General features: G+C 35.8%; 5 protein-coding genes across 5 annotated transcripts; 1 reads left to right on the top strand and 4 right to left on the bottom strand.

Moving 5' to 3' along the window:
* The first annotated feature begins 4,115 nt into the window (after positions 1–4,115).
* On the top strand, positions 4,116–15,673 carry LOC138347480 (uncharacterized). The gene is made up of 4 exons (XM_069295774.1): positions 4,116–4,265; positions 13,596–13,694; positions 14,836–14,946; positions 15,215–15,673. The coding sequence occupies exons 1-4, from the start codon at positions 4,116–4,118 to the stop codon at positions 15,671–15,673; spliced, it is 819 nt and encodes a 272-aa protein (XP_069151875.1).
* A 1,361-nt stretch (positions 15,674–17,034) lies between these two features.
* On the bottom strand, positions 17,035–18,062 carry LOC138347479 (uncharacterized). The gene is made up of 2 exons (XM_069295773.1): positions 17,342–18,062; positions 17,035–17,258 (listed from the first exon to the last, which is right to left on the bottom strand). Exons 1-2 carry the CDS (start codon positions 18,060–18,062, stop codon positions 17,035–17,037), a joined length of 945 nt encoding a protein of 314 aa, XP_069151874.1.
* A 27,492-nt stretch (positions 18,063–45,554) lies between these two features.
* On the bottom strand, positions 45,555–54,555 carry LOC138347478 (uncharacterized). Its single transcript, XM_069295771.1, has 8 exons — positions 54,238–54,555; positions 53,787–53,906; positions 53,423–53,701; positions 52,390–52,494; positions 52,175–52,347; positions 51,605–51,734; positions 50,319–50,558; positions 45,555–46,106 (listed from the first exon to the last, which is right to left on the bottom strand). Exons 1-8 carry the CDS (start codon positions 54,553–54,555, stop codon positions 45,555–45,557), a joined length of 1,917 nt encoding a protein of 638 aa, XP_069151872.1.
* On the bottom strand, positions 54,552–55,806 carry LOC138347477 (uncharacterized). The gene is made up of 2 exons (XM_069295770.1): positions 55,690–55,806; positions 54,552–55,103 (listed from the first exon to the last, which is right to left on the bottom strand). The coding sequence occupies exons 1-2, from the start codon at positions 55,804–55,806 to the stop codon at positions 54,552–54,554; spliced, it is 669 nt and encodes a 222-aa protein (XP_069151871.1).
* An 8,626-nt stretch (positions 55,807–64,432) lies between these two features.
* Positions 64,433–71,717, bottom strand: LOC138347476 (uncharacterized). Its single transcript, XM_069295769.1, has 6 exons — positions 71,349–71,717; positions 70,237–70,638; positions 65,868–65,946; positions 65,534–65,668; positions 64,795–65,090; positions 64,433–64,648 (listed from the first exon to the last, which is right to left on the bottom strand). Exons 1-6 carry the CDS (start codon positions 71,715–71,717, stop codon positions 64,433–64,435), a joined length of 1,497 nt encoding a protein of 498 aa, XP_069151870.1.
* Positions 71,718–72,089: the final 372 nt, after the last annotated feature.

The following is a 72,089-nucleotide window of genomic DNA, read 5'->3' as shown; positions in this document are numbered from 1 at the left end:
GTTAAAAAGACTTCTAAGCGAAAGAATTATTAATTCATGCAAGACACTATTCTAGAATTGTTATTTTAGCTAGGGTTTATCTCATTATTTGCCTATGGTTCCCACAACCCTAGTTATGGAGTTTAGTTCCTCATAGACATAAACACAATATTCAAACAGGTTAAACAAGAATTCATGTACCTACTTCAATGAGAAAGAATAAAGTCCGAAAAATTGCTTGATTAATCACCAAAAATCTCTTGTAAGAATCTCCAAGAATCAAACACTCCAAACACAAAGTCTAATAATATGATGTTTAATCTCACAGAGTCTAACCTCAAAAACGAGGTTTTTCGAACTATTTATAAAAAATAAAAACCTAATTAAACAAGGATTCTAATTACTGGAAATCTGCCAAAACACAGCTGGGTCGACGGACCACGCGACAGACCGTCGTGGTCATGAGGGACCGTCGTGGACTCCGGCATCCCATACTTTGTGCAATTCTTCTGCTTCTTTCTTCATTCCCCTCGACGGCAAGTGTGACGGACCGTCATAGGCACAACAGTCCGTCGAGGGTCTCGTTTTAAAATACTTCAACTCTTGGAATCTGGGTACTGGGATCATTTCTCTGATCTTCACGACGAACCTGCAGGATGGACCATCATAGCCATGACGGACCGTCACAAGCTTTGTAATCCCACACTTGGTCAGACTTCCCCATCTTCCTTCAGTAGCTTCTCTACGCTGCCACCTACGGACCTTCACAAGCACGACGGACCGTCATAAGCTCCGCAGGTGGTCTCTTCTGCAATTTTCGCTCAAAATCTCCGCATTCAGCTTTGGACAGATTTCCTGCAAAACAAAGAGAAACTTATATCAAAATTAGCATAAACAAGTCTTCCGGACACACTGAACTTAAGGAAAAAGTATCAATTATACCGTGAAACCACGGTATATCAGCCTCCTAAGAGGAATAGGTTTTATGCCCTTAAGGGCAGGGAGGAGCAGGAGAAGTCCCCTGATGTGGTCATTGATATGCTGCAAGTATTCTCAACTTCTGTTTATGCGTTACTTGATCCATCCTCTACACTTTCCTTTGTAATTACTTTTGTTGCTCTCACTTTTGAGATATTGCCTGAAGTTCTGCATGATCCTATAGTGGTTAGTACGCATTTAGGAGAGAATTTAAGAACTGATAGATTATACAAGGATTTCCCAATAGTTGTATGTGGTAAGACTATTTTTACAGACTTAGTTGAGTTACCCATGTATGATTTTGACGTTATTCTTTGTATGGAATGACTTCATAGTTGTTATGCTTGTATGGATTGCGATAGTAGGGTTTTAAGATTACATTTCCCTAATGAAGAAGAGCTAGTCTTGGAGGGGTACAACTCTATACGTCATAATCTCTTTATTTCAAACCTTAAGGCCCGTCAAAAGATGTCCAAGGGGTATTGTGCCATCTTTTGAGTGTTAATGATTTAGATCATGACATTCCTTCCATAGACTCAGTGCCTGTAGTGAATGAGTTCCAATATGTACTTTCTAATAATTTGTCTGGAGTTCCTCCTCCTCGAGAGATTGACTTTTCTATCAACTTAGAACCGATACTAAACCAATTTCAATTCCTCCTTAAAGAATTGCTCTAGCTTAACTCAAAGAGTTGAAGCTGCAATTAAAAGATCTCACTGATAAGGGTTTCATTCAGTCGAGCATATCCCCTTGGGACGCTCCAATGTTGTTTGTCAAGAATAAAGATGGAACCCTTAGAATGTGTATCTATTATCGGCAGCTAAACAAAGTCACTATCAAAAATAAGTATCCACTTGCCAGAATAGATGACTTGTTCGGCCAACTCCAAGGGTCTAGATTCTTCTCAAAGACTCATCTTCGTTCAAGGTACCATCAACTCAGAGTTAGGGGTGGATATATCCCAAAGACATCCTTTCGTACCCGTTATGGTCATTATGAGTTCTTAGTTATGTCATTTGGTCTCACGATTGCACATGCTGCATTTATGGATCTTATAAACAGGGTCTTTTGTGAATACCTTGACTCCTTCTTCATAGTATTCATTGATGAAATTCTCATATACTCAAAGACCAAGGATGAGCATGAACAACATTGAGACTACCAGGTACTTAGACAACATAAGTTGTATGCCAAATTCAACAAGTGTGAATTCAAGCTTAGATCAATGACCTTTCTAGGTCATGTTGTGTCCGACAAAGGTGGAGGAGAATCCCAGGAAGACTGAAGCTGTTAAGAACTGGCCAAAACCTCTTACTCCCACAGATATTCGTAGCTTCTTGGGATTGGTTGGTTATTATCGTAGTTTTGTGGAGGGATTTTCTTCCATTACTACCTCACTGACAGCTTTGACTAATAAGAAGTCCAAGTTTCAATGGACGGAGGCTTGTGAGAATAGTTTTCAGCAGCTCAAGGATTGACTCACTTCAACCCCAGTTCTTACTTTGCCTATGTGTGGTGAGAATTACATTGTGTACTGTGATGCATCTAGGGTTGGTTTAAGTTGTATTCTTATGCAGGGTAGCAAGCTGATAGCTTATGCATCTAGACAGGTCAAGGTCCATGAAAAGAATTATCCCACTCATGACTTAGAGTTGGCAGTTGTGGTGTTCGCATTGAAGCTGTAGAGGAACTACTTGTATGGGGTACATGTGGATGTGTTCATAGATCACAAGAGTCTCCAGTATGTGTTCACACAGAGATAGTTGAATCTATGTCTGCGGAGATGGTTGGACCTGCTGAAGGACTATGACATGAATTTCCACTACCATCCAAGTACGGCTAATTTTGTAGTTGATGCTTTGAGTAGGATGAGCATGGAAAGTACAGCCCACATTGAGGATGAGAAGAAGAAGTTGTTGAAGATATACACAGACTGGACAGACTGGGTATGTAGTTAGTTGACTCAACTAGTTGGAGTGTTTCAGTTCATCCTGAATCATCCTTAGTAGTTGAAGTCAAGGAGGGTCAACATCTTGATCCTGTGTTGATGGAGCTGAAAGAATCAGTGTTGTTTAAGATGAATGAGTCTTTTGCTTTGGTAGGTGACGACATACTTAGGTACCAGGACAGGCTATGTGTACAAGATGTGGAAGATTTGTGGACCAGAATAATTGCAGAGGCCCATGGTTCCAAATATTCCATAAATCCAGGATTGGGCAAGATGTATTATGATCTTAAGCAGATCTATTGATGGGATGGCATGAAGAAGAACATTGCAGAAAATGTGGCCAAGTGTCCTAATTGTCAACAGGTTAAGGAAGAACATCTTAAGCGTGATGGTTTTACTCAACTTAATGAGGTTCTGACTTTGAAATGGTAGGCCATTGATATGGACTTCGTGATTGCTCTTCCAAAGACTAGGAGACAGCATGAATCCATATGTGTTATTGTGGATATGGTGACTAAGTCTGTCCACTTTATCCCTGTGAAGTCTACTTACAGAGCCGAGGATTATGCGAGACAGGACATTGATGAGATTGTGATATGGCATGGGACTCCTTTCTCTATCATTTCAGATAGAGGAGCTTAATTCACAGCACATTTCTGGAGATCCTTCCAGAAGAGCTTAGGTACAGAGGTGAAGCATAGTACTACCTATCATCCTCATATTGATGGGAAGGCAAAGCGCATAATTAAGATATTACAGTATCTGGGATGACCATCTACTTTTGATAGAGTTTTCGTATAATAATAGTTATCGCTCCATCATTGGGATGTCACCCTTTGCGGCACATTATGGTAAGAGATGTAGGTATCTAGTTTGGTGGTTTGAGGTTTGAGAGTCATCCATCTTGGGTCAAAATATCATTCCTGAGGCCTTAGAGATGGTTAGGGTTATTAGGGACAGGTTGGCTACTGCCTACAGTCGGCAAAAGTCTTATGCAGACAACATAAAATGGCCCTTAGAGTTTGATGTCAGTGACCAAGTCTATATGAATACATCACCTATGAAGGGGGTAATGAAGTCTGGCAGGAAGAGTAAGTGGAGTCTGAGGTATGTTGGGCCATCCGAAATCCTACAGCGTGTGGGTGAGGTGGCCTATAGGTTGGCATTGCCTGCGTAGCTAGCTTCTGTTCATCCAGTCTATCATGTCTCAATGTTAAAGAAGTTCCTAGGTAATCCAGAATCGATTCTACCTGTTAAAGGTTTGGGGGTCGATGACGACTTGTCTTATGAGGAATTACAGGTTGAGATTTTGACAGACAAACAAAGGGGGCTAAGGAACAAGGAGATTGCTACAATAAAGGTATTGTGGAGGAATCATCTTGTTCAGGGTTCTACGTGGGAGGTCAAGGAGAATATGAGATCCTTCTATCCACATTTTTTCATCCATTGAGGTTGGAATTACTACTCTTAAGTCTATGTTTCCTTATCTCTCCATTCTTTGTTGTTATTCATTGTTAGTTGTGACAAGCCGAATTCTTGAATCCGGATCACAACCAGCATCGTTGAACTCTCAGAGGTCTCGGACAAGCCTCGTCTTGTATTCATAACATTCATCTAGTTAAATTTGCAGAAAATTTAAAACTTTTTATATGTATGAATTATACATAGACTTCACATAATTATTAACTAGATACATCATATACTAAGCTCAACATAACAGAACAACCATCTAACATAAAGAATTAATTTGAAACTGAAGATGAATATATCATAAATAGTTAGACAAATACGGCCTTATTACAAAGCATTGAAATGAATTTGCAAAAGAAGCGCTAGGGACAACATCCACTAGGTATGTCTAAAACTAAGGCTAGACTAAATCTGTAGCATCCTCAAAATCATGAGGACCTACCAAATGGTTTGGAGAAACGCTGAAGTCCAAAGTGCTGCAATTGTCGTCAACCTGTCTTTTTATAATAGGGGGTTAGTACACCACTTGTACTAAGTATAGGTTTATGCACACATACACAAAAATCTGTGCATGATCAATGAAAGCTCTTCCTAAGCAACATGTCATTTCTGGAAAGTCTATCATTAGACTTTCCAAATTCGTTAGTTGTGAATCGTGGTATGAATATGATGTATTTTAATGCATTCAAAGCACGAAACTCATTTTTTATATGATTACACAACATTAGTATCATCAAGATAATTTTTGAATAACTCGGGCAAAGATTTGAGATTTTTGATCCTCTTAGGCTGAGAACTACTCTTTGTACAGTTAGATTATTTTTCAGTATTTTTCTTCTTCTTGTTGTGTAGTTCAATAATTCTTTTGGTTATATTTTTTAATGACAAGTACAATGATTCATTGTAGTCCCATACCCACAATGAATTGATGTATGTAATCCAAGGAATAAGGAATTATTTCCCTACCTTATAGAATCATTTCTTTAGACTATATGTTCATTACCTTTCATAACCATTTCTCTATTGATGATGCAATTTATTTCATTACTTTCATATTTTAAATATTATACATTTCATATACATGATTTTGGAATCGTTGATGTAGCCTTAAGACATCTCAAATGAGGGACCAACATATGTGACCTCAACCCAAGGGACTTTTTTACCAAACATAGAGTCTGCTTCATTTGTTCATTCATACTTCACATTATTCATTTCCTTTATACTTAGGGTGATGTAAACACCAGATATACCTAGTATAAACTTTCATACTCTCATCGGGATCATGAAGTGCATTGACCAAGAATGACCTAATGTCATTACTTGAATCTGATTTCACCTCCGAATTGTCTTGCACAAACACCTTCGGTATCGTTCATTTCATTATATTTCATCCTTTTAGGATAACTCAATATTTCTTTGGGAACTTTATACTTAAACAACATAGATCATGTGAGCATCATGAAATCTAGTGTCTGCCACACACCGAAAAGAGGTGGAATCACCGACAGAAGTGACTCGAATATGCTAGCATATATAGGGAGTCGAACCCTACAATATACCTATATTGGTAGTATAGGTTCAAAGACTAAGATATATAAGGATACACATACCCGGCATGCCGGACAGTCTCATCTCATGAGAGTTATGTGAACATTCACCCTTTTTGAAAGAAGGCATCACCGCTCATAGCTAGCCTATCGGTGCTTAGTATAAAGTTCCATTTCATTCAACTCATACGTAATGGAAGTTGAGTTCTTGTATGAGGACATCATATCTCAATAGATGATTTCTCATCTCATCATTTGTATTAAGTATTTAGTAGTCTCAATACTTTCATTAGAGTGTACATAGAGACTGGTCACTTCATTGGCTTTACACTTTCATAGGTGAGTATGTTTGGTAACATTTACTTAGGCTGATTTGAGATTGCTCTTATCTTTCACATTATCCTCTTATCATATTGTCACCACATTCATTAGGATTAGCACATTTGATTTTCATAATTACTCATCCCTTTTACGTGAATGTTCATTTCATCATATGCGAATGCACTTGGCCATTTAGTGTGTTTCACACTCTTACTTAACCCTTCTAGGGTTTCATCATTTCATCACATACATATTAGTTACTCATCCCTTTTTGTGGGACTGTTCATTTCATCATCTTTTAGTGTTTACTCAACCATTATGGAGGCTTGCTTCTAAATTGAGATCTACTAACTCTATTGAGGATTGGTCATCCTTACTTTACATTGATGAAATGTGAATTTTTCTTTCATATCATCCTTAATTTACATTTATGAATGTGAATTGTCCTTAAATATCATCCTTAAGTGTTAATGAGACTAGTTTCACATATTCTAATACCTTCATTCGTGAGTATTCTTTTAACACATTGACTTTGTTGTAAGTAAGAGTTGTCTCACTTCCTTTAACACCCATTTATGGTCTATTACTTAATTTAGACCCCTTTAATAATGTTATAACTTATTTTACTAACTTTAGTGTAGTAGCTTCATATAACCGTTTATGGACGATGAGCACTTCATTCAATGAGTTTCATGTGTTCATAGTTCATTCTTATGGGGCATGTTGGGAGTTGTCTCAATGAATGTCATGCCCTTGGTTATGAATTCATTGATTTTACATTAAAAATATTATTATATATTTGATACTCTTACTACACAAGAATTGGCATATGATTAGTATTGACTCAAGATTTGGGATGTTAGACTAGCAATTTCACTCTTTTTGGGATAAGCCAATTTTTACGTTTGTTCATATTTAAATTTCCATATTTATGAACCCTTAGACAATCTTTTTATCATTTTACAGAAGTTCCTAGCCATTAGTGTATATTCATTTTGACCAAATAGAGTTAGCCAACTTTATTCGAACCAGATAGCCAATTTATTCAAAATATGATTTCATAGATGTCTTTCAGCCAATTCTTGGTTTACGGATTTTAGTGAAACGTTTTACAAACATATTCAACAAAATTATATTAAAATTTGATGGATTTAACATCTTGATAACATTACAACAATATCAAGTCAATATTCAGCCAAAGACACATATTCACTTAACACATCACAGACTTACTTAGCATATTATCGATCCTATCATGATAAGATTAACTTTACGCAATTACAAGTTCATAAGTTCATTACATACTCATCATTTAAGAACAATATATGTTAAGAGAAGCCAGCACCACATACCAACAACATGATCTCTAACCTATTCAAAATTGAAATCGAAAAGAATACTAGGGAAGGGAAGTTCAACGAGAACGATGGGAAAAACCCTAGTTTTCAAGATCTTGAGAATCATTCGAAGAAAAATTATCCCGGAGAAAGAATTCAAGGATATAAACCCATACCTTATGTAGAACTTAATCTAATAAGACCATCTTCAAAAAAAACTTGTAGAAACCTTGAAATCGCTTAGAAGAATCAATGGAATTTTCTATTTTTATTTCCCTCTCTTGCTTACTATTTTGCGTCCTTTTTTATATGAGTTTGAACGTTATTTTTAAGTTTAATAACTTATCTTTAATTATTCTTAGGTTTATTAAGTTAATTTGATAAACTAATTAACGAATTACCGAAACGCCCCTCCTAAGTTGACTAAACATAGGACAACATAACACTTAGTGAAATCTGTAAATTGGTATTGGCTATTGTTTGGGTAAACATTTTTACTTTATACTAATCAATTAAATCCTTAATTTAATTAATTTAGGTATCTATGTTAAGTACTTAAGTACCCTCAAGTCATTGGAACAAAAATTAACCCTTTTGGACCATCCTAGGTTAAGTACTAGGATTTGTCTTGAGTTGTACTAGGTTAGTGTAACAATTTCGTTTTGATCATTTAAACTAATTAATTAAATTTCTAATTTACCAATCAGGTGAGCTAAGTTAATTAATAATGTACCCTTAAGTTGTTAGGACTATAACTAATCCTTTGAACCATCCTAGATTAGGTATTAGGTTGTCCTTTTCTTGTTTTAATAGTAATCTGGAAATTGCTTTGTGATTTTGGTTTTGCCCCTTTAAATTAATTAATTAATTTTATAAATTAACTAATTAAGTAGACTAGGGTAATTAATAAAGTATATATAGGTTTTTAGGACCATAACTAACTCTTTGGACAATCCTAGGTTAGGTACTAAATTGTCCCTTTTTTGTCTTAACCGGAAGCAGAAATTTTCCTTTTTAGTTTTGGTTTTATCTCTTTTAAATTAATTAATTAATTTTATAAATTAATTAATTAAGTAAACTATGGTAAATATTAAAGTACCTCGAAGTTTTTAGGACCATAACTAACCCTTTGGACCATCCCATGTTAGGTACTAGGTTATCTCTTTAGCTAGTACTAGGTTAGTGTCAACCCGGTTTTGCTCCTAGGTTGTCGGGTGCACTAATTAGTTTTTTTCATTCGATCCTAGTTAGTTATCTAAATAGGACAGTAGTTTAGAGTCTATAATTATTTAGGAAGTTAGGACCCACATGGACGGGTCCCTTGTGCAAGTGTTCCCCTTAACTACCCTAACCGAGTTTCACTTAGGGTAGTCCCCTCCTTGGCCACTTCTTCACATGTCTTGCAGATGTGCTTGAACATGGGTTTGTTGTACTTCCCTAACCAACTATTATTTATGGTTCATTTGGGAATGTTTACTTATTATCCCAAGGACCCTCACTATGTCCTTGGGTACTACTTAATTTACATGATCATTTTAAATGATCATGTGCTATGGTACTAGGCTTGACATTTGGATGCCTAGTACTTTGTGTGAAGCTATTCTAAACGGATTTTTCTTTTAGCTTAGGATATTCATTGCAGGTACATTTATTGAACATCAATCTTGGATTGGGGTGTGACAACCCAAAAAATATATTTCTTATTTGTATATGGAAAATTGGCTAATATCCCTTAGCCATTTTTTCTATACTATGCCCAATATTTCTCAATATTGGGCATTGGAGTGCCTATGTACCCTTAATAGGTTATACCAAGGGCATACTAGGATCTTCATTAGACATATGATTTTCCGGAATGTTGCATTAGTTAATAGTATTTATGTTATTATCTGAATGGCATCACGCTAAATAGTTAGTAGTGTCATTTACAGATGAATGTTCCTAAGGGGGGGGTAATGTAACAAACCCTAAAATATGGATATGCTAAATAATGCTTAATGTCTCTAGAATGCCTACGATTAGACCGGGTTAACACGGATTGATGCGCGCAGAACCAGAACTCTGAACCCTTGTGACAGCCAAGCCAACTAACTTGGGGAGTTAGTTGAGCCATGTAGGGCTCCCAAATATGAAAATTTACCCGAATAAGTTTTTATTGGATTTAAAAGGGGGAATAAATAAGTTTAGAGGGTCTAGGGGAAGAATGGTCTTTTTCCATGCTAAGGGTAGTATTGTAATTACCCTGAATATGAAATAAATTATTTAATTAATAAGGTGGAGGGGTATTTTGGGGAGAGAGGGCCAAAAATTTGCCTTTGAAGTGAAGTCTTGCTCCACCTGGTTTTGAACCTAGGTGGAAGCAATGATTTAAATTGTTTTTATTATAATTGGTAATTAATTGAATTAATTAATATTTATTGGTTGATTTCACATAAAACAGAAATTAGATTTTACCAGTTAAATAAACCTTATTTGACTAAGTCCTAAACTAAACTCCTAATTCTAAGAAAACTCTCCTTAGTCACATCTATCTCTCAACACACGATCATTCTCTCTTCTCTCATTCATTAACTCTTTACCTAAACGACTACAAGAATAGAAAAATTACTACAGTTCGTCACACTTGAAGAAGTTACATGAAAAATATACACAAAGAAGTTAATCAAAAATGTTAGGAGAAAATGGAAGGTTTTTCAACAAATTTTGTGTTGAGATTTCAGTTTGGATGTGTATCTGAGGAGTTCATTGGGCAGTAAGTCGATTTTTGAACGTCAAAAAGGTATGGTCTCTTATATCTTGGCCGCTTTCCCAATAGACCCCTTAAGGTTAAGACGAATCTATTCCAAAAAATAGGTTTGTTCCTCGTTGCATGTCCTTGTCACTAGATCCCTTCGAATCATTGGTTGGGTATGTTTGCAGGTAGAAATTAGGGATGTAATGTCTTTTCGTGATGATTATTTTTATATATGTATGTTCAGGATTATGTGAAAATTTAGCATGTTGTCATAAATTAAGTGTTAAATGATGTGAGGGCAATGTGTAGCTGAGATATACACTCTTGGATTCAAGTTTGAAAAATGACATGTTTATGGTTGTATTTCATATGCACAAACTTGTTTAAATAGTGTTGTTCACAAGTGATGTAAGAATGTTGATTCCAGTGCAAACTAATGGCCAAATGAATCCATGAAAATGCACCTAAAGAACTCACTAAAAATTACATAAAATGTCTAAACATTTCATGTGAAAGAGGTGAGAACCTAGGCTGTAAAAAATTTCAGCATCTTGTTAATGAGTTCCGGCCATGCTAAGGGGATTATGATGCTATGTAAAATGAATTAATATATGTGAGGCCACTGAGAATCAAACCTGTGACCTCACCATGTTAAAGATCATTGAAATAATGTGAGAAAAAGGGGGAATGTGGCATGTGAGATTCGAACTGATGTGCCTTGATCTGAAAATGAAAAAAAATATGAAATGAGAGGAGTGGGATTCGAACCGACCACATATCGATCAGAGTTAAGAAGAAATAAAAATAAAAAATAAAAGGTTGAGGCTGTGGGAATCGAACCCATGACCTCTAGGCAGAACCTAGGGAAATGAAGGAGAAAAATTAAAGTGGGGCTATGGAGGTTCGAACCCACACCCCCTTGTCCAAGAGGAGAGAAATTAAAGCGAATGAAATAATAAGAAAATGAGGTTGTGGGGGTTCAATCCCACATCCTCTCAGTCCCAATGAACGAAAAAAAGGGAGAAATCAAGGGGAAAATGAAATGATGGCTTTCGGGCTCGACCTAGGGTCCCCAAGCAGTGTGGATCAAACTAAAATAAACGAAAATGTAAGTGTTGTCTAAGGAATTCGAAATTGGGTTCCCTTGACCAAATTCAATAATGATACATAAGCCATTCGTGAATTATATGTTCAAAATTAGTGCAGCCTACTTAGATCGAAATCGAGATCTTGGCATACATGCAAGATGCATAAGTCTTGTACCACATAATTTTAGGAAGATATGAATCAATTAAGCGAACTATGAATGAAGCCTCAGGGATTGTATGTATAGACCTATAAGTATGCATACGATTAAAAGTAAGTGAACCTAAGGTGTATGTAATGAAATGATGAAACCCTAAAAGGGTTAAGTAAGAGTGTGAAACACACGATTTGGCCAAGTACTTTGGCAAAGGATTACATGAACAATGAAATGATGAAACCCTAGTTAAGTAATAGTGTGAAACACACTAAATAGACAAATGCATTGGCATATGATGAAATGAACACTCACGTAATACGGGGTGAATAATTATGAAGAGAAAATGTTCTAAACTTAATGAATGTGGTGACAACATGATAAGAGGCTAATGTAAAAGATGAGAGAAATCTCAAATGAGCCTAAGTGAATGTTCCTAAAACGTACTCACCTATGAGAGTGTAAAGTTAATAAGAGACAAGTCTCTATAAACACTCTAATGAAAGTATTGAGAATAATATAGTTAATACCAATCATGAGATGAGAAATCATCTATTGAGATATAATGTCCTCACACTAGAAGTCAGCTTCCATGACGTATGAGTTGAATCTAATGGAACTTTATACTGAGCACCGATAGACTAGCTTTGAGCGGTGATGCCTTCTTTCGGGAAGGGCGGAGGTTCACGTAACTCTCATGAGATGAGACTGTCCGGCATGCCGCATATGGCTCTCTTTATATCTCCTAGTCTTTGAACCTATACTTCCAAAATAGGGATCTGGAGGGGTTCAATTCCCATGTACGCTAGCATGTTTTGGGTCACTTTAGCCGGTGATTCCACCTCTTTTAGGTGTGGGGGAGACACTAGATTTCATAATTCTTACATGATCCATGTCGGTTAATGTTAAAGTTCCCCATGAATGAATGAGGTCAGCCTCAAAATGATGTACATAATTAAATGAATGATACCAAATGTGTTAGGATAGGATAATCATGAGGTGAGCTAGACCTAAGCAATGACACTAGGTCAATCTTGTTCATTCCGCAGCGAACCCGATGAAACTCTTAAACTACATCATAGGTATAACTGGTGTTAACACTAGCTTATGAACGAAATGAAGTGAAGTACGTATGATTGAATGAATTAGACTCTGTGTTTTCTAAAAAAGACTCCCTAGTTGAGTTCTCATATGTTGATCCCTCATTTTGGGAAAGTCTTAATGTCAAGACCATCATTCAAGGTCTCATGTCTTATGAATGAATGTAATGAAAGATTTTATATGCTATATGCAATATGTTATGTGCGATGTGCAAGATGTTATGTGTTGTGCGCAATATAATAAGTATAATGATGCATGTTAATCTAATGGCATGACTTTCCTAATCCAAATTTGGAAAGCTCACTAACTTTCTTAATCCCATTTGGAAAAGTCCACTGACTTGACTTTCCACAATCATGTTGTTAGGAAAGAGTTGTTCTTACTCATGTATGTCCTTGGTGTGTGCTTTCATATACCCATACTTAGTACAAGTGTGTACTAATCTCATACAATTCTACTATTTTTGGTGCAAGCACAGGTGGACGCTAGACCCTACAGATTGATGTTGCAACTATCCAGACATAGATATTTCATCCAGACTTGGTAGTCCCTCATGATTTCGAGCATTTCAACCATTATAATCTAGATTTAATGTAGTCTATATCTAGTGGAGCATGTTCCACCAGTATTTCTTTCCACTTTTATTTGATCGTTGATTTGTAAACGCCTACGATGTTAAGTAGTATGTATACATATATGTGAAAAAACAAAAAGTTTCAAATTTTCTGCAAAAATTAACATAGATGAAGTAAGTATGATGTATTCAAGCTTGTCTACGACCTCTAAGGTCAACAACACCGCTCGCGTCTGGGGTCTAGATTTTGGTCGTGAAGAAAGGGATGACCGGTTATCAAACATAATGTTTGAGTAAACTCTTAAATATATAAAGAGTAAGAAGTTTAACAAAGCATTGATAGACTAGCAATGTCCCTTACAGGCTGGGCCACACACATGCTACAATGGCAATTACAATGGGAAGCAACGCTGTAAGGCGGAGCAAATTCAGAAAGATTGCTATGAGCTTGTTCCAGCAAATGTAAGCCTCATGAGATAGGATTCCACCAAGGTGGGTAAGTAGTCTCCGTTTATCTCTACGTCTTCTAATTATGTTGCCAGCATCGGAACTAGCCAATTGATTCAACCTACGCGAGCTAGGTATGATGCGGTTTCACTTTGGCCGGTGAGACCACCCCTTTTTTGTGTGGGGAAGATACTGGATTTCATGCTTATCTCACATGATCTATACCATTTAAATGCTCAAAGAAAGTATTCGGTTCACTTTAGTCGGGAACCACCTCATTTTCGTGTAGGGAGAACACTGAACTTGGTTTCACTTTAGCCGGTGACCCGCCCATTTCGATGTAGGGTAGACACTGGATTTCATGTTATCTCAATTGATCTAGATTCACTATGATCGGTGAGTCACCCCTTTTCGGTTTGGGGAAGACACTAAATTTCATGTTTACTCGCATGATCTTAATTCTAAAGATTTCCTTAAGAAAGCAAGAAAGAAAGAAGAAGAGAGGTATGTTCAATATGAGCTAAGAAAGTAAGAGCTTAAGAATATCAATCGTCAGTGTTTGATAAGAATGATGTTTTCAGCAAATAATGGGCATAGCCAATAATGAATTCTTTTATTATTAAAATGATCATATCCAAACAAGATTGGCTTATAAATATTTCTTACATGATGCAAATAAACACAAATAGGCATAACCAATAAAGATTGGCCTAGTAAGATCTCATGCTAACTTAGTCCTTCGGATTACTTAGTTGATTCATTTAAGGTAGGGGACTACAATAAATCGTTGTAGTTGTAAGTAAAAAATAGGATCAAAAGAGATCATTGAATTACACAACAACAAGAAGAAAAAGACTAAAAAATAAACTAAGTATGAAAAGGGAGCTCTCGGGTTAGGGGAGATCAAAATTTAAAATCTTTGCTCGAGTTGTAAAATTATGTTTATGATTCTAAGGTCTTATGTTCATATAGAAAATGAGTTATGTTCTTTGAATGATTAAAAATATGTCATATTCATACCATAATTCATATATAATGAATTAATGAAGTCTAGTGACTTCACTTTCCAGAAATGGCATGTTGTTATAGGAAGAGCTTTCCTTTACTATGCATAGTATAAGTGTTTACTTAACCTATACTATTATTATATTTATAGGTGCCGGTCAGGGAGAAGGCTGAAGACTCATCGATGTTTTTTGGATTGTCGATTCATTTTTTGGTAGGTCCTGTTCATGTTCGAGGATGCTACACTTATCTATCTAGCTTGGTACTTTAGATATAGCTAGTGGATCTTGTCACTAGTGTTTGTTTTCAGACGTTTATTTCAAAGCTTTGTATTAACTCTATTTTGGAAAACTATCACATTATATATTAATCTTTTGATTTGAATTGATACATCAATTGTAGATGGTTGTTTTAATTTGAGCTTAGTCGAATATTAATCTATGTATAAAACATATGAAGTCTATGTATACTTCATTATGTTTTAAATGTTTTAATTTTCTACAAATTTAACTATATGCATGTGATGGAAGCTAAGAAGAGGCTTCTCTGCGACCTCTGAGATGTTAACGACGTCGGTTGCATTCGGATTCCTGAATCCAGATGTGACAATATTGGTAAACGCAAACCTAATTGTCAACATCAAAGTAAACATAAACATAAATGTCAATATCAAGCTCAATGTAAACATCAACGTAAACATGAATGTCAACATAAATGTAAATGTCAGCGTCAACATGAACGTCAATGTCAACGTAAATGTAAACATTAGTATGAATGTCAATGTCAACGTCAAGGTGAATGTGAACGTCAATGTTAACTTAAACATGAATATCATAGTCAACATAAACTTAAATGTCAGTGTGAACAACTTAAACGTTAGTGGGAACGTCAATGTAAATATCAGCGTGAACACGAATATGAATGTCAATGTCAACGTCAATATCAAGGTGAACATAAACGTCAATTTGAACGTCAATGTGAATGTCTAATAGAGAATGTATACGTGAACAAAAATTCCAAAGTTAACGTGGAAATCAATGTGAACATCAACGTGAGTGTGAACATCATTGTGAAGATTAACGTCAACATCAATATAAGCATCAATGCAAGTGTAAACATCAGTTTGAACGTCGACATCAACTCAATGCGAACGTCAAAGTCAATGGAAACATCAATGTACATGTGAATATCAACATAAACGTAAATGTCAGCGTCAACATGAACATGAGTGTCAACGAGAATGTCAACATGAATCATGAATGTCAATGTGAACATCAACATTAAAGTCAATGTCAATGACAACGTCAACGTCTATACGAACGTGAAGGTCAACGTTAATGTCAATATCAAAGTGAATGTTAATGTCAATGTTATTATTAACATAGACATAAATGTCAGCGTGAACATAAACGTCAATGTCAATGTGAATGTCAACTCCAACATCAATGCAAACATCAGCGTAAACACGAATGTCAATATAAAATCAAACTATAGTATCAATGTGAACGTCAACATCACCGTCAACATCAATGTGAATATTAACGTAAAAATCAACAAGAACGTAAATGTGAACGTCAACATAAACATCAATGTGAATGTTAACATCAACATTAATGTCAACGTGAATCTCAATGTGAACATCAACGTGAATGTCAGTGTGAACATTAACTTTAACATTAATGTGAACGCAAACATCATCATAAACATAAACATGAACATAAATGAGAACGCCAACATGAATGTCAATGTCATCGTCAATGTTAAAGTTAACATCAATGTGACCATAATCGTCAACGTCACTATCAACAAAAATGTCAATGTCAATATGAACGTCAACATGAACGTCAACATAAATGTCAATGTTTTGGTAAATGCAAACGTGATCATCAATATGAACGTAAGCATCAACAAAAACATGAACGTCAACGTGAACATCCATGTCAACATGAACATCAAAGTAAACATCAATATGAATGTTAAAACCAATGTCAATGTAAACGTGAATGTCAATGTGAACATCAACGTGAATGTTATCATAAACGACAATGTTAGTGTGAACGTCAATGTCAATGTCAGCGTGAATGTGAACGTCAACATTTTTATCAATGTAAACGTGAATGTCAACATCAATGTAAACATAAATGTCAGTGTGAACATCAACATAAACATTAACGTGAATGTGAATATATCAACGTCAATATCTGAATGAACATAAACGTTAATGTGAATGTCTAAATGAAAACGTACACATGAACGAAAACATCAATGTAACGCAGACATCAATGTAAACATCAATATGAATGTGAATATCAAACTAAACGTCAATGTGAACGTTAACATCAGCATCCACTTAAACGTAAACGTCGGTGTGAACATTATCATCAACAACAATGTGAACATTAATGTTAACGTAAATGTAAATATAAACATAAATGTCAATGTCAACGTAAATATTAACATTAACGTTAATATGAATGTGAATGTCAATGTGAACGTTAATGTGAACTTCAATGTGAACATGAATGTCAAAGTGAATGTCAACATCAACATGAAGATGAACGTCAATGTCAATTTCTATGTGATCGTGAACGTCAAAATCAACATCAATGTGAATACCAACTTTAACGTTAATGTGATTGTAAATGTGAACGTCACACGTACACCAACGTCAATGTTAATGTGATTGTCAAAGTAAATGTGAGCGTACACGTCAACGTCATCAATAACATCAACGTCAAAGTGAACGTTATATTCAACAAAAGCATCAACATAAACGTCAATATCAGCATGAATATTAATGTCAATGTCAACATCAATGTCAGGATCCACGTAAATATGAACGTGTATGTAAACATAAATGTCAACATAAAAATGAACTTCAACGTCAACATGAACATCAACATCAACGTGAACATGAATGTGAACATGAATGTAAATATGAATGTAAATGTGAATGTTAATGTCAACATAAATGACAACGTCAGTATGAACATCAACATTAATGTCAATGTTAATATGAACGTCAACATCAACGTTAACATCAACATCAACGTCAACATTCATGTAAAGGACAATGTGTTGATAAACGCGAACATAATCGTCAACATGAACATAAACGTCAACATCAAAATGAATATCAATGTTAACGTTAATGTAAATGTCAATGTGAGCATTAACTTCAACGTCAACATCAGTATCAACGTAAATATAAACATCAGTGTGAACGTCAACGTCAATGTTAACAATAATGTGAACATCATTGTCTAGGTCTATGTAAACATCACTGTAAGACTGAACGTCAACATAAACGTAAAATGTTAGCGTCAATATGAATGTCAATGTAAATGTCAATGTCAGTATGAATGCCAACGTCAACATCAATTTAATGTGAACATCAATGTCAATGTCAACTTAAACATGAATTTCAACGTCAACATAAACTTAAATGTTAGTGTGAATGTCAATGTAAATGTCAGAATGAACGTGAATGTGAAATTCAACATCAACATCAATTTCTAGGTGAACAGAAACGTCAACGTGAACCTTAGTATGAATGTGTAAATAAGAATGTATATGTGAAAAAAATGTCAATATAAACGTGGACTTCAATGTGAACATCAACATGATTGTGAACGTCAATGCGAACTCTAACATCAATGTCAACGTCAACATCAGCATTAATGTAAACTTAAACATTAGTGGGAACGTCAATGTCAATGTTAACAACATTATAAATATTCACGTCAATGTTAATGTTAACATCAACGTAAACGTGAACGTCAACATAAACATAAACATCAGCGTTAATATAAAGGTCAACATCAACATGAATGTCAACAGGAACGTTAATGTGAACATCAACATGAACGTCAATATCAACGATAATGTCAACGTAAATGTCAACGTCAACGTCTATGTGAATGTGATGGTCAACGTGAATACCAACATAAATATATACATTAGTGTCATGTGAATGTCAACGTCAATATTAATATCAACGTGAACATAACGTAAATATCAACATGAACGTGAATGTGAATGTCAACATAAATATCAACATGAACATGAATGTCAACATTAATGTTGATTTGAACATCAATGTGAACGTGAACATCAATGGCAACATCAACGTGAATTTCAATGTGAACATCAACTTCAACATCAATGTGAACTTCAACATCATCGTAAACATCAATGTGAATATAAATGTTAATGTTAACATGAATGGCAACGTGAATGTCAACATCATCATCAATGTAAACGTCAACAATAACATGAATGTTGTTGCCAACGTCAATGTCAAAAAAACATCAATGTCAACGTAAATGTCAACGTGTTGGTAAAAAATGTGATTGTTAATGTGAACGGAAATGTCAACGTAAAAAATTTATGTCAACGTGCACGCCAATGTAAATATCAACATGAACGTGAACGTCACTGTCAACATAAACATGAACTTCTGTGTCAACATCAACGTGACCGTTAACATAAACATCAAGGTTAGTGTGAATGTCAACATAAATGTGAACATCAATGTTAGTATCAACTTAAATGTGAATGTCAACATTAATGTTAGTGTCAACTTAAACGTGAATGTCAACATCAATGAAAACTTAAATGTCAGTATGAACATCAACATAAACATTAGCGTAAATATGAATATGAACATCAATGCCTAGGTGAATATAAAAGTTAACGCGAACATCAACATGAACGTCTAAACAAGAACGTACACATGAATGATAATGTCAATGTTAACGCAGACGTAAACGTGAACATCAATATGAACGTGAATATAAATATTCATATTAATGTCAACATCAGCATCAACTTAAATGTAAATGTCAGTGGGAACGTTAATGTCAACAACTATGTGAACGTCAACATCAACGTCAATGTAAACATCAACGTAAAAGTGAATCAACCTGAATTTTAACGTGAACGTTAACTTGAATGTCAATGTTAAAGGTTAACGTCAATGTGAACTTGAACATGACCATGAATGTCATCAACGTGAAGGTGAACGTCAATGTCAACATCTATGTCGATGTCTATGTGATCGTAAATATCAACATCAACGTGAATATCAACATCAACGTCAATGTCAACGTAAATGTCACATGTACAACAATGTCAATGTTAATGTGATCGTCAATGTAAATATGAACATAAGCGCCAATGTCTACTTAAACATTAATGTCAATGTTAAATGTAAACTTAAATGTCAGTGTGACCGTCAACATAAATGCCATTATGAACGTGAATGTGAACGTCAACGTCAATATTAACGTCTAGGTTAATGTAAATATTAACGTGAATATTAATGTGAATGTCTAAATGAGAATGTATATGTGAAAAAAATATCAACGTAAATGTGGACGTCAATGTGAACATCAACGTGAACGTGAATGTCAATGTGAACATTACCATCAATGTCAACATCAGCATCAACGTAAACGTAAATGTCAACGTGAACGTCAATGTCAATGTCAACAATAATGTGAATGTTAACGTCAATGCAATGTAAACATCAACATAAATGCACGTATACATAAATATAAACATCAGCATAAACTTAAACATCAATGTCAACATGAATGTCAAAGGAAATGTCAATGTGAACATCAACATGAAAGTCAATGTCAAGGACAACGTCAACATAAATTTCAACTCGAATGTGTATGTGAATGTAATGGTCAACCTCAACACAACATCAAAATGAACGTTAATGTCAACGTCATCGTTTACATAGACAATGTCATCTTGAACGTCAATGTCAATGTCAATGTGAAAGTCAACCCCAACGTCAAAGCAAACATCAACGTAAATGTGAACCTCAACATGAAAAAAATTAAGGTCAATGCGAACTTCAACGTCAACATCAATATCAACGTAAATATCAACGTAAACATCAACGTGAACATAAATGTGAACGTCAACATAACATCAATCTGAATGTGAACATCAACATTAATGCCAACGTGAATCAATGTGAACGTGAACGTCAATGGCAACGCCAACGTAAATGTCAATGTGAACATCAACTTGAACATTAATGTGAATGTCAACATCATCGTAACCATCACTGTGAAAATAAATTTGAATGTCAACATGAACGTCAATGTCATCGCCGATATTAACGTCAACGTCAACGTTATCATCAATGTCAGCATCAATAAAAACATCAAGGTCAACATGAACGTCAACATCAATGTCAACGTCAACATAAATATCAACATTTTGTCCAACAAACCATATCATCAGTGCGAACATAAATGTCAACGTAAACATCAATGTTAATGTGAATATCAACATGAACGTCAATGTAAATGTCAATGTCAATGTGAACATCAATTCAACATAAACGTTAACTTCAATGTGAATATCAATGTGAATATCAATGTGAATGTTAACATAAGCGTCAATTTTAGTGTGAATGCCAACATCAACATCACCGTAAATGTGAACATCAATATCAATGTCAACCTAAATGTGAATGTCAGCTTCAACTAAACGTAAATGTCAGCATGAAGGTCAATGTAAACATAATGTGAACGTAAATGCTAATATGAACATCAATGTGATTGTCTAAACGAAAACGTTCACGTGGATAAAAATGACAACGTTAATGCAAATATCAACGTTAACATCAATATGAACATTAACATCAATGTCAACAACAGCATCAACTTAAATGTATATATCAACATCAATAGCATTGTGAACATCAACGTCAATGTTAATGTAAACATCAACGTAAATGTGAATGTCAATGTGAGTTTTAACGTGAATGTCAATGTTAAAGAGAACATCAATGTAAACTTTACCGTGAATGTGAATGTCAACATCGACATAAAGGGGAACGCCAATGTCAACGTCTATATCAATGCCTTAACATCAACATCAACATCAACCTGAACATCAACTTCAACATCAATTTAAACATAAACGTGAACGTCACGTGTACACGAATGTCAACATTAACGTGATTGTCAAAGTAAATGTGAAGGTAAACATAAACGTCAATAAGAACATCAGCGTCATAGTGAAAATCAATGCAAACGTTAAAGTCATCGTCAGTATTAACATAAACATCAATATTAGCATGAACGTCAATGTAAATATCAACATCAACGTCAACGTCTACGTAAATATCTAAATGAAAGTAAATGCCAAACTGATCTTCAACATCAATGTAAACGTAAACGTGAATGTCAGCGTAAAAATGAACATCAATATCAATGAGAACATCAACATCAACATGAATGTGAATATGAACATGCACGTAAATATGAACATCACTTTGTACGTCAATGTGAATGTTAAAATCAACGTAAATGTCAACTTCAGTATGAACGTCAATATTAATGTCAACGTTAATAAGAACGTCAATATCACCGTCACCATCAATGTTAATGTAAACGACAAAGTGTTGGTAAATGTGAACGCAATCGTCAACATCAACGTTAACGCAAACATAAACATAAAACTGAATGTCTATGTGAATGTCAATGTGAACGTTAAAATCAACGTTAGCATCAGCATCAATGCAAATGTAAACGTCGGTGTGAAGGTCAACATTAACAACAATGTGAATGTCAATGTGAAGGTCAATGTAAACATCAATGTAAACCTGAAAGTCAACATAAATGTAAAGGTCAGCGTTAACATAAACGTCAACGTCAATGTAAATGTCAACGTTTGTTTGAATGTGAACATCAACGTCAATGTCAACTTAAACGTGAATGTTTATGTCAACATAATCTTAAATCTTAGTGTGAATGTCAATGTAAACGTTAGTGTGAATGTGAATGTGAACGTCAACGTTTAGGTGAACATAAATGTTAACATGAACGTCAAAGTGAAATGTTTAAACAAGAATGTGGACGTCAACGTGATAATTAACGTGAATGTCAATGTGAATAAGAACATCAACATGAACGTAAATGTGAATTTTAATGTCAACATCAATATTAGCATCAACGTAAATGTAACGTCAGTATTAACGTCAATGTCAACATCAACAACAATATGAACATCAACATAAATGTCAATGTAAACATCAACATACATGTGAATGTTAACGTAAATGTAAATGTGAGCGTCAACGTGAATGTGAACGTCAACTTGAATGCCAATGAGAACATCAATGGAAACATCAACGTGAAAGTCAATGACAACGACAATATTAACATAAATGTCAACGTCAACGTCTATGTGAACGTGAAGGTCAATGTCAATATAAAAGAGAATATTAATGTTAATGTCATTATTAATATAGACGTAAATGTAAGCATTAACATACATGTCAATGTCAATGTGAACGTCAATGCCAAAGTCAATGGAAACGTCAGCATACATGTGAAAGTAAACATAAATGTAAATATTTGCGTCAATGTGAACGTTAATATCAACATCAACATTAACATAAACATCAATGTGAACGTAAATGTAAACGTCAACATAAACATCAATGTGAATCTGAACATTAATATTAATGTCAAGGTGAACATCAATGTGAACATCAACGTGAATGTGAACATCATCCTGAATGTCAATGTGCACATCAACATCAACATCAATGTGAACGTGAAAATATTGTAAAAAACAACGTGAACATAAATGTGAACATCAACATGAGCATAAAAATGAATGTTAACATCATTGTCAATGTTAAGGTAAAACTCTACGTGAACGTCAACATCGTCGTCAATGTTAACATCAACATCCAGTCAATGTCAACGTGAATGTTATCGGCACAATCAATGTCAAAAATAACATTAATGTCCATATAAACATCAACATCAACATTAATATAAAATTCAACATATTGGTAAATGCAAATATGATCCTCAACATGAACATAAACATCAACGTAAACATGAACGTCAACATGAACATCAATGTCAATAAAAACGTCAACGTGAAAGTGAACGTCAATGTCAATGCAAACGTCAATGTCAATGTGAACATTAACATTAACATTAACATAAATGTCAACAAAAACGTCAATGTTAGTGTGAACGTCAACATCAACATTAAGGTGAATGTGAATGTCAATGTTAATGTCAATGTAAACGTGCATATCGAAAATGATGTAAACTTAAATGTCAATGTGAAAATCAATGTAAACATCAGTGTGAACGTTAATGTGAACATCAACGTCTACGTAAACATAAATGTTAATGTTAACGTTAATGTGAACGTCTAAAGGAGAATGTACGTGTCAACGAAAGCGTCAATGTTAACATCGATGTCAATGTGAAAATCAACATGAACATAAACGTAAATATGAATGTTAAGGTCAATCTCAACATCAGCATCAACTTAAGCGTATATATCAGTTTGAATCTTAATGTCAACTACAACTTGAACCTCAATGTCACGTCAATGTAAACATCAACATAAATGTGAATGTCAACGTAAATTTTAGTGTGAACACTAACGTAAATGCCAATGTCAATATGAACGTCAATGTAAACTTCAAATATGAACATCAACGTCAATGTGAATGTCAAATCAATATGAAGGTGAACGTTTATGTCAACGTCTATGTCAATGTATATGTGATCATGAACATAAACTTTAATATCAACGTGAACATTAACATCAACGTCAATATCAACATAACCATGAACGTTAATGTGAACATTAAACTCAACGTCAACGTCAATGTAAATGTCAATATCTGCATGAATATCAATGTCAAATTCAACATCAACGTCAACGTCCATGTAAACATCAAAGTGATGGTAAACGCAAACCTGATAGTCAACATCAATGTAAACATAAACATTAATGTCGACATAAAAATGAACATCAACTTCAATGTGAACATCAATATCAAGGTGCACATGAACGAGAACATGATCGTAAAATGAACGTCAATATGTACGTCAATGTGAACGTTAACGTTAATGTAAATGTCAACTTCAGTATGAATGTCAAAGTTCATGTTAACGTTAATAAGAAAGTGAAAATCAACATCAATGTCAACGTCAACGTCAACATTACGTCGATCATATGTTGGTAAACACAAACCTAATCGTCAATATCAACGTAAATGCAAACATAAATGTCAAAGTAAAAATGAATGTCAATGTGAATGTTAATGTAAATGTCAATGTGAACGTTAACATCAACGTCAACATTAGCATCAACATAAAATAAACTTCAGTATAAACGTCAACGTCAATATTAAAACAGTGTGAACATCAACATCAAGGTCAATATAAACATCAACATCAACATAAATGTTAATAGCAGCGTCAATATGAACGTCAATGTCAACTTAAACATCAACATTAGTGTGAATGTCAATGTCAACCTCAACATGAATGTGAACATCAACATCAATGTCAACGTAAACATGAATGTCAATGTCAATGTAAATGTAAATGTCATTGGAAATGTCAACGTAAATGTCAGCATAAACATAAATGTGAATGTCAACATCTAGGTGAACATAAATGTTAATGTAAACGTCAGTATATCTAACGAAAATGTATACGTGAACAAGAATTTCAACGTAATCATAGACATCAACATGAACATAAGCGTGAATGTGATCATCATTGTGAACGTCAATGTGAACGTTAATGTCAATGTCAACATGAGCATCGACGTACACATAAATGTAATTGTGAACGTCAACATCAACATCAACAACAATGTGAACGTCAACGTCAACGTCAATATAAACATCAACATAAATGTAAACGTCACCATTAACATGAACATCAACATCAACTTGAATGTCAACATGAACGACAATATGAACATGTCAATGTCAACAAATATGTCAATGTGAATTTTAACGCCAATGTCTATGTGAATGTAAACGTCAATGTGAACGTCAATATCAATGTAAATATCAATGTGAACATAAACGATCAATTTAAATGGAAATGTAAGTGTGAATGTAAACATCAACGTCAATGTGAACATCAACGTAAACATCACCATGAACGTCAATGTCAACATGAATATCATCGTGAATGTTAATGTTAAAGTAAACATAAATGCCAATATAAATGTCAAGGTGAACGTGAATATCCACGTGAAGTAAATGTGAACATCAATGTGAATGTAAACTTCAACGTCAACGTTAATGTAAATGTCAATGTCAATGTGAACGTAAATATGAATGTCAATGAAAACATCAACTATAAGACCCCCAAAATGTGTTAAGGTGTATAGGTACTAACTTGTTCCTATAAGATTGTTAACATGTTAATTTAGTGTTTTAATGTATGCATGGGTGATTTAAAGTCATTTGGAAGTCAAACGTCAAGGGACGACGAAGACGTTCGACGACTATCACATTAGGGGCCTTATGTGTTTCTATGTGAAGATGTGTGTGTAATGAGATTATGAGGTCCTTATATTATTAATAATTATGGTTATAGGAATTTCCTTGAGTTTCATAAGGTTTGGAGGTCAAACATCTAAGACGTTCAAAAGTTAGCCCTTGAGACATTCATGTATGTCTTGAGTGTGCCTTGCATGTTTGGATGAGTTTTATGTGGTAATTTTGGGTTTATCATGCATGGAAGGTCTTAAACATGTTAAGGTGTATATTTACGTTGGAAACATCCGGGTATGACTTTTCAAGGGCTCCGCAAGAGGCCCTCAAGAAAGGACCCAAAGGGTGTCGAGACACTGCCTTGGCAATGTCAATCAACGAGCTTAAATGACGCCTTATCAGTCCACCAACACCCCATATATGGGGAGGCGTCTATGGAAACTTAGTCTGGTGAAGGCTTAAGGCAGTTTACTATCCTAAGACCCAAATGATGGCCAGCAGAGCGGCTCGTCGATGGACCTGCTGGGCGTCGATGGGTCCATCGATACAGGCCTGCAGAATTGCCATGCACACTGCCTAATTATGAGGTGAATGGAAAATTCACCCCACATGCTAACCTTAACCTAGGCGGTTTATCTACCTATTTTTGGTTATATTAGGTTGATTAAAAAGGTGAATAGCCTATACCAAATCCTCCATTGAAAATCAAAACCTCCCTTTCCCAAAATAGCTTCTCTAGAAACCTCCATTGAAGATGAAGTTCAAGGTCATCTTGTAGATGGGATCTCCACGGGTTCTTCACCAACTTTTAGTGGATTATTCATCTAATAAAGCTATGGTTCTCTAGTTAATATTTCATCTAGAGAGTCCTCTTTACAGTTTTCAAAGAAGTTACATGATAAAATCTCTTCTTCATCAATCTAGTCATGGTTCTTTCTTAAATTGATTTCAAAAGAATAATATTAATGTATGGAACAAAATAGATTTTATCCTATGTATGGCTTGATGATCTTGATCGCATGTATATCAAAATGTCATTCAATTATGTTAATATGCTTACACTTACTGCCTAGTATATGTATTGATGATAATTTGTAGAGGAATGATCCGTGAGGGTTAATTTTGAAGGATATTGAATAAGGCTAGCCTATCATGTAGTAACTTGTGATCTTGACGTTAGGATTGTTGTTATGTAACTTGATCATTCTGAATTGTCTTAGCTACTACCTATATGTGTAATGTGATGATAATTAGGTAGAATTGATCCAATATGAATAGATAACAATGGAATTGACAGAAATTGATTTAGGTTCTTATAGCATGTTTTAGCTATGATGTTCTATCTCTTTAGCTTCTACCCTAAACGTATATTATTGATAAAATATAATCGATGAACAAGACAAGGTAAATTAATTGATGATATATAACTCTCTACTTTTTAGTATGTATGTGAGGTATTGTATTAGATTTTAGTATGATCTTGTAGCGACTTGTAGATGGTTTCATTCATGATTGAATGTACATTTAGCTACTTCTCTATAATGTATTGATGAATATAAATGTGTATTGATCAATGATTAGCAAAGGTTGATGAATTTGTAAGAATGGATCTTCCTCTCTACTTTTCTATATTTTTGTATTTGATGAAGCCTTGTATGGAATTGTGTGGTATGGTCCACTTATGGTAGCGGTGTTTACTTTATTGTCATTATATATGTGTTGACTATGGGCTTGAAGGCAAATTGATGAATATATGAGTGTGTGGTTATGACGATCACACTATGTGAAGCTTATGCCTACTTTCCTATTGTAGTTCTGATCTAGGTAGTATGGCTATTCTATAAGCATGTGTATATATATGTTAGGGTAAAGTGTGGGTGCTTCCATTGAGGAGTTTTAATGGTTAATAATCCCTTGTAATAACTATAAAATTGAATATGCTAAGTAATGATTAGTGTGTCTCGAATGCCTACGATTAGATCGGGTTCACACGGATTTATGCGTGTAGAACCAGACCTCTGAACCCTTGAGAGCCAATCCAACTAACTTGGGGACTTACTTGAGCTAGGAATGGTTGGTTCCATACATGTTGGGATCCTAAATATGAAGATTTGCCCGTACGAGTCTTTACCGGACTTAAAAAGGAGAAATCTTAAGTTTGGAGGGTCTATGGGTAAAATGGTTTTTTTCTAGGCTAAGGGAAGTATCGTAATTAACCTAAATATGTAATTAATTATGTAATTAATATGGTTGAGGGGCATTTTGGGTAGAAAGGTCCGAAATTACCCATTAGCAAAAATTTTCTCCACCCGGTTTTGAATCTAGGTGGGAGCAATGATTTAACTTGATTATTTATATTGGAGAATTAATTAAATTAATTAATATTTAAATTCTTATTTAAGAAAAATAAAATCAGATTATTATTAATTAATTAATGGGGTGGTTTGGGTCGGGTTGACCTGAACAGTCCCGTTTTTGCGATGGGGACGTCACGGGTTCAATCATCGACTGAAGCAACGCCCAAGTGAATTAAAATGGCGCTTAAATCTATTTTTTTAAGGGAAATAAGGTCCTTTCACGTGTGATTTAAATAAATCAGATTTTTACAATTTAACAAAACCTTATTTTGACTACGTCTAAAATGACAATCCTAATCCTAAGGAACCACTCACTTCTCACATTTATCCTCCCTCTTTCACGATCAAATCTCTCACATTTGCGTTCTATCTTCTAATGAATATAAGAACAGAAAACAAAAACAAAAGTTCTTCATACTTGAAGAATTTACACGTGAAAAACATAGACAAAAAGATAACAAAAATGTAAAGAAAAAAGAAGGGTTTTGCGTCGAGTTTTGTGTTGAAATTTTGGGATTTGGACGTGAATTTGTAGAGGGTTTTGGACACAGTTCATGTGTTGAACAACACTAAAGTCAGGTATGGGTTTCTCTCCTGGACTCCTTTCACCAAGAGAGTTTCCTTTCCACGGATTCAACGAATTTTGAAACTAGGATTGTTCTGTTACTTGTCGAACTCCTTGTCCCTAGTATCCTTCTTATTTCAATCTGAATAGTTTAGAGATCATGTTGTTGATATGTTTGATGGTATTTTAAGTATGAAGTGTAATTTCCGTGATAAAGTGTTCATGATTATGTGTTTGGAATTGTAAGCATGTTAATATATGCCAACCGAGAGTATGTGAAAACTGATGTTTGTTCAAATGTTTGTGTAAATCATGATGTAAAAAGTGGTGTAATGTTGCTGGATTTAATGGTAATTCTTGGCTGAATATAACCATTAAAAAAATATACATAAAGATGCACCAAATGACTCATGAAACGTCATAAGATCTAATGAACAAATGATGATAACAAAGAGCTGAAAATAGTGAACAAATTTCTAGAATTTGGTAGGTTGGGTTCAGCCAATCAAAGTGGTATAAAATGGAATAAAAATGAATGTAAAATAAGTTAAATCACTACGTATTTAACCCAAGACATCATTACATGAAAGCTACAAAAAAATCAACAAAAGATTAACACAAAAGAAATGGATTGGAGGAGACTAAATTTCCAGCTTGCTGGAAATTGTAGTCTCGGCCAACTTTTTAAAAAAATGAACTTCATTTAAATTTTTTTTGAAATGTGAGGTTATTGGGTATTAAACCCATGACCTCACCAAATGAAAATTTCATAAAATTTTGGGAGAAAAAATAAAAAAGAAAATAAATGTGGAGAGTGGGTATTGAACCCACAACCTCTTTAATGGATGAGAGAGTTAGGAGAAAAATAAAGGAGAAAATAAAAGTGGAGAGTGGAGATTGAACCCAAAACCTCTTAGATAGGTGAAAATTTAGGGGATAGATTAAAAGAAAAATAATGAACTTGTGGGGGATTGAACCCACAACCTCCTTGACTTTAACGAAGAAGGAGAGGATAAATAGAAAGGAAATATTATGGGGTTGATGGGGATCGAACTAGGGTCCCCAAAATTTAAAAAAATGCAATTATCAAGTTTAAAAGAAGATTAAATGTTGTCCAAGAGATTCGAAATCAGGTTCCCTTACCCAATTCCGTATTGACACATAAGTCATACGTAAGTAAATATTTAATGAATGGTACCTCTAAAGATCGAAATCAATATCTTGGAATATCTACAAGATGCATAAGTCTTGTACCACATAATCTTAGGTAAATAGAAATCACTTAGACAAACAATGAATGAAGCCTCATGGCTTGTATGTGTGGACTCGTAACTCTAGCATACGTTTAAAAGTAAGTGAGCCTAAGATGTATGTAATAAAATGATGTTACCCTAGAAGGGTTAAGTAAGAGTGTGAAACACACTTAATGGTCAAGTGCATTTACATATGATGAAATGAATATTTACATGAAAGGGTGAGTAATAATGAAAATCAAATGTGTTAAAGTTAATGAATGAGGTGACAATATGATAAGAGGCTAATCTAAAAAATGAGAGCAATCTCAAATGAGCCTAAGTAAATGTTACCTAAACGTACTCACCTATGAGAGTGTAAAGTTAATGAAGAGACCGGTCTCTATGAAAAGTATAATGAAAGTATTGAATTTAATGCATACATAATACTAGTGATGACATGAGAAATCATCTAATGAGCTATGGTGTCCTCATGCTAGAAGCCAGCTTCCATGATGTATGAGTTGAATGTAATGGAACTTGATTATGAGCACCAGTAGTCAAGCTATGAGCGGGGATGCTTTTCTTCGGGAAGGACAGAGGTTCACGTAACTCTCATTAGATGAGACTGTCTGGAATGCCGGGTATTCATCTCCTTGTATCTCCTAGTCTTTGAACCCATAATGCGAATATAGGGATCTAGCAGGGTTCGACTTCTTATATATGCTAGCATGTTCGGGTCTCTTTGGCCGGTGATTCCAATTCTTTTTTGTATGGGGCAGACACTAGATTTTATGATGCTTACATGATCTATGTCGGTTAAGGTTAAAGTTCTCAAAGAAAGAATGAGGCCATCCTCAAAGAATACACATTATTAAATGAATGATACCAAAAGTGTTAGGATAGGATAATCAAGATAAGAGCTAGACTTAAGTAATGACACTAGGTTATTCTTGGTTATTGCACAATGAACCCGATGAGAGTCTTAAACTACATCATATGTATGGCTGGTGGATTTACTACTATATTAATGAGTAACAATGAAGTATGAATGAATGAATGAAGTGGACTCTGTGTTTGCTAAAGGAAGATCCCTAGTTGAGGTCCCATATGTTTAGCCATCATTTTGGGAAGTCTTAATGTCAAGTCCATGATTCAAAGGTCTCATGGAATATGTAGGAATGATATGAACTATGTGATATGATATATTCAATATGGTATGTGCTTTTTCCAAAATGATATGTATGATGATGCATGGTACTCTCATAGCATGACTAGCTAAATCCGATTTTGCCAATCCACTGCCTTGTCTTTCCATAACTCATATCGTTAGGAAAAAGATCTTCTTAATCATGAATGTCTTTAGTGTGTTCTTGCATATACCCATACTTACTACAAGTGTTTACTAATCCCATACGACTCTCTACATTTAGGTGCAGGTGTAGTTGAACACTAGAGCATTACTAGATTACGCTGAAGTTATCAGGACGTGGAGCATTCATCTGGACTTGGTAGGCCCTCTTGCTTTTGAGGATGCCTATCTTTTATATTCTATCTTAGATGTAGGCATGAGCTAGTGGACGATGTTCCACTAGCATTTCTTTCTCACCTATTTCAAACATTGTATTGATGCCATTTTGGCAAGTATAAATTTAATGCAATTATGAACTATTTCATTCATTTGAGTATCTTAGTAATAGATGGTTGTTGTGAACGATTATGAAATTATGTAGATGATCTTATTCGAATATGATGTTTCCTATTATTTAAGTCTAAGTATACTTCAACTAAGCAAAAATTTCAAATTTTCTTCTAAAATTTATCTAGATAATGTAATGATGACATATGTAGGTTTGTCTACGACCTCTGAGAGGTCAACGACTCCGGTTTGGCGAGGGTCTAGAATTTGATCGTGAAAAAGTTGGTATCGGAGCCCTAGGTTATATTTCGAGGATAATGAGTTCACATAAACCACATTGAGTAGTTTCTAAGTGATGGTAGTGAAGTGCACCACTATCCTCAATTAGAGTTTGTATGGTGCGTAGGAAAATTTCCCCTCTTCTAATCTTATCGTGCCTTCTCCTAATGTTTGATTTCTTGGTGTTATGAGTGTGTCTAAAATAAATTCTTATTGTTTTATGAGAATGAATACTAGGAGGAACGTTGGTCATAGAAGAGGAGGAGCATTTGTTGGGGGCAATCATGTTCCACCCCAGGCTCCAGCTAAAAGAGTGGCTATGCCGGGTAAACCCAGCTAGGTTTACTGATGCAGAGGTGCGGGCATCTCTAGCCCAAATGGAACAGGCCATCACTATGCGACCCAAGCCATGACTGCCCAGGTCAACCAGCAGAATGTTCAGAGGAAGAACCCACTGGTATGTAGCATGGCTGACAGGTAACGAGTCTTCACGAGGATGAATCATCCAATTTTCACATGGTCCAAGACATCAGATGATCCCCATGAGTTCATGGATGAGGTACACAAGATTTTGGTGGCCATGGGGGCCACAGATACAAAGAAGGTTGAGTTGGCTTCCTATAAGTTCAAGGATGTTGCACAGACTTGGTGCAAGATGTCGTAGGATAGCCGAGCTTTGGACGGAGTTCCGGTCACTTGGGAGTTGTTTAAGACAACCTTCATGTAGAGATTCTTTCCCAGGGAGATGAGGGAAGCCAAGGATGAGGAATTTATCAACCTTAAGCAAGGATCCATGATAGTCAGGGAGTATTCCCTGAAGTTTGTTAAAATGTCCAGGTATGCTACTTCCCTTGTATCTAACATCATGGATGAGAGGAGTAGGTTCCTCACAGGAATCACAAGAGATCTAGTGCAAAAGTGTTGGGCTGCGATGCTCCATAATAACATGGACCTCTCTAGGCTGATGGTGCATGTCCGGCAGGTAGAGGACAGCCGGAAGAAGAGGGGCGTTTGTGATGCTAAGGGGCCTAAGCCTTCTGATCAGGCAAGTCCTAGCAATAGAGGCAACGGGAATAACTTGGCGTCTGTGAGAAGCTAAGGTTCAAAAGGGGGCAAAAGAGTTCAAGGAACTCTAACTTTCAGAGGAACGCAGCACCTAGAAGAGGCAGACCCGAGTCCAAGAAGCGCAATGGAGATGATGTGTAGTGCCCTAGAAAGGACTATGTTAAGTGTGGTCGTGCTCACAATGGAGAGTGCATACGGGGCACTAATGCCTGCTTCGGTTGTGGTAAGAGCGGGCACATGGTTAAGGACTGCCCAAAAAAACGGGTCAGGCTGTAGGTAATGCTCAACCTAGGCCTAATTTATAGGGTACAACAATAGCCAAGCCTCCTAAATGAACAGGTTCTACACCCTAAAGGGCAGGGGGGAGCAGGAGAAGTCCCTTAATGTGGTCACAAGTATGCTGCAAGTATTCCAAATTCTATTTATGGTTTACTTGATCCACGGTCTACGCTTTCCTTTGTAACTCTTTTTCTTGCTCTCACTTTTAAGATATTGCCTAAAGTTCTGCATGATCCTATAGTGGTTAGTACACCTTTAGGATAAAATATAAGAGTTGATAGATTATACAAGGATTTCCCAATAGTTGTATGTGGCAAGACTATGTGTTCAAACTTGGTTGAGTTTCCAATGCATGATTTTGATGTTATTCTTAGCATGGACTGGCTTCATAGCTATTATGCTTGTATGGATTGTTGTAGTAGGGTTGTTAGATTTTGTTTCCCTAATAAAGAAGAGTTGGTCTAGAAGGGGTACAACTCGAGTCGTCCTAATCCCTTGATTTTGAACCTTAAGGCCAATAAAATGATGTCTAAGGGTTTATTGGGTTTAACTTGTGAGTGTTAGTGACTTAGATTATTACATTTCTTCCATAGACTCAGTGCCTATAGTGAATGAGTTCCAAGATGTACTTTGTGATGATTTGCCTGGAGTTCCTCCACCTTGAGAGGTTGACTTTTGTATCGACTTAGAACCCGATACTAAACCAATTTCAATTTCTGCATACATAATGGCTCCAGATGAACTCAAAGAGTTGAACTGCAGTTAAAAGATCTCACAGATAAGGGTTTCATTCGGTCGAGCATATCCCCTTGGGGAGCTCTAGTTTGTTTGTCAATAATAAAGATGGAGCCCTTAGAATGTGTAATGATTATTGGAAGCTCAACAAAGTCACTATCAAGAATAAGTATCCACTTCCCAAAATAGATGACTTGTTTGATCAACTCCAGGGGTCTAGTTTCTTCTCAGAGATTAATCTTCGCTTAAGGTACCATAAGCTTTGGTTTAGGGATGGAGATATTCCAAAGACAACCTTTCGTACCCATTATGGTAACTATGAGTTCCTATTTATGTCATTTGGTCTCAGAATGCACCTGCTGCATTTATCGATGTCATGAACAGAGATTTTCGTGAATACCTTGACTCTTTCATTATCATATTCATTGATGACATTCTCATCTACTCTAAGACCAAGGAAGAGAATAAATAACATTTGAGACTAACCTTGCAAGTACTTAGACAACATCAGTTGCATGCCAAATTCAGCAAGTGTGAATTCTTGCTCAAATATTCCGATAAAGGTGTGGAGGTAGATCCCAGGAAGATTGAGGTTGTTAAGAACTGGCAAAAACCTCTTACTCCTATAGATATCTATAGATTCTTGGGATTGGACGGTTATTATCGCAGGTTCATAGAGGGTTTTTCTTCCATTGCTGCTCATCACACATCCTTGACGAAGAAAAAAGTTAAGTTTCAATGGGCGGAGACTTCTGAGAAGGGTTTCCAGGAGCTCAAAGACAGACACACTTCAGCCCTGGTGCTTACTTTGCCTAAGCGTGGTGAGAGTTACATTGTTTATTGTGATGCATCTAAGGTTGGTTTGAGTTTGTGTTCTTATGCAGGGTGGTTAGGTGATAGCTTATGCGTCCTGACAGCTCAAGGTTCATGAGAAGAATTATCCCACTCATGACCTGGAGTTGGAATTTTTGGTGTTTGCACTGAAACTGTGGAGGCACTACTTGTATGGAGTGCAGGTGGATACGTTCACAAATCAAAGGAGTCTCTAGTACGTGTTCACGAAAAGGGATTTGAATTTACGTCAGCAGAGATGGTTGGAGCTGTTGAAGGACTATGATATGAATGTCCACTATCATTTAGATAACTCTAATGTTATAGTTGATGCTTTGAGAAAGATGAGCATGGGAAGTACATCCCACGTTGAGGAAGAGAAGAAGCAGTTGGTGAAAGATGTACACAGACTGGGTGTGCGATTGGTTGACTCTACTAGTGGGGTTGTTTCACTTCATCCAAGTTTTGAATCATCCTTGGTAGTTGAAGTCAAGCAGGGTCAGCATCTCGATCCTGTGTTGATGGAACTGAAGGAGTAAGTGTTGATAAAGATGAATGAGTCTTTTGCTTTTGGAGGTGACGGCGTACTTAGGTACGTGTACCAAATGTGGATGATTTGCAAACCAGGATTGTTGCAGAGGCCCATGGTTCAGATATTCAATACATACAGATTCCACCAAAATGTATCATGATCTTGAGAAGATTTATTGGTGGTATGGCATAAAGAAAGACATTGCAGAATATGTGGCCAAGTGTCCTAATTGTTAGCAGGTTAAGGCAGAACATTTCAAGCCTTGGGGTCTTACTCAGATTATTGAGGTTCTGACTTGGAAGTAGGAGGCCATTAATATGGACTTCTTAGTCGGTCTTTTGAAGACTAGGAGACAACTTGACTTTATATGGGTTATTGTGGAAAGGATGACTTAGTCTTCCCACTTTATCCCTGTGAAGTCTACCTACAAAGCTGAGGATTATGCAAGACTCTACATTTATGAGATTGTGATATAACATGGGATTCCTTTGTCTATCGTTTAAGATAGAGGATCTCAATTCACTTCGCATTTCTTGAGATCCTTACGGAAGAGCTTCGGCACGGAGGTAAAACTTAGTACTCCCTTTCATCCTCAGACCGATGAGCAAGAAGAGCGCACCATTCAGACATTGGAGGACATACTGAGGGAGTGTGTGATTGATTTCAAGGGTAGTTGGGATGGCCATCTGCCTTTGATAAAGTTTTCATAGAATAACAACTGTCACTCCAGCATTGGGATGGCGCTGTTTGAGGCACTATATGGTAGAGGTGTAAGTCTCTAGTTGGATGGTTCTAGATTTGAGAGTCATCCATTTTCGGTCAAGAGATCATTCATGAGGCCTTATAGAAGGTCAGGGTTATTAGGGACAGGTTGGCTACTACTTACAACTGGCAGAAGTCATATGTACATAACGGGAAATGGCCCTTAGAGTTTGATGTTGGTGACCAAGTCTATTTGAAGATATCACCTATGAAGATAGTTAGGAGGTTTGGCAGGAAGGGGAAGTTGAGTGTGAGGTAGGTTGGTCCATATGAGATCCTAAAGCGTGTGGGTGAGGTGGCCTACGAATTGGCATTGTTGTGGAGCTAGCTTCTGTCCATCAAGTCTTTCATGTATCCATGTTAATGAAATCCCTATGTAATCTAGCATTGATTCTACCTGTGGAAGGTTTGGGGGTTAATGAAGACTTGTCATATCAGAAAGTACCTGATGAGATCTTAGACAGACAGGTCAAGCGGCTGAGAAACAAGGAGATTGCAACAGTAAAGGTATTATGGAGGAACAATCTTGTTGAGGTTGCTATGTGGGAGTTCGAGGCTGATATGAGATCCCGCTATCCCCATCTTTTAAGTCCTTGAGGTATGATTCCCTACTCTTTAAGTCAAAGTTTCCTTATCTCTCCATTCCTTGTTTCCATTGCTTGACTGTGCCTAGTGATTATGTTATGTTATGACTGGCATTGTTCTAGATAGTTAGTAGTGTAATGAATATGCTAAGTAATGTTTAGTGTGTCTAGAATGCCTATGACTAGACCGGGTTCACACAGATTGATGCACGTAGCACCAGACCCCCTATGACTAGACCAGGTTCACACGGATTGATGCACGTAGAACATACCTTTGAACCCTTGCGGAAGCCAAGCCAACTAACTTGAGGATTGAGTTGATCTAGGAAAGGTTGGGTCCAGCCATGTAGGGCTCCCGAATATGAAGATTTACCCAGATGAGTCTTTACCGGACTTAACAAGGGGAAATCTTAAGTTTGGAGGGTCTAGGGGTAAAATGGTTTTTTTTCAGGATAAGGGTAGTATAGTACTTACCATAAATATGTAATTAATTATTTAATTAAAATGGAGGGGCATTTTGGGTAAAAAGGGCCAAAATTTCCCATTGAGCAAAATCTTGCTCCACCTGGGTTCGAATCTAGGTGGGAGCAATGATTAAACTTGATTATTTATATTGGAGGATCAATTTAATCAATTAATATATAATATTTTGATTTAAGAAAAATCAAAATCAGATTATTATTATTATTATTAATTAATTAATTAATGGGGCGGTTTGGGTCGTGTCAACCCGAAGGGACCCATTTTTGCGATGGGGACGTCACGGGTTCGATCTTCGACGGAAACGATGCCCAAGTGAATTAAAATGGGGTTTAAAATTTGATTCTTTTAAGGGCAATAAATTCCTTTCACGTGTGATTTCAATAAATCAGATTTTTACTATTTAACAAAACCTTATTTGTACTAAGTCTAAAACTACAATCCTAATCCTAAGGAACCACTCACTTCTCACATTTATCCTCTCTCTTCAACGATTAATTCTCTCACTTTTGCATTCTATCTTCTAAAGAAATAAAAGAACAGAAAACACAACCAAAAGTTCTTCATACTTGAAGAATTTAAACATAAAAAATATAGACAAAAAGCTAACCAAAAACGTAAAGAAAAATGAAGGTTTTTCCGTCGAGTTTTGTGTTGAAGTTTCGGGACTTCAACGTGAATTTGGAGAGGGTTTTGGACAGAATTTCATGTGTTGAACAAAACTAAAGTCATGTATATGTTTATCTCCTAGACTCCTTTGTCCAAGAGAATTTCCTTTCCACGAATTCAATGAATTTTGAAACTAGGGTTGTTCCCGTTCTTCTCAAACTCCTTGTCCCTAGTATCCTTCTTTTTTCAATCTGAAATAGGTAAGATATCATATTGTTTGTATGTTTTCTGGTAGTTTAAGTATGAAGTTTGATTTTTGCGATAATGTGTTCATGACAATGTGTTTGGAATTGTAAGCATGTTAATTTATGTCAACCGAGAGTATGTGAAAAGTGATGTTTGTGCATATGTTTGTGTAAATCATGATGTGCAAAAATGGTGTAACGTTGATGGATTAAATGGTAATTCTTAGCTTAATACAACCATGAAAAAATATACTTTAATATACACCAAATGATTCATGAAACGTCCTAAGATCTAATGTACAAATGATGATAACAATGAGCTGAAAATAGTGAACAAATTTCCAGCATTTGGTAGGTTGGGTTCAGCCAATCAAAGTGGTATAAAATTCAATTAAAAATTAATGTAAAATAAGTGAAATCACTAAGGATTGAACCCAATACATCATTACATGAAAGCTAAACAAAGTCAACAAAAGATTAAGACAAAAAAATGGATTGGAGGAGACTAAATTTCCAGCTTGCTGAAAATTGTAGTGTCGGACAACTTTTAAAAAAATGAACTTCGTTTAAATTTTTTTTATATGTGAGGCAATTGGTTATTTAACCCATGACCTCACAAACTAAAAATTTCATAAAATTTTTAGGAGAAAAAATAAAGGAGAAAATAATGTGGAGAGTGGGGATTGAACCTACAATCTCTTAAATGGATGAGAGAGTAAGAAGAAAAATAAAGGAGAAAATAAATGTGGAGAGTGGGGATTGAATCCACAAATTTTTTGATAAGTGAGAAAGCTAATTGATAAATTAAAAGGAAAATAATGAGCTTGTGGGGGATTGAACCCACAACCTCCTTGACTTAGACAAAAAAGGAGAGGAGAAACACAAAGGAAATATTATGGGGTTGATGGGGATCGAACTAGGGTCCCCCATATCTAAAAAATGCATTTATCAAGTTTAAAATAAGATTAAGTGTTGTCCAAGGATTCGAAATCGGGTTCCCTTTCCCAATTCCGTATTGACACATAAGTCATATGTAAGTAAATATTTAAAATGTTGCCTCTAAAGATCGAAATCAATATCTTTGTCTTTTACCACATAATCTTGGGTAAACATGAATCACTTAGACAAAATATGAATGAAGCCTCATGGCTTGTATTTGTGGACTCGTAAGTCTAGCATACATTTAAAATTAAGTGAGCCCAAGATGTATGTGATAAAATGATGTAACCCTAGAAGGGTTAAGGAAAAGTGTGAAACACACTAAATATCCAAGTGCATTGGCATATGATGAAATGAACATTCACGTGAAGGGGTGAGTAATTATGAAAAACAAAATGTGCTAAATTTAATGAATGAGGTGACAATATGATAAGAGACTAATGTGAAAGATGAGAGCAATCTCAAATGAGCCTAAGTAAATGTTTCCAAAACGTACTCACATATGAGAGTGTAAAGTTAATGAAGAGACCAGTATCTATGAACACTCTAATAAAAGTATTGAAGTTAGTGCATAATTAATAATAATGATGATATGAAAAATCATCTAATGAGCTATGAAATCCTCATGCTAGAAGCCATCTTCCATGATGCATGAGTTGAATGTAATGGAACTTTATAATGAGCACGGATATGCTAGCTATGAGCTGTGATGCCTTCCTTCGGGAAGGGTGGAGATTTACCTAACTCTCATGAGATGAGACTGTCTGGCATGCCGGGTATTGGTCTCCTTATATCTTCTAGTCTTTGAACCTATAATGCGAATATAGGGATCTAGCATTGTTCGACTTCCTATATACACTAGCATGATCGGGTCACTTTGGCCGGTAATTCCACCTCTTTTTGGTGTGGTGAAGACACTGGATTTCATGATGCTCACATGATCTATGTCAGTTAAGGTTAAATTTCCCAAATAAAGTTTGAGGCAAGCCTCAAAGAATACACATAATGAAATGAACGATACCAAAGGTCTTAGGATATGATAATCTAGAGGTGAGCTAGACTTACATAATGACACTAGGTTATTCTTGTTCATTGCATAGCAAACCCGATGAGAGTCTTAAACTACATCCTAGGTATGATTGGTGGTTGCACTAGTATATGAATGAATGAAAATCAAGTACGTATGAATGAATGAAACAGACTCTATGTTTTCTAAAGGAGGCTCCCTAGTTGAGGTCCCATATGTTGAACCCTCATTTTGGGAAGTCTTAATGTCAAGTCCATGATTCCAAGGTCTCATGGCATATGAAGAAATGATATGAACTATATGTATGATGATGCATGGTACTCTCATAGCATGACTTTCCTGATCCGATTTGGCAAGTCCACTGTCTTGACTTTCCATAACTCATATCTCTAGGAGATAGCTCTTCTTAATCATAGATGTCATTGGTGTGTGCTTTAATATACCCATTCTTAGTACAAGTGTGTACTAATCCCATACGACTCTCTACTTTTAGTTGTAGGTGCAGGTGAACGCTAGAGCATTACTAGACTACGCTGAAGTTATCCAGACGTGGAGCATTCATCCAGACTTGGTAGGCCCTCTTTCTTTCAAGGATTCCTATCTTTTATATTATATATTAAATGTAGGCATGAGCTCATAGAGTATGTTCCACTAGAATTTCTTTCTCACTTCATTCAGACATTGTATTGATTCGATTTTTGCAAGTATACGTTTAATGCAGTTATAAACTATATCATTCATTTGAGTATCTTTGTATTAGATGGTTGCTGTGAACGATTATGAAACTATGTAGATGATCTTATTCAAATACGATGTTTCCTATTATGAAGTCTAAGTATACTTCAACTAAGCAGAAAGTTCAAATTTTCTGCTAAAATTTATCTTGATGATGTAACGATGACGTATGTAGACTTGTCTGCAACATTTGCGAGGTCAATGATGCCGGTTTCGGCTAGGGTCTAGACTTACGTCGTGAAATCCCTTACACGTATACCCCTATGTGAATGTGAGAAAATTTAAGGTTCGGAATTTTGAATATAATGTGAAGATTATCTTGCCTTTTATGCTAAATTGTGTTGTGTGGTCTATGCCTTGTTGTGCATTGTGGTCTTAAGAGGGTTGCTGACTCAATGTGTTGTTGATAGGCATTATGTGATCATGTTGACCTATGTACACACACTCACACATTATGCATGCTTATAATGTAGTAAAGGATCATAGTGTCTAATGAAGGGTTGATCTCACATTCACTAAATGTCTACTACTATGTATGTAGGATATATTTATGTGAAGCATGTTATGTATTCCATTAACTAGGATGACTTAATAGGTGTACTAGTATGGTCAAGGTTATGGGACCTTGTCTATGCATTGCACATGTGTACCTTGATAAGATAGTTTCTAGGTTTGGTTTCTATGTACAAGAAAATGAATGTATGAACATGTTATGCATATGACTTATATGCTATGATGTTAAGTATACAATATGATGAAGTATGAATATGCATAATTATACCTATGGACTTGTAGATTAATATATGACCATCTGTGACATTCATTTGTTATGTGAAAGGTTTTTTTACATACAAGTAAACACACACATGTATGAAGATCTAGTCAATAGAAGGGACTTAAAAGCGTGCTCATGTGTACCCTAAAGCAAGTTCACACATAGGTGCTTGAACATGATATAATAATATAAGGAATCAATATCCTAAGCCTATGTTTTATAAAGTAAAGTAATAAAAACTTTTCAGTAAAGGGAACTTATGTTAGTACTGAAGTAACTTGACAATGAGAGGTGTTGTCTTCCCTTGGAGGAAGATTCACCATTTGGGTTCTCATAAGGTTTTGACTTCCCAGTGAGGAAAATTCACCTATCGTACCACATTAGGTGTTTACTTTCCTTGAGAAAGATTCACCCATGGTTTCTCATGAGATGAGGCTCCAACGCCAATGAGCATGTAGATAGTTATATATATCTCTTAGTTTCATAAACTATGGATACCACATAGGATCTAGAAAGTGAATTCACTAGTATGCTAGCATGTGTTAATGTTCTACCTTGGATAGGTAAGAAAACCTTCCAATGGTATAAGTTTCTACAACACAAAATTCCATGTTTAGAAACCATAGTCCATAGTTTTCCTAAATTAAAATTTACAATGGAAGTAAAGTAAGGACCCTAAAAAGTATAACCTAAGGGTAGTTGCTACTTCACCTAAACATTGGACAAGTGGATCTTGAGGGAATAACTAGGATGGTGAAATGATGCATATGTTTATGTATATGTTCCTTATGCATGACTTGGTAGTAATTGTCTACTTGTTGTGATGAAGTGAATGGTATGAGTCTTAATGGATCTATGTGATATGGTTTTGTCCTTATATGCACTATGTTGGTCTTAATGACTATATGATGAACATTTTGTTGACATGAATGAAGTTCTTTTCACCTACTTGTTGATGTATGAAAAAGTGTGTTAAGGTTTGTGGTCTTATGATTGGTTTACTGAGTATGTGTGAGGCTATGAGGCTCCACATATACATTTCACTAGTAGACTTAGAGTAGGATCGTGAGTAAGGTCTTATAATGCATTTATGTGAAGTCAAGTGAATAGGTGTGTAAAATTGAAGTAGCTTGCTGTAATATTGATATGATTGGCTTAAGTGTGTATTCAATGTATTATACTTTTATGATGGTATGTGTTTTTTATGTAAGTTGCATGTATAGTTTTCCTTATGACCTTAAGGTGATGCACCGCACCAACTATCACTAGAGGGTTACTTGGGAGGATAATGAGTTAAAAGGAGAGGTTTAATGTGAGGAGGAAAAGCTTACTGTAAAGTGTAGGAAGGTTTCTATAAAATGTTCTCAAATGTGGATTAAATTCTATGTGTGATCTTATATGAACATCAATGTGAGCGTGAAAATCAAAGTAAACGTCAATATGAACGTGAGCATCAATGTGAACATCAACATGAATGTTAACCTAAACGTCAATGTTAGTGTGAACGACAATGTCAACATCAACGTAATGTGAACGTCAACGTCAGTGTCAATGTAAACGTGAATTTCAACATCAATGTAAACATAAATGTCAGCGTGAACGTCAACATAAAGGTCAGTGTGAACGTGAATATGAACGTCAACATCTACGTGAATGGAAACATTAATGTGAATATCAATATGAACGTGTAACGATTACACACATGAATAAAAACATTAAACGTTAACGCGGACGTCAATGTAAACATCAACATGAACGTGAACATTAATGTCAATGTCAATGTAAATGCTAATGTCAATGTCAACATCAGCATCAACTTAAATATAAATGTCAGTGTGAACGTCAACATCAACAACAATGTGAACATCAACATCAACGTCAATGTCAATATCAACTTAAATGTGAATGTCAACATGAATTTTAACGGGAACATTAATGTGAATGTCAATGTCAATGTGAATGTTAATGTGAACTTCAATGTGAACGTTCACGTTAACGTGAATGACAACATCAACGTGAAGGTGAACATCAATGTCAACGTCTATGTGATCATGAACATCAACATCAACATCAACGTGAAAATCAACTTCAATGTTAATGTAACATAAACGTGAACATTATGTGTACACCAATGTCAAAGTCAACGTGATTGTCAAAGTAAATATGAACGTCAACGTTAACAAGAACATCAATGTCAAAGTGAATGTCAAAGTGAACGCTAAAGTCAACATTAGCATCAATGTAAATGTCAACATTAGCATGAATATTAATGTCAATGTCAACATCAACATCAACGCCCATGTAAACATCAATGTGTATGTAAATGCAAACCTGATCTTCAACATCAATGTAAACGTAAACGTAAATGTCAACATAAAAATGAACATCAATGTCAACATTAATGTGAACATCAGCATCATCATAAACATCAACATGAACATAAATGTGAACGTCAACATGAACGTCAATGTCATGGTACGTTAATGTTAATATCAATGTGAACGTTATCGTTAACGTCAGCACCAATAAAAATATCAATGTAAACATGAACGTCAATGTCAACGTCAACATAAATGTCAACGTTTTGGTAAATGCAAACATGATCATCAACGTGAATATAAACGTTAATGAAAACATGAACATTGATGTGAATGTCAATATAAACATGAATGTCAAAGTAAATGTCAATATGAACGTGAACGTCAATGTCAACATAAACATGAATGTCAATGTGAACATCAATGTGAATGTTAACTTAAACGTCAATGTTAGTATGAACGTGAATGTCAACGTCAACGTGAATGTGAATGTCAATGTCAGTGTCACTGTAAACATGAATTTCCACATCAATGTAAACATGAATGTAAGCGTGAACGTCAATTTAAACGTTAGCATGAACATAAATATGAACGTGAATGTCTCTGTGAACATAAACATTAATGTCAATGTCAATGTGAATGCCTAAACGAGAACATACACATGAACGAAAATGTCAACATTAACGTGTACGTCAATGTAAACATCAACATGAACGTGAACATTAATGTGAATGACAATGTGAACGTTAATGTCTTCAACATCAGCATCAACTTAACGTAAACGTCACTATGAATGTCAATATCAACAACAATGTGAATGTCAATGTCAACATAAATGTTAATATCAACTTAAATGTGAATGTCAACGTGTATTTTAACATGAACGTTAATGTTAATTCAAATTTTAAAGTTAATGTTAATGTGAGCTTCAACGTGAACGTGAACGTCAACGTGAAGGTCAACATCAACATGAAGGTGAACGTCAATGTCAATGTCTAGGTAAATATCTATGTAAACGTCAACCTGTATGTATACACGAACCTGATTGTCTATATCAGTGTAAACGTAAATGTAAATGCACATAAAATGAACATCAATGTCAACGTGAACATCAACATCAATGTGAACGTGAATGTGAACATGAACGTAAATATGAACGTCAATATGAACATAAACGCAAACATAAATGTCAACTTAAAAATGAATGTCAATGTGAATGTTAATGTAAATGTCAATGTGAACGTTAACGTCAATGTCAACATCAACATCAACATAGATATAAGATTCGGTTAGAACATCAACGTCAACATCAACAATAATGTGAACATAATGTAAATATTAACGTAATCCTGAACATCAACATATATGAAACGTCAGCTTCAACATGAATATCAATTTCAACGTAAATATCAACGTTAGTATGAATGTCAACTTAAACCTGAATATCAACGTCAACATAAACTTAAATGTTAGTGTGATCATTAAAGTAAGCATTATCATGAACGTGAATGTGAAAGTCAACGTCAACGTCAACATCTAGGTGAACATAACATTAATGTGAACGTCAATGTGAATATCTAAATGAGAATGTATACGTGAACAAAAATGTCAATATAAACGTGGACATCAACGTGAACGTGATCATTAATGTAAATGTCAATATGAATATTAACGTCAATGTCAACATCAGCATCAATGTAAACGTAAACTTTAGTGTGAATGTCAACGTCAACATCAACAACAATGTGAACGTCCACGTCAACATCAATGTAAACATCAATGTAAACGTGAACTTCAGTATAAATGTAAACATTAGCATCAATATAAACGTCAATGTCAACGTGAATGTCAATAGGAATATCAATGTGACCATCAACATGAAAGTCAATGTCAACGACAATGTCCACGTAAATGTCAATGTCAACGTCTATGTGTATATAATGGTCAACATCAATGTCAATATCAAAGTGAACGTTAATGTCAATGTCATCATTAACGTAGACATAAATATCACCGTAAACGTAAACGTCAACGTCAATGTGAACATCAATGCCAACGTCAATAAAAACATCAGCGTAAATGTGAATGTCAAAATAAATATAAGCATTTGTGTCAATGTGAACGTCAGTCTGTAATAACCCTAAAAAGACTATGTGGTATTGCTTCATGTATCTAGAATGCCTATGATTACACCGACTTCACATGGATTGATGCGCATAGAACCAGACTTCTGAACCCTTGCAACAGTCAAGCCAACTAACGTGGTGAGTTAGTTCAACTAGGAAAGGTTGGGTCCATCCATGTAGGGCACCCGAATATGAAGTTTTACCCGGATAAGTCTTTACTGGACTTAAAAAGGGGAAATCTTAAGTTTGGAGGGTCTAGGGGTAAAATGATCTTTTTCCAGGATAAGGGTGTTATCATAATTATCCTAAATATGTAATTGATTAATTAATTAATAAAGTGAAGGGTCATTTTGGGGAGAAAGGGTTAAAAATTGGCCTTTGAGTGAAGTCTTGCTCCACCCGGGTTCGAACCTAGGTGGAAGCAATGATTTAAATTGGTAAATTAACTTAATTAATTAATATTTATTAGCTGATTTAATAAAAAGGAAAATCATATTTTTTTAAAGGGTTAAAAGAGTCCTAGATTGACTAAGTCATTACTTAAGCCTAAACTACCTATTCACGATCATCTCTCTCATTCTCTTTTATTTTAACGTTCTCTCTGCCTAAACAACTACAAGAAAAGAAAATTTATTAAAGTTCTCCAAATTTGAAGAACTTACACAAAAAATAAGGAAAACAAGATAATCAAAAACGTTAGGCAAAAGGGAGGATTATTCCGTCGATTTGGTGTTGAAGTTGAGGGGATTTGTACATGATTTTTGGAGAAGGTTTTGGGAAGCAATTCAAGGTGTGAACTACATAAAAGGTATAGGTTTTCTTACTCTTGGTCCCTTTACCTAGAGAACCTTAGGACTCAGATGAATCTACTCCAAAAACTAGGGTTGTTCCCCTTTACATGTTCCCTGTCACTAGCTCCCATCAATGTATAGGTTGGGTATGTTTGCTGGTAGAAATTAGAGATGTAACGTGTTTTCGTGTTGATTATGTTCATGTATGTATGTTCAGAGTTATGTGAATGTTAAGTATGCTTTCCAAAATTATATGTTTATGTGTGTGCAATGTGTAGCCGTTACATCTACTCTTTGTTTGAAGTTCGAAAATGACATGTTATGGTTGTATTCATACATGCACAAAATGTTCATATGAAGTATAATGCGGCTGATTTGAATGGAAATTATTAGGTAAATTATTTTTATGAAAATTCACCTAAAGATGTACTAAATGATCCATTAATGACCTTAAAAAAACATGTAGACGTTGATGAAAATGAACTAAAAAAAGTACAAAATTTCCAGCATCTTGTTGATGGGTTTTGGCCAAGATAAGTGAGTTAAAAATGCTGATTTGAGTGTAAAATCTTTATAGAATGTGATCTTTAAAATTCACCTAAAGAACTCACTAAAAACTACTCCAAATGTGTACACATTTAACGTGAAAGAGGTGAGAAAATAGGCTGCAAAAATGTGATCAAAATTCCAGCACATTGATGTTAGTTTCGATCAAGTTATGTCAATTAACATGTTATGAAAAAATAAAGAAAAATAAGTGAAGTCATTCAAGATCGAACACGTGACCTCACCTTGTTAAAATTCATAAAATAATGTAAGTTAAAAGATTGTGGTAAGGTGGATTCGAACCGTAACTTTGATTTGAAAATGAAACTGTGAAAATAAAAAATGAGAGGAGTGTGATTCGAACCCACAACCTCTTTGTCAGACTTAAGGAATTAAAAGAAAATAAAGGTTGAGGCGTGTGGGAATCGAACCTATGACCTCTAGGCTGATTAAAGGAATTGAAAAGAAAAAATAAAGTGAGGCTTAGGGATTCGATCCCATACCCTCAAAGTCAACTCGGAAAAAACAAGGAAAAAGAAAATAAAAAGAAATGAGACTTTGGGGGATCGATCGTACAACCCCTCAGTCCCAAGACAAGAGAATAAGAAAGAAAGAAAAATAAGGAAAAATGAAACAAAGGCGTTGGGGCTCGATCTCAGGTCCCCAAGCTGTATGGATCAAAATAAAATAAATAAAAAAGATTTTAAGTGTTAACCAAGGGATTCAAAACCGGGTTCCCTTGATCAAACTCTGTATTGATACATAAGTCATACATGAATAAATGTTCAAAGTAATGTTGCCCACATAGATCAAAATCGAGAACTTGGCATACATATAAGATGCATAAGTCTTGTACCACATAATCTTAGGAAGTTATAAATCACTTAAACAAACTATGAATGAAGCCTCAGGGCTTGTATGTATAGACCCATAAGTCTAGCATACGTTTAAAAGTAAGTGAACTTAAGATGTATGCAATGAAATGATGAAACTCTAGAAGGGTTAAGTAAGACTGTGAAACACAATAAATGGCTAAGTGCATTGGCATATGATGAAATGAACATTCACATAACAAGGGGTGAGAAATCATGAAAATAAAATGTGCTAAAGTTAATGAATGTGGTGACAACTTGATAAGAGGATACTGTAAAAGATGAGAGCAATCTCAAATGAGCCTAAATAAATGTTACAAAAACGTACTCACCTATTAGTGTAAAGTTAATGAAGAGACTAGTCTTTATGAGTACTCTAATGAAAGTATTGAAGTTAATGCAACCTTAATACTAATGATGAGATGAGAAATCATCTAATGAGCTATGGTGTCTCATGCTAGAAACCAACTTCCAGGATGTATAAATTGAATGTAATGGAACTTTACACTGAGCACCAATAGGCTAGCTATGAGCGGTGATGCCTTCCTTCGGGATGGCTGGAGGTTCACGTAAATTTCATGAATTGAGATTATCTGGCATGCCGGGTATGGATCTACTTATATCTCCTAGTTTTTGAACCTATACTACCAATATAGGGATCTAGCAGGATTCAATCCCCTATATACGCTAGCATGTTTTGGGTCACTTTGGCCGGTGATTCCACCTCTTTTTGGTGTAGGACAGACACTGGTTTTCATGATGCTCACATGATCTATGTAGGTTAAAGTTAAAGTTCCCAAAGAATGAATGAGGCCAGCCTCAAATGATGCACATAAAGAAATGAATGATACCAAAGGTGTAAGGATAAGATAATCAAGAGGTTAGCTAAACTTGATTAATAACACTAGGTCATTCTTGATCATTGCACTGCGAACCCGATGAATGTATTAAACTAGATCTTAGATATAGCTGGTGTCAACACTAGCTTATAAATGTGAGAAGTGAAGGATGTATGAATGAATGAAGTAGACTATGTGTTTACTAAATAAGGCTCCCTAGTTGAGGTCTCATATGTATTGAGCCCTTATTTTTGGGAAGTCTTGATGTCAAGTTCATGATTCCAAAGTTTCATGGAATATGAACGAATGATATGAAAGATGTTATGTGCTATATGCAATATGTTATGTGCTATGTGTAAGACGTTATGTTTTGTGTTCAATACGATACTCATGATGATGCATGTTACTCTCATGGCATGACTTCCCTAATCCAAATTTGGCAGGTCCACTAACTTTCCTAATCAAAATTTTTCCAAGTCTAGTGACTTGATTTTCCATAAATTATGTTGTTCGGAAAGAGATATTCTTACTCATGCATGTCCTTGGTGTGTTCTTCCATATACCCATACATAGAACAAGTGTGTACTAATCCCATACAATATCTACTTTTAGGTGCAGATGCAGGTGAATGTCAGAGCTTACAGGTTGACGCTGAAGCTATCCGGACGTGAAGCATTCATCTAGACATGGTAGGCCCTCATGATTTTGAGGACGCTTGCCCATTATATTTTATAGGTTTGAGTTAATGTAGTATGTTCCACTAGCATTTCCTTCCCATATTATTCCAGACATTGTTTTGGAAAGTTTACATTTAATGTAGTATTGAACTATTCCTTTCATTTAATGATCTTAATATTAGATGGTTGATGGTGAACGCCTATGATGTTAAGTATAATATGTTTCACATGAAATAAGAAAATAAAAAGTTCAAATTTTCTGCTAAAATTAACCTAGATGAAGTAATGATAGCGTATGTAGGCTTGTCTGCAACGTCTAAGAGATCAAGGATGTCAGTCTTGTCTTGGGTCTAGACTTCGGTCGTGACAATGTCAACGTGAACATTAACTTAAATATCAACGTGAACGTAAATGGAAATGTCAACATAAATATCAACGTGAACATAAACGTCAATATCAATGTCAACGTGAATGCAATGTGAATATAAACGTGAATGTGAACGTCAACGTCAACATCAAGATGAATGTCAATGAGAACATCAACTTCAATATCAATGTGAACGTGAGCATCATCGTAAACATCAACATAAACATAAATGTGAACGTCAACATGAATATAAACATCATCGTCAATGTTAACATCAATGTCCACTTCAACATCAACATGAACGTCGTCGCCAATGTCAGCATCAACAAAAATATCAATGTCAACATGAATGCCAATGTCAACCTTAACGTCAACATGAATGTCAATGTTTTTGTAAGCAAATCGTCAACGTGAATGTAAACATCAATGTAAACATGAATGTCAACGTTAAAATCAACGTCAATGTGAACATCAATGTAAATGACAATGTGAACTTTAATGTAAAAAATCAATGTCAACGTGAACATCAATGGAAACATCAATGTGAACTTCTATGTGAACATCAACGTGAACATTAACATAAACGTCAATGCTAGTGTGAACGTCAACATCAACATCAACATAAATGTGAACATCAACATTAGTGTTAACGTAAACGTGAATGTAAACATCAATATAAACTTAATGTGAGCGTGAATATCAACGTAAACATTAGCGTGAATGTAAATATGAACGTCAATGTCTAAGTGAACATAAATGTTAATGTGAACGTCTAAACGAGAACGTCACATGAATGAAAATTTCAATGTTAATGCAGACGTCAATGTGAACATCAACGTGAACGTCAATGTGAACGTTAATATTAATGTCAACATCAGCATAAACTTAAATGTAAACATCAGTGTGAACGTCAATGTTAAAAACTATGTGAACGTCAACGTCAACATTAATGTGACACATCAATGTAAATGTGAATGTCAAAATGAATTTTAACGTGAATGTTAACTTGAATGTCAATGTTAACATTAACGTCAATGTGAACTTTAACATGAACGTGAATGTCGGAATCAACGTGAAGGTGAAAGCCAATGTCAACGTCTATGTCAAAGTCTTTGTGATTATGAATGTCAACATCAACTTCAATGTGAACATCAACGTCAACGTCAACGTAAACAGCATGTGTACACCAACGTCAATGTTAATGTGATCGTAAAAGTAAGTAGGAATGTAAACGTCAATGTAAACTTAAACATGAATGTCAACATCAACATAAACTTAAATGTCAGTGTGAACACCAATGTAAATTTAAGCATGAACGTGAATGTGAATATCAATGTCAACATCAACGTCTAGGTTAACATAAATTTTAACATTAACATTAATGTGAATGTCTAAACAAGAATGTATACGTGAATAAAAATGTCAAAGTAAACGTGGACGTCAAAGTGAACATCAACGTGAACATGAACATCAATATCAAAGTCAATGTGAACGTGAACATCAACATCAACATTAGCATCAACGTAAACGTAAACGTCACTGTGAATGTCAATGTCAACATCAACAACAATGTAAAAGTCAACGTCAATGCAATATAAATATCAACATAAACGTGAATGTCAATATAAACATAAACGTCAACATCAACTTAAACGTCAACATCAATGTGAATGTCAACGGAAACGTCCATGTGAACATCAACATGAAAGTCAATGTCAACGACAACGTCAATATCTATATGAATGTAAACGTCAACCTCAAAGGCAATATCAAAGTGAACGTTAATGTCAACATCATCGTTAACATAGACGTAAATGTCAGTGTGAAAGTCAATGTCAACGTTAATGTAAACATTAATGCCAACATCAATGAATACATCAGTTTAAATATGAACTTCAACATTAAAATAAACATTAGGGTCAATGTGAACGTCAACGTCAACGTCAACATCAAATGTGAACATGAACGTAAATATCAACGTGAACGTAAATGTGAACGTCAACATAACATCAATGTGAATGTAAACATCAATATTATTGTCAACATGAACGTCAATGTGAAAATCAACGTGAACTTGAATGTCAACAGCAACGTCGATGTTAATGTCAATGTGAACATCAACTTCAACATCAATGTGAACGTCAACATCATTCTAAACATCACCGTGAACATAAATGTGAATGTCAACATGAACGTCAATTTCATCATCAAAGTTAACGTCAACGTGAACGTTATCATCAATGTCAATGTCAACATGAACGTCAACGTCAATGTTAACGTCAACATAAACATCAATATTCTGGTAAACAAATGTGATCATCAACGTGAATGTAAACATCAATGTCAATGTAAATGTCAACGTGAATGTGAACATCAATGTCAACGTAAACATGAACTTCAATGTGAATATCAATGTGAACGTTAACATAAACATCAAAATTGGTGTGAACGTCAATATCAACATCAACGTAAATGTGAACATCAATGTCATTATCAACGTAAACGTGAATGTTAACATAAATGTAAACTTTAATATCTGCGTGAACGTCAATGTAAATGTAAATGTCTACGTGAACATAAATATTAACGTGAACATCAATGTTAACGTCTAAACGACATCATACACATGAATGAAAACGTCAATATTAACGCAGACGTCAACATCAACATGAATATGAACGTGAACATCAACATGAACATAACTGTAAATGTTAACGTTAATGTCAACATCAGCATCAACTTAAATGTAACTATCAACATCAACAACAATGTGAATGTCAACGTCAATGTTAATGTAAACATAAACATAAATGTGAATGTCAACATGAACGTTAAGTTAAATGTCAATGTTAATGTGAACGTCAATGTAAACTTTAACATGAACGTGAATGTCAACATCAACGTGAAGGTGTATGCCAATGTCAATGTCTATGTCAATGTCAGAACATCAACTTCAACATCAACGTGAACATCAACTTCAACATTAATGTCAACATAAATGTGAATGTCACGTGTACACAAATGTCAATATTAACGTGATCGTAAAAGTAAATGTGAATGTGAACGTGAACGTTAAAAAGAACATGAATGTCAAAGTGCACATTAACGTGAATGTTAAAGTTAATGTCAGTATCAATGTTAACATCTATATCAGCATGAACGTCAATATCAATGTCAACATCAATATTAATGTCCACGTAAACATCTACGTGATGATAAATGCTAACCTGATCGTCAACATCAATGTAAATATAAACGTAAATGTCAACATAAATATAAACATCAACACCAACGTAGACATCAACATCAATATAAACGTGAATATGAACATGAACATAAATATGAACGTCAATGTGAACATCAATGTGAACATTAACATCAACATAAATGTCAACGTCAATATGAACGTCAATGATAATGTCAATGTTGATATTAATGTCAACATGAATGTCAACATCAATGTAAATGTCTACGTAAATGATAATGTGTTGGTAAACGAACGTAATCTTCAACATCAATGTAAAGGAAAACATAAACGTCAACATAGAAATGAATGTCAATATGAATGTCAATGTAAATGTCAATGTAAACGTTAACATCAACATTAGCATCAGCATCAACGTTAACATAAATGTCAGTGTGAAGGTCAATGTCAACGTCAAAAATAATGTGAACATCAAAATCAAGGTCAATGTAAACACCAATATAAACCTAAAAGTCCACATAAATGTAAAGGTTAGCGTGAACATGAACGTCAATGTCAACGTAAACATCAATGTTAGTATGAATGTGAACATCAACGTCAACATGAATGTCAACACCAATGTCAACTTAAATGTGAATATCAACGTCAACATAAACTTAAATGTCAGTGTAAATGTTCGCGTGAATGTGAATGTGAACGTCAATATCAACATCTTAGGAGAACATAAATCTTAACGTGAACGTCAAAGTGAATGTCTAAATGAGAATGTATACGCGAACAAAAATATTAACGTAAACGTGGATGTTAATGTGAACATCAACATGAACGTGACATCACGTGAATGTCAATGTGAATGTTAACATCAAGATCAACATCAGCATCAACGTAAATATAAATGTCAGTGTGAACGTCATTGTCAACATCAACAACAATATGAATGTCAACATAAATGTCAATGTAAACATCAACATAAACGTGAATGTCAACATAAACATAAATATCAGCATCAACATGAACGTCAACGTCAACGTGAATGTCAATATAAATATCAACGTGAAAGTTAATGACAATGACAACAGCAATATAAATATGAACGCCAATGTCTATGTGAACGTGAAGGTCAACATCAATATCAATGTAAAAGTGAATGTTCATTTCAATGTCATCATTAATGTAGGAGTAAATGTCAACATTAACATAAATGTCAATGTCAATGTAAACATCATGCAAACGTCAGCGTACACGTGAACGTCAACATAAATGTAAACATTAGCATTAATGTAAATGTCAACATCAACGTCAACATCCATGTGAACATCAATGTAAATATCAATATGAACGTAAATGTAAAAATCAACATAAACATCAATGTGAATCTGAACATTAATATTAATGTCAATGTAAATGTCAATGTGAACATCAACGTAAATGTGAATGTCAACCTGAATGCCAATGTGAACATCAACTTCAACATCAATGTGAACGTGAACATCATCGTGAACATCAATATGAACATAAATTTGAACGTCAATGGCATCGTTAATGTTAACATCAACGTCTATGTGAACGTCAACAACATCGTCAATGTTAACATCAATATCCATGTCAACGTCAATGTAAATGTTATCGACAATGTCAGTATCAACCAAAACTTCAATGTCGATATGATCGTCAACGTCAATGTCAATATAAAAATGAACATTCTGGTAAATGCAAATGTGATTGTCAACATGAACATAAACGTCAACGTAAACATGAACATCAATGTGAACATCAATGTCAATGTGAACGTCAACGTAAATGTCAACATGAATGTGAATGTCAATGTTAATGCAAACGTGAAAGTCAATGTGAATATTAATATGAACGTTAACGTAAATGTCAAGATAAACGTAAACGTTAGTGTGAACGTCAACGTCAATGTTAACGTGAATGTGAACATTAATTTAAATATCAATGTAAACGTTAATCTCAAATAAGATTTAAACTTATATATCAGCGTGAACGTCAACATAAACGTTAGTGTGAAAGTGAATGTTAACATAAATGTTAACGTGAACTTCAATGTAAACATCTAAACGAGAATGAATGTGTCAACAAAAACGTCAATGTTAATATGGACGTCAATGTGAAGATCAATGTGAATGTGAACATCAATGTGAATGTTAATGTCAATGTCAACATCAGCATCAACTTAAATGTAAACGTCAATTTGAACGTCAATGACAACAACAACGTGAACCTCAATGTCACGTCAACATAAACATCAACCTAAATATGAATGTCAACCTGAATTTTAGCGTGAACATTAACATGAATGTCAATGTCAACATGAACGTCAATGTAAGCTTCAACGTAAATATCAACGTCAATGTGAATGTAAACTTCAACGTGAAGGTGAAACATTGTCACGACCCAAAAACCGGGCCGCGACTGGCACCCACACTTACCCTCCTATGTGAGCGAACCAACCAATCTAAACCTTAACATTTCAATGTAATATCAACATAAAGTAATGCGGAAGACTTAACTCATTAATAGAATCAATAACTATTATTATCCCCAAAATCTGGAAGTCATCACCACAAGAACATCTACGATCAAATGACTAAACTAAGAGTATTCTAAAAGCTAAAAATACATAAGAAGCTAGTCCATGCCGGAAGTTCAAGGCATCAAGACTTGAAGAAGAAGATCCAGTCCAAGCTAGAAGCATTAGCTCACCCTGAATTTCCGATGTAGTAAGACTGGCTTGAATTACTGTTGAGTCGAAGACGACGGTACATTTGCTGCACTCCACAAATAAACAAGAAGAAAACATAAAAGTAGGGGTCAGTACAAAACACGGGTACTGAGTAGATATCATCGGCCAACTCAAAATAGAAAACAGTATATACCAAGTAATATCATAAAATCAACTATGATACTCAACATGTAGCAACAACAAGTACTATATCATTAACAATTACCATCAAGTTCACACATGAGGACTCAAGCCTCAATACCATAATCATTTGGGAATTATGTTCATTAGATTGAGTATATTAACATCCTTCAAGATTCATTATCTTTATTTCTCTTGTGTCGGTACGTGACACTCCTCTCCCTCATATTCGTTAATCCTCTTGTGTCGGTATGTGACACTCCGATCCCCTAAATCTACGTGTCGGTTCGTGACACCCGATCCCCTAAATCTACGTGTCGATTCGTGACACCTGATCCCCTAAATCTACGTGTTGGTTCGTGACACCCGATCCCCTAAATCTACGTGTCGGTTCGTGACACCCGATCCCCTAAATCTACGTGTTGGTTTGTGAAACCCGATCCCCTAATCTCCTTCTATCAATTCATCAAGCCTTCTTTCTTACCAAGGCATCATCAATCTCATTACTTTAGTTCATCAAGCCTTCTCCCTTACCAAGGCATCATCATTAAAAAGAGATTAGGTTTTTATCAAGATTTGGGATTCAATAGCTTCATCATGCTTAATATAATCACAATTATATAATCACGTTCATGCATGCATACAATTAAGCACATAGCAGGGTTTACAATACTATCAATACATATCATTCGCTATTAAGAGTTTACTATGAATAGTATGAAAACCATAACCTACCTCCACCGAAGACTAGTGACCAAGCAAGAATTTCCCAAAGCCTTGTGTTGTTCTTTCTTCCTCGTTCGATTCTCCCTCTCCCTCTTGTTCTTTCTATTTTTCTTTATTCAAACCTTCTTTCTTTTACCCTAATTAGTATATAATTAAGAATAAAAGATGGCAATAATAACCCACTAATTAACTTAAGGTTACCTCTTTTATTCCCCAAGAAATTGAGTTATTAATATAAACCCACGAAATATATAATTATAGCAGGAATAGTCCAAAATGCCCCTTTAAAACGTGTACAGAAATCCGACCCAGACTGGGATTACGCAACCTGCGACAGCCCGTCGTGCCTGCAACGGCCCGTCGTGCCTGCGACGGCCCGTCGTGCCTGCGACGGCCCGTCCTGTAGGTCGTCGCAAGGTTCAGAGAATGGATTTTCACTGAAGGCTCTATGACGGTCCGTCACGCCTGTGATGGTCCGTCCTGCCATTCCATCATGAAGTTCAGAGAGTCGATTTTCAGTACCCAATTTCAGATTTTCTAAGTGTTTTGCAACGAGACCCTGCGACGGTCCGTCGTGGGGTCCGTCGCTTCTGCCAGTTTTTCCAGAATTGAAGTCTGCTACTCAAAACGACTAAACAGGTCGTTACAATAGATACCAATTTACCCATCATTCTTCCCCGAACGATCACAAGAAGGAAAACAAGGGCGTAAAGGAGTACCTAAATCTGTGAACAGGTGTGGGTATCTTTCTCGCATATCGACCTCCTTCTCCCAAGTTGCTTCTTCAACCGGCCGATTCTTCCATTGCACCTTGATGGATGCAATCTCCCTTGATCTCAACTTGTGAATTTCTCTATCTAGAATGGCAACAGGCTCCTCCTCATAAGTCAAATTTTCGTCCAGCAAGACTGAATCCCAATGAATAATATAGTTTCCATCCCCATGGTATCTTTTCAACATAGACACATGGAATACCGGATGCACTCCGGACAGCCCTGGGGGCAAGGCTAACTCATAAGCCACCTCCCCTATGCTCTTCAGAACCTCGAAGGGACCAATATACCTTGGGCTTAGTTTACCCCTTTTTCCAAACCGCATCACCCTATTCATGGGCGAGACTTTCAGTAAGACTTGTTCACCCTCCATAAACTCCAAGTCTCTAACCTTCCGATCTGCATACTCTTGCTGTCTACTTTGAGCCGCTAACAACTTTTCTTGAATAGATTTCACTTTATCTAACGATTCTCTCAGAAGGTCAGTACCCCAAGGTCTAACCTCAAATGCATCGAACCAACCAATGGGGGACCTACACCTCCTACCATACTATGCTTCAAATGGAGCCATATCAATGCTTGAGTGATAGCTATTATTGTATGAAAATTCTGCTAAGGGTAAGAAGCTATCCCAATGGCCACCAAACTCTATCACACATGCGCGAAGCATATCCTCCAACACTTGAATCGTTCGCTTAGACTGACCATCGATCTGAGGATGGAACGCAGTACTAAGGTCCAACCTAGTTCCCAATTCCGCATGCAATGTCTTCCAAAACTTAGAAGTAAACTGCGTACCTCTGTCTGATATGATGGATAGTGGAACCCCATGCAACCGAATAATTTCTGAGATATAGATTTTGGCTAACTTCTCTGCATTGTAAGTCATCTTGACCGGAATGAAATGAGCAGACTTAGTTAACCTATCAACAATCACCCAAATAGAGTCATACTTATCCAATGTCTTTGGAAGACCAACCACGAAGTCCATTGCAATTCTCTCCCACTTCCATTCAGGAGTGGGCATTCTCTTAAGTGTTCCTCCGGGTCTCTGGTGTTCATACTTTACTTGTTGACAGTTTGGACATTTGCCGATAAAGTTCACAATATCACGCTTCATTCTACTCCACCAAAAGTGTTGCTTTAGGTGACAGTACATCTTGGTTGCACCCGGATGTATCGAATACCTTGAACTATGAGCCTCTGTCAGAATAGTGTTGATCAAATCATCGACGCGGGGTACACATACCCTTCCCTTAATCCTCAAAACACCTTCATCATTGATTGTCGCTTCTTTAGCCTCTCCTTGCAACACTTTATCTCGGATCCGGATCAATTTTTCATCATTAAACTGCTTTCCCTTAATCATCTCAAGGAAGGAAGATCTTGCCTCCACACAAGCTAAAAATCCTCCCTTCTCATTTACTTCTAGTCTCATAAGGTCGTTAGCCAGAATCTGAACTTCTCTAGCCAATGGGTGTCTAGAAGCTTGCAAGTGAGCTAGACTTCCCATGCTTCCCGCCTTTCTACTTAAAGCATCCGCTACAACATCCGCCTTCCCCGGATGATACAAAATAGTGATGTCGTAGTCCTTCAGTAGTTCCATCCATCTCCTCTGTCTCAAGTTCAAATCTTTCTGAGTAAAGACATACTGTAGGCTACGATGATCGTATAGACCTCACACTTAACCCCATATAAATAGTGTCTCCGTTGCTTTAATGCAAACACTACCGCGGCCAATTCCAAATCATGAGTTGGATAGTTACGTTCATGCAATTTTAATTGTCTTGAAGCATAAGCAATCACATTCTTCTCTTGCATTAGCACTGCACCCAAACCAGAATAGGATGCATCACAATAAACAATGAAGTTCTTACCCTCTACGGGCAAGGTGAGAATGGGGGCGGTAGTCAACAAAGTCTTGAGCTTCTGAAAGCTTTCTTCACAATCATCTGACCATACAAATGGAACATTCTGCTTAGTCAAGTTCGTCAATTGGGAAGCAATAGAAGAGAATCCCTTGACAAATCGACGATAGTAGCTAGCTAACCCAACAAAGCTCCTTATTTCTGACACATTAGTAGGTCTTACCCAATTCTTCACTGTCTCAATCTTAGAAGGATCCACCATTACTCCATCCTTAGAAACTACATGCCCCAAGAAGGACACTGCATCTAGCCAAAACTCACACTTAGAGAACTTGGCATAAAGTTGTTTCTCCCTCAACATTTCCAATACTATTCTCAAATGCTCCTCATGTTCCTCCTTACTTTTAGATTATATCAGTATATCGTCAATAAATACGATCACAAAGAGATCCAAATATGGCTTAAAATCCCGTTCATCAAACTCATGAACGCAGCAGGGGCATTCGTAAGACCAAAAGACATCACTACAAATTCGTAATGCCAATACATGGTTCTAAAAGCAGTCTTTGGCACATCCGCTACCCGTATTTTCAACTGATGATAACCGGATCTCAATTCAATCTTAGAGAAGACAAAAGCACCTTGTAACTGATCGAACAAGTCATCAATGCGAGGAAGAGGATACTTGTTCTTTATGGTTACCTTGTTCAACTGCCGGTAGTCTATGCACATCCGAAAACTCCCATCTTTCTTCTTTACAAACAAAACCGGAGCACCCCAAGGAGATGCACTTGGTCTAATGAAGCCTTTGTTCAACAACTCTTGAAGTTGTGCTTTTAACTCTCTTAACTCTGCGGGAGCCATTCTATAAGGGGGTATAGAAATGAAGCGAGTACCCGGTTCGAGATCAATACAGAAGTCAATATCCCTATCTGGTGGCATACCAGGAAGATCTGCAGGGAACACATCCAGAAACTCACGGACCACCAAAACCGACTCAATCGGAGGCACTTGGGTAGTGTCATCCTTGAGATGTGCCAAGAAAGCTAAACACCCTTTACTAACCATTTTCCTAGCACGAAAAAAGGAGATGATACGCACCGGATTGGAAGTGTAGTCACCCTCCCACACTAACGAATCTGTCCCAGGCTTGGCTAACGTCACCGTTTTAGCATTACAATCCAAGATCGCAAATTGCGGAGAAAGCCAAGTCATACCCAGAATTACATAAAAATCATCCATTTCTAAGATAACCAAATCTACATAAGTATTGCTCCCCACAAAAGTCACCAAACAAGACCTATATACTTTTTCAACTATCACAGACTCACCCACCGGAGTAGAAACACGAATAGGCGTATCAAGTAATTCACAATGTAAATTTAGACCATTAGCAAATGAGGAAGATACATAAGAAAATGTGGATCCACGATCAAACAATACAGAAGCCATGCAATCACAAACCAGAAGATTACCTGTGATGACAGCATCAGATGTCTCCGCCTCCGATCTCCCAGGGAAAGCATAACAATGGGCCCTTTCGTTTGTTTGTCTGTTACCCCTACCATGTTGTGATGTAGTGGCTCCAGTTTGCCCATCACCCTGGCTGTTTTGGTGACCACCATTACCTCGACCACCACGTCCTCCAGAATAACGGCCTCTACCATGACCACCTCTACCTCTAGCTATTGGGGGTCTATAACTCTGTTTGGGACAATTCCTCCTAATATGTCCAGTCTTCCCACATCCATAACACTCTCTAGAGTCAAGCATAGGTCTCTCAGAGAAGTGTTGACCGCTCTAAGGTGGACCCCCAACTACAGTCAGTAGCGAAGACTCAATTGGTCGAACTAAGTAACCTCCTGAACCATGTCCTCTAGAGTAAGAACCATTAAACTCACCTCCCTTTCGAAACCTCTTTGATGTCGATGCCATGGTGAATTCATCTGGCTTTACTCCTTCCACCTCTACCATGAAATCTACCACTTCTTGGAAGGATTTTGCCGTAGCCGCTACCTGTAAGGCTGAAATCCGCAACTCTGACCTCAACCCCTTCACGAAACGACGAATCCGCTCTTGTGGACTGACACAAAGTTGAGTGGCATATCTGGATAGTGCACGAAACGTAGCCTCATATGCATTGACCGACATCCTACCTTGCTCTAGGCTCAAGAACTCATCCCTTTTCCTATCCCTCAAAGTCCGGGGGATATACTTCTCCATAAACAAGCTAGAGAATGAGGCCCAAGTCATAGGTGGTGCCTCCGTTGGTTGACACTCAACATGCGGCCGCCACCACATTATGGCGTTCCCTTGAAACTGATAACTCATGAACTCAACACCAAACCGTTCTACTATACCCATCTTCTGTAGTAGCTCATGACTGTCAACCAGAAAATCGTAAGCATCCTCAGATTCAGCACCCTTGAAGACTGGAGGTTTCAATTTCAAGAAATTACTGAAAAGTTCGTGCTGATCATTTGTCATTATAGACCCAGTAGTCAGACGTGGAAACGTGCCTATGTCCAATGAGGCATCCATACGAGGAGCCATAGTGGCTGCATGTTGTACCTCTGAAACTGGAGGTGTTGGTGCAGAAAACACTGGAGGGGCCTGACCCTGATCAGACAACCCACTAAGATAAGCGAGAATCTGATTGATCATCTCTGGGGTAGGTTGGGGTGGCAATTCCTCATTTTTCACTTGTTCATTCTCCCCTTCCTCACCCTCTCTTACCACTTCCTCAGTCGGTGGAGGAGTCACCACCCTAGTATCAGACGGGCTAGGTTCTCGTCCTCTTCCTCTAGAGGACGTCCTCCCACGACCTCTACCACGGCCTCTTGCCGCTACTCTTCCTCGAGCTACAGCCCCAGTGGCTGGCTCGGACGCTTCTTGTCTTGCCGATGTTGATGTTGGCGCAGTCGTTGCTCTAGTTCTAACCATCTACGAAATAGAGTGAAGATGGTCAGATACCAATTTGTATCACCTAGATACCAATTGGACGCAAGTAATAGCACGAAAGAAAGAATGAAAGAATGGAATTTTCCTAAAGTCTTATAGCCTCTCAAAGAAAAGTAAAGGCGTCCCCCTACCGTTCCTTAAAACTCTACTAGACTCGTTCTTGTGTGATGAGACCAACGAACCTAATGCTCTGATACCAAGTTTGTCACGACCCAAAACCCGGGCCGCGACTGGCACCCACACTTACCCTCCTATGTGAGCGAACCAACCAATCTAAACCTTAACATTTCAATGTAATATCAACATAAAGTAATGCGGAAGACTTAACTCATTAATAAAATCAATAACTATTATTATCCCCAAAATCTGGAAGTCATCACAACAAGAACATCTACGATCAAATGACTAAACTAAAAGTATTCTAAAAGCTAAAAATACATAAGAAGCTAGTCCATGCCGGAAGTTCAAGGCATCAAGACTTGAAGAAGAAGATCCAGTCCAAGCTAGAAGCATTAGCTCACCCTGAATTTCTGATGTAGTAAGACTGGCTTGAATTATTGTTGAGTCGAAGACGACGGCACGTTTGCTGCACTCCACAAATAAACAAGAAGAAAACATAAAAGTAGGGGTCAGTACAAAACACGGGTACTGAGTAGATATCATCGGCCAACTCAAAATAGAAAACAGTATATACCAAGTAATATCATAAAATCAACTATGATACTCAACATGTAGCAACAACAAGTACTATATCATTAACAATTACCATCAAGTTCACACATGAGGACTCATGACACCCGATCCCCTAATCTCCTTCTATCAATTCATCAAGCCTTTTTTCTTACCAAGGCATCATCAATCTCATTACTTTAGTTCATCAGGCCTTCTCCCTTACAAGGCATCATCATTAAAAAGAGATTAGGTTTTTATCAAGATTTGGGATTCAATAGCTTCATCATGCTTAATATAATCACAATTATATAATCACGTTCATGCATGCATACAATTAAGCACATAGCAGGGTTTACAATACTATCAATACATATCATTCGCTATTAAGAGTTTACTACAAATAGTATGAAAACCATAACCTACCTCCACCGAAGACTAGTGACCAAGCAAGAATTTCCCAAAGCCTTGTATTGTTCTTTCTTCCTCGTTTGATTCTCCCTCTCCCTCTTGTTCTTTCTATTTTTCTTTATTCAAACCTTCTTTCTTTTACCCTAATTAGTATATAATTAAGAATAAAAGATGGCAATAATAACCCACTAATTAACTTAAGGTTACCTCTTTTATCCCCCAAGAAATTGAGTTATTAATATAAACCCATGAAATATATAATTATAGCAGGAATAGTCCAAAACGCCCCTTTAAAACGTGTACAGAAATCCGACCCAGACTGGGATTACACAACCTGTGACGGCCCGTCGTGCCTGCGACGGTCCGTTCTGCAGGTCGTCTCAAGGTTCAGAGAATGGATTTTCACTGAAGGCTCTATGACGGTCCGTCACGCCTGTGACGGTCCGTCCTGCTATTCTGTCACGAAGTTCAGAGAGTCGATTTTCAGTACCCAATTTCAGATTTTCTAAGTGTTTTGCAACGAGACCCTGCGACAGTCCGTCGTGCCCATGACGGTCCATCGTGGGGTCCGTCGCTTCTGCCAGTTTTTCCAGAATTGAAGTCTGCTGCTCAAAACGACTAAACAGGTCGTTACAAACATCAATGTCAACGTCTATGTCAATGTCTATGTGATCGTGTACATCAACTTCAATATCAATATGAACATCAACATCAACGTCAATATCAACATAAATGTGAAATCATGTATACACCAATGTTAATGTTAACCTGATCTTCAAAGTAAATATGAACGTAAATTTCAATGTCAACGTCATCATCAACAAGAACATCACATCAAAGTGAACGTCAACATGAACATTAAAGTCAACATCAGCATCAACGTAAACGTCAATATCAAAATGAATGTCAATGTCAAATTCAACATCAACATCAACGTCCATGTAAACGTCAACATGCTAGTAAACACGAACCTGATCGTCAACATCAATGTAAACGTAAACGTAAATGTCAATGTAAAAATTGACTTCAATATCAACTTGAACATCAACATCAAGGCGAACGTGAACGAGAACATGAACGTAAAATGAAAGTCAATATGTACGTCAATGAAAATGTTAATGTCAAGGTAAATGTCAATATCAATATAAATATCATCAGTAATGTCAACGTTAATATGAACATCAACATCAACATCAACGTCAACGTCAACGTCGACCATATGTTGGTAAACACAAATGTAACCGTCAACATCAATGTAAATACAAACATAAATGTCAACATAAAAATGAACGTCAATGTGAATGTCAACGTGAACGTCAATGTAAATGTCAGTATGAACGTTAACGTCAACGTCAACATCAGCATCAATGTAAACATAAACTTTTGTGTTAACATCAACTTCAATGTTAACAACAATGTGAACGTCAAGATCAAGGTTAATATAAACATCAACATCAACATAAACGTAAATGTTAGCATCAATTTAAACGTCAATATCAACTTAAATATCAACTTTAGTGTGAACGTCAATGTTAACGTCAACGTGAATGTGAATAATTACGTCAATGTCAACATCAATGTAAACATACATGTCATTGTGAATGTCAAAGTAAATGTTAGCGAGAACGTGAATATGAATGCCAACGTCAATGTCTACATCTTGGTGAACATAAATGTTAACATAAATGTCAATATGAACATATAAACGAGAATGTATACGTGAATAAAAATGTCAACGTAAACATGGATGTCAACGTGAACATAAACGTGAATGTGAACATCAACGTGAACAACAATGTGAACACAAACGTCAAAGTCAACATAAGCATCAACATAAATACAAACATCAGTGAGAATGTCAACGATAATATCAACTAAAATATGAATGTCAACATCAATTTCACTGTAAATATCAGCATAAATGTAAATGTCAATATAAACGTAAACAGCAGCATCAACGTGAACTTCAACATAAACTTAAATGTCAACATGAACGTCAATGTGAAAGTCAATATCAACAACAACGTCAATGTGAATTTAAACATCAAAGTCTATGTGAACATGAACGTCAATGTGAATGTCAATGTCAACATAAATGTCAATGTGAATGTCAATGATCAATGTAAACGTAAATGTCAGCGTGAATGAAAACATCAACGTTAATGTAAACGTCACCATGAGAATCAACGTCAACGTGAACAACAATGTGAATGTTAATGTGAACGTCAACATAAATGTCAATATAAACATTAACCTGAACGTGAATATCCATGTAAACATAAACGTGAACATCAATGTAAATGTGAACTTTAACGTCAAGATCAATGTAAACGTCACTATCAATGTGAACATCAATATGAAACGTCAACGAAAACATCAACTGTAGGACCCCCAAAATTAGTTAGGGTGTATAGAGCCTCACATATTCCTATAAGCTTGTTAAAATGTTAATTTAGTGTTCTAAAGCATGCATGGGTCATTTGAAGTTATTTGAAAGTCAAACGTCAAGAGACAACAAAGATGTTTGACGACTAGTCACCTAAGGGATCTTATTTGTTTTTATGTGCTTATGTATGTTTCATGATCTTATGAGGTCCTTATATTTTTAATAATGATTTTTATAGTCAGTTTCTTGAGTTTCAAGAAGTTTGGAGGTCAAACATCCAAGACGTTCAAAAGATAGCCTTTGAGACGATCATGTGTGTCTAGAGTGTGCCTTGCATGTTTGGATGCATTTTATGTGGTAATTTTGGGTTAACCTTGCATGGAAGGTCTTCCACATTTTAAGGTGTATATTTATGTTGGAGACATATGGGTACAACTTTTCAAGGGCCCCACAATAGTCCCTCAAGAAGGACCCAAAGGTTGTCGAGACACTGCCTTGGCAATGTCAATCGACCAGCTTAAATGACTCCTCGTCAGTCCACCAACGTCCCGTTTATGGGGATGCATAGATGGAAACTTATCCTGGTGTAGGATTAAGGCAGGTTACTAGCCTCAAATCCAAACGACGTCCAGTAGAATGGCCCATCTATGGACCTACTGGGCGTCGAAAGGTCGTCGATGCAGGCCTGCAGAATTGCCATGCACGCTGCCTAATTATGGAGTGGATGGAAAATTCACCCCACGTGCTAACCTGAACCTAGGCGGTTTATCTAACTATTTTTGGGTATATTAGGTTGATTAAAAACGTGAATAGCCCATACAAAATTCTCCATTCAAAATCAAAACCTCCCTCTCCCAAAATATTCTCTCTAGAAATCTCCATTGAAGACAAAGTTCAAGGTCAGCTTGTAGATGGGATCTCCACGGGTTCTTCACCAACTTTTAGTGGATTCTTCATTTAATAAAGTTATGGTGATCCTTCATCTCTACTTAATTTTTCATCTAGAGAGTCCTCTTCAAAGTTTTCAAAGAAGTTCCATGATTAAATCTCTTTATTTTCAATCTAGCCATAGGTTCTTTCTTAAACTAATTTCAAAAGAATAATATTAATTTATTGGTGATCATCTACTGATTTGGACATGATTTTCATCCAATTGCATGATGAACTCATGCTCTTTCACAAACTCGATTTTAGCGTATGTATGGCTTGATGATCTTGATCTCATGTATATTGAACTGTGATTCAATTATGTTAATATGCTTATACTTACTACCTAGTATGTATATTGATGATAAATTGTTGAGGAATGATCCATGAGGGTTAAGTTTGAAGGATTTTGAATAAGGTTGCCTATCATGTAGTAACTTGTGATCTTGACGTTAGGATAATTGTTATGTACCTCGATCATTGTGAATTGTCTTAGCTACTGACTATATGTGTAATGTGATAATAATTATGTATAATATATCAAATATGAATAGATAACATGAATTGTCAAAGATTGATTTGGGTTCTTATAACCTATAGACTTGATAGAGTAATGTATATGTTGAGATCTATATTCTAGGGTGGATGAAACATGACTTATCTATGATGTTCTATCTCTTTAGATTCTGCCCTAAACTTATATTATTGATAAAATAGAACCGATGAAAAAGACAAGGGAAATTGGTTGATGATATATAACTCTCTACTTTTTAGTATGTATGTGATGTATTGTATTAGATTGTACTATGATCTTGTAGCAACTTGTAGATGGTTTTTTTCATGATTGAATATACATTTAGTTACTTCCCTATAATGTTTTCATGATGATAAAGGTGTATTGATCAATGATTATCAAAGGTGATGAATTGATAAGAATAGATCTTCCTCTATACTTTTCTATATTGTTGTAGTTGATGAAGCCTTGTATGGCATTGTGTGGTATTGTCCACTTATGGTGGTGGTGTTTACTTTGTCGTCATTATATATGTGCGGAATATGGTCTTGAAGGAAAATTTATGAATATATGAGTATGTGCTTATGACGATCACACTATGTGAAGCTTATGCCTACTTTTATATTCTTGTTGTGATCTAGGTTGTATGGCTATTGTATGGGAATGTATATATCTATAGTTTGGTTAAAGTGTAGGTGCTGCCATTGAGGAGTTATAAAGTTTAATAATCCCTTACCTATATAGACCTTTGTGAATTTGAGAATAGATAAGGTTAGGAGTTTTGAATATAATGTGAAGATTATCTTGTCTCCTATGCTAAATTTTGTTGTGTGGTCTATGCTTGGTTGTGCATTGTGGTCTAAATACGGCGGCTGCCTCAATGTGTTGTTGATAGGTATTCTGTGATCATGTTGACCTATGTACACACACACTCACACATTATGCATGATTATAATGTAGTAAAGGTTCATAGTGTCTAATAAAGGGTTTATCTCATATTCACTAAATGTCTACTACTATGTATTTAATATATATGTATGTGAATCATGTTATGTATTCCATTAAATATGATGACTTAATAGGTGTACTAGTATGGTCAAGGGTATGGGACCTTGTCTATGCATTACACATGTGTACCTTGATAGGATAGTTCCTAGGTTTGGTTTCTATGTACATGAAAATTAATGTATGAACATGTTATGAATATGACTTATATGAAATGATGTTTAGTATATGATATGATGAAGTATGAATGTTCATAGTGTCTTAGTGTGTTTATATGAAAGGATTGCTCATATAGTTATACCTATGGACTTGTGCATTGATATATGACCATGTGTGATATTTATGTGTTATGTGAAATGTTTTCTCACATACAAGTACACACACACATGTATGAAGATCGAATCAATAGAGGGGCCTTGATAGGCATGCTCATGTATACCCTAAAGTTAGATAGGTGCTTGAATATGCTATAAGAATATAAGAATCAATATCCTAAGCCTTTGTTTTATGAAGTAAAGTGATAAATACTTTTCAGTAAAGAGAACTTATCTTAGCACCGAGTGAACTTGACAATGATAGGTGTTGTCTTCCCTTGGAGGAAGATTCACCATTTGGGTCCTCATAAGGTTTTGACTTCCCTTGGAGGAAATTCACCTATCGTTCCATATGAGGTGTTAACTTTCCTTGATAAATATTTGCCTATGGTTTCTCATGAGATGAGGCTCCAATGCCAATGAACATGTAGATGGTTATGTATATCTCTTAGTTCAATAAACTATGCATACCACATAGGATATAGAAAGTGAATTCACTCATATGATAGCATGTGTAAATGTTCTACCTTGGCTAGGTAAGAACACGTTCCATTGGTGTAAGTCTCTATAATACCTAATTCCATGTTTAGCACCAATGGTCTTAGTGTCAGTTAAGGCGATAGTTTCCCCCAATGTAAAATGGTTAATGTAAGTAAGGAACCTAACATGGATAATCTAAGGGTAGTTGCTTAGTGTAGGTGGGGGTATGAGACTTCACCTATACATTACACAAGTAGCTCTTGAGGGAAGTCCTAGGAAAGTGTTCTAATGCATATGTCTATGTATGTGTTCCTTATTCATGACTTTGTAGTAATTGTCTACTTGTCGTGATGAAGTGCATGGAATGTGAACGCCAACATCAGTGTCAATGTAAACGTGAATGTTTACATCAATGTAAACATAATATTCAGTGTGAACGTCAACATAAACGTCAGTGTTAATGTGAATATGAACGTCAACATCTACGTGAACATAAACATTATCGTGAATGTCAATGTGAACGTCAAACGAGAATGTACATGTGAACGAAAATGTTAACATTAACGCGGACGTCAACATTAACATCAACATGAACATTAAAATCAATGTGAACGTTAATGTCAATGTCAACATCAGAACCAACTTAAATGTAAATGTCTCTGTGAACGTCAACATCAACAACAATGTGAATATCAAAGTCAACGTCAATGTCAATATCAACTTAAACGTGAATGTCAACTTGAATTTTAACATGAACGTTAATGTGAATATGAATGCCAACATGAAATCTAATGTGAATTTCAACGTGAAAATGAATCTCAACATCAATGTAAAGGTGAACGTCAATGTCAACGTCTATGTGATCATAAACGTCAACATCAATGTCAACGTGAACATCAATTTTGATGTTAATGTTACCGTAAATGTGAACGTCACGTGTACACCAATGTCAATGTTAACGTGATTGTCAAAGTAAAGATGAGCGTAAATGTAAACATCAACATCAACAAGAACATCAACGTCAAAGTAAAAGTCAACATGAACGTTAAAGTCAACATTAGCATCAATGTAAACGTCAATATCAGCATGAACATCAATGTCAATGTCAACATCAACGTCAACATCCACACAAACATCAACGTGTATGTAAACACAAACCTGATCATCAACATCAATGTAAACGTAAATGTAAATGTCAACATAAAAATGAACATCAATGTCAACATTAATGTGAAAGTCAACATCATCATAAACATCAACGTGAACATAAATGTGAATTTCAACATGGACATCAACATCAACGTCAATGTCATTTTCAGTCTTAATGTCAATATCAACGTGAACGTTATCATCAACATCAGCACCAAAAAAATGTCAATGTCAACATGAACATCAACGTCAATATCAACATCAACAGTAATGTCAATGTATCAACATGAACGTAAACATCAACAAAAATATGAACGTTAACAGGAACGTCAATGTCAACGTGAACGCCAAAGTAAACTTCAATATGAATGTGAACGTCAATGTCAACATAAATGTGAATGTCAATGTGAACATCAAGAAGAAGGTTAATATAAACGTTAACGTTAGTGTGAACGTCAATGTCAAAATCAACGTGAATGTGAATGTCAATGTCAGTGTCACTATAAATGTGAATTTCAACATCAATGTAAACTTAAATATAAGCGTGAACGTGAATGTCAAGGTCAATGTAAACATCAACATAAGACTGAACGTCAACATAAACGTAAATGCCGGTGTCAACATGAATGTCAATTTCAACGTAAATGTCAATGTTAGTATGAAGGGCAACATCAACTTCAACGTGAATGTGAATGTTAACGTCAATGTCAACTTAAACATGAATGTCAACGTTAACGTAAACTTAAATGATAGTGTGAACATTAACGTAAACATCAACATGAACGTGAATGTGAAAGTCAATGACAACGTCAACGTCTAGATGAGATAAACGTTAATGTGAATGTCAGTGTGAATGTCTAAATAAGAATGTATATGCGAACAAAAATGTCAATGTAAATGTGGACGTCAATGTGAACATCAACGTGAATGTTAACGTCAATGTAAACGTTAATTTCAATGCCAACATCAGCATCAATGTAAACGTAATTGTCATTGTGAACATCAACATCAACGTCAACAACAATGTGAACGTCCACGTCAACATCATTGTAAATATCAACGTAAATGTGAAAGTCAACATAAATATAAACATCAGCGTTAATGTAAATTTCAATGTCAACGTAAATATCAATAGGAACGTCAATGTGAACATCAACATTAATGTCAATATCAACAACAATATCAACGTAAATGACAACGTCAACATCTATGTGAATCAACGTCAATGTCAACATCAATGTCAATGTCATCGTGAACGTAGACGTAAATATCAACGTGAACGTAAATGTCAATGTTAATGTGAATATCAATGCAAACGTCAATGCAAATGTCAGCGTAAACGTGAATGTCAACATATATATAAACATTAGCATCAATTTTAATGTCAGCATGAACATTAACGTAAATATCAACGTGGACGTAAATGAGAACGTCAACATAACATCAACAAGAACATGAAGTCAACATTAATATCAATGTGAACGTCATTGTGAACATCAAGGTGAATGTGAATGTCAACAGCAACGTCAACATGAATGTCAATGTGAACATCACCTTCAATATTAATGTGAACGTCAACATCATCGTAAACATCAACGTAAACTTAAATGTGAACGTCAACG

The sequence above is a fragment of the Solanum lycopersicum genome, chromosome 3 (genome assembly GCF_036512215.1).
Source record: "Solanum lycopersicum chromosome 3, SLM_r2.1".
Taxonomy (NCBI): Eukaryota; Viridiplantae; Streptophyta; class Magnoliopsida; order Solanales; family Solanaceae; genus Solanum; species Solanum lycopersicum.
The sequence above is the reverse complement of the archived record's forward strand: the minus strand, read 5'-3'. Positions and strand labels throughout refer to the sequence as shown.

Excerpts from the sequence above, each read along its gene's own strand:
- LOC138347480 (XM_069295774.1), top strand. The coding sequence starts at position 4,116 with ATGTTAAAGAAGTTCCTAGGTAATCCAGAATCGATTCTACCTGTTAAA. Across the intron at positions 13,695-14,835 it reads ATGAGCTTGTTCCAGCAAAT|GTGCCGGTCAGGGAGAAGGC; the intron begins GTAAGCCTCATG and ends TTATATTTATAG. Across the intron at positions 14,947-15,214 it reads ACACTTATCTATCTAGCTTG|CTAAGAAGAGGCTTCTCTGC; the intron begins GTACTTTAGATA and ends ATGTGATGGAAG.
- LOC138347479 (XM_069295773.1), bottom strand. The coding sequence starts at position 18,062 with ATGTTGACGTTGGCATTCATACTGACATTGACATTTACATTGACATTC. Across the intron at positions 17,259-17,341 it reads TAACATTGACGTTGGTGTAC|AAATTGACATTGACGTTCAT; the intron begins GTGTGACGTTCA and ends ACGATCACATAG.
- LOC138347478 (XM_069295771.1), bottom strand. The coding sequence starts at position 54,555 with ATGAACATTCACTTTTACATTGATATTGATGTTGACCTTCACGTTCAC. Across the intron at positions 52,495-53,422 it reads ACATTGATGTTGACGATCAG|AATATTGATGTTTATGTTGA; the intron begins GTTAGCATTTAT and ends TTTGTTTACCAG. Across the intron at positions 52,348-52,389 it reads ACTTTGATGATGAAATTGAC|AATGATGTTGACGTTCACAT; the intron begins GTTCATGTTGAC and ends GGTGATGTTTAG.
- LOC138347477 (XM_069295770.1), bottom strand. The coding sequence starts at position 55,806 with ATGTTTCACCTTCACGTTGAAGTTTACATTCACATTGACGTTGATATT. Across the intron at positions 55,104-55,689 it reads ATGTTCACGCTAAAATTCAG|AATGTTCATTTTTATATTGA; the intron begins GTTGACATTCAT and ends TGCATTTACCAG.
- LOC138347476 (XM_069295769.1), bottom strand. The coding sequence starts at position 71,717 with ATGACATTGACATTGATGTTGACATTGACGTTGATTCACATAGATGTT. Across the intron at positions 70,639-71,348 it reads ACATTTACATTGACATTTTT|ACTGAAAATGACATTGACGT; the intron begins GTTCGCATATAC and ends ATTGACATTAAG. Across the intron at positions 65,091-65,533 it reads TGACATTCTCACTGATGTTT|TTGATGTTAACACAAAAGTT; the intron begins GTATTTATGTTG and ends TTAACATTGAAG.